The sequence below is a fragment of the Nicotiana tomentosiformis genome, chromosome 1 (assembly GCF_000390325.3).
Source record: "Nicotiana tomentosiformis chromosome 1, ASM39032v3, whole genome shotgun sequence".
In the NCBI taxonomy this organism is placed as follows: domain Eukaryota; kingdom Viridiplantae; phylum Streptophyta; class Magnoliopsida; order Solanales; family Solanaceae; genus Nicotiana; species Nicotiana tomentosiformis.
Window position 1 is genome coordinate 131,470,813 of NC_090812.1, and position 72,089 is coordinate 131,542,901.

General features: G+C 36.8%; 2 protein-coding genes across 6 annotated transcripts; one reads left to right on the forward strand and one right to left on the reverse strand.

Annotated features, from left to right (window-relative positions):
- Positions 1 to 24,431: 24,431 nt before the first annotated feature.
- On the reverse strand, positions 24,432 to 25,365 carry LOC138909800 (uncharacterized). The gene is made up of 2 exons (XM_070201016.1): positions 24,818 to 25,365; positions 24,432 to 24,633 (listed from the first exon to the last, which is right to left on the reverse strand). The coding sequence occupies exons 1-2, from the start codon at positions 25,363 to 25,365 to the stop codon at positions 24,432 to 24,434; spliced, it is 750 nt and encodes a 249-aa protein (XP_070057117.1).
- A 2,833-nt stretch (positions 25,366 to 28,198) lies between these two features.
- Positions 28,199 to 44,034, forward strand: LOC104095508 (cationic amino acid transporter 4, vacuolar-like). Of its 5 annotated transcripts, XM_070191544.1 has the most exons (16): positions 28,199 to 28,495; positions 30,014 to 30,215; positions 30,412 to 30,496; positions 32,013 to 32,147; positions 32,325 to 32,443; positions 32,523 to 32,619; positions 33,883 to 34,055; positions 34,144 to 34,210; positions 36,374 to 36,532; positions 36,625 to 36,737; positions 36,817 to 36,890; positions 40,787 to 40,886; positions 42,296 to 42,408; positions 43,258 to 43,300; positions 43,387 to 43,520; positions 43,750 to 44,034. In XM_070191544.1, exons 1-16 carry the CDS (start codon positions 28,327 to 28,329, stop codon positions 43,944 to 43,946), a joined length of 1,980 nt encoding a protein of 659 aa, XP_070047645.1. In that variant the 5' UTR covers positions 28,199 to 28,326; the 3' UTR covers positions 43,947 to 44,034. The 5 variants fall into 5 exon arrangements, with proteins under 5 accessions (XP_070047645.1, XP_070047636.1, XP_070047638.1 ...); XM_070191535.1 differs by lacking the exon at positions 32,523 to 32,619 and having other exon boundaries at positions 33,920 to 34,055; positions 36,429 to 36,532; XM_070191537.1 differs by lacking the exon at positions 32,523 to 32,619 and having other exon boundaries at positions 33,920 to 34,055; positions 36,429 to 36,532; positions 43,261 to 43,300.
- The last annotated feature ends 28,055 nt before the right edge of the window (positions 44,035 to 72,089 follow it).

Genomic DNA, 72,089 nt, shown 5'->3' on the forward strand with positions numbered 1-72,089 from the left:
TCCAGCCAACACTTCAGTTTTCTTAGGGTACTCCAAGCAGCCATGGTACCTATAGTTCTCGCTAAGGGCAGCCATTATTCAGTGCATCTCCAGCCCCTCATTAGTGCACCTACGTTATGGAGCTTCTATAGTGGCAATTTGGGTCGTAAGGGATAATCTCATACCCACCATCTACATTCGGCGAAAGGCTGCTTCAAGTGTAGTGATATAGGGCATTACAAGGGGCATTTCCCAAGATTGCAGGGTGGGGAACAATAGAGTAGCCAGGCCATTATTCCAGTGTATGTTCCTACACCACCTGCTTAGCCAACTAGAGATTGGGGTCAGATAGCCAGAGGTGGAGGCCAGGCAGTTAGGGTTGAGGCCAGTCAGTGAGAGGTCATTCTAGAGGTAGAGGACAGTTTGGTGGGGCTCATCCCCATTTTTATGCATTTTCGGGTAGGCCTGAGGCGGAGTCGTTTGATACAGATATTACAGGTATTATCTTAGTCTTTCATAGAGGTGCTTCACTGTTATTTGATCCGGATTCTACATAATCTTATGTGTCTTCATATATAGCATTACACTTGAGTATGCCTCGTGATTCTCTTGATGTTCATGTTTTTGTGTCCATACCCGTTGGGGATTCTATAGTAGTATATCGGGCGTACTTGTCCTGTGTTGTTACTATTAATAGTTTTGATACTATAGTTGATCTTTTGTTGTTAGATATGGTAGATTTCAAGATTATTCTTGGTATGGATTGATTGTCCCCGTATCATGCCATCTTGCATTATCATGTCAAGACTGTGACCTTAGCTATATCAGGGTTGCCTAGAATGAAGTGGAGAGGGACCCTTGGCTATTCCACGAGTAGGGTGATTTAATTTTTGAAGGCTCATCATATGATTGAGATGGTATGCTTATCATATTTGGCTTACATTCGGTATTTTAGTGTGGAGGTTCCTTTTATGGATCCAGTGCCGGTTATGAGAGTTTTCAGAGGTATTTTTGGTAGATTTATCGGGCATGCCACCCGACAGGGATATTGACTTTTGCATTGATTTGGTTCCGGGAAATCAACCTATTTCTATGCAACTATACCACATGGCTCCATCTAAGTTGAAGAAATTGAAGGAGCAGTTGCATGATTTGCTTGATAAGGGTTTCATTAGATCGAGTATTTTACCTTGGGTGCACCGGTGTTATTTGTAAAGAAGAAACGGATCTATAAGGATGTACATTGACTATAGACAGTTGAACAAGGTTACTATCAAGAACAAGTATACATTGCCTCGCATTGATGATTTATTCGATCGGCTTCATCAGGTGAAGATTATGGCATTAGATGTCCCTAAGATAACTTTTAGGACTCGTTGTGGTCATTATGAGTAGGGGTGGGCATAAAATCTGAAAAACCAAATTTCGAACCGAACCGAATTAATTTGGTATTTCGATTTCGGTTTTTTGGTATTTCAGTTTATTTCGGTACACAAATTTCGGGATTTCGGTAATTTGGTTCGGTATACGGTATTGAATTTTTGATATTTCGGTATACCGAAATAGTTTAGTCCAAGCCCAACTTTATTTTTATTTTTTAGCCCAATAACCTTAAGCCCACACCCCAAAATTCAAAAAACCCTAATTCCATAATTCCTTACCCTTAGGCTTTGGCAAGGTTCCACCAAGCAGACTAAGAACTTCTAGAAATCTTGAAGGAGAGATGAAAAGTGTACAGACAGTCAACTCGAAGAGCTACATATTTGAATAGGCAGAAGCCTCATAACATAGCATGACAATTTATTTGAAAAAGCTACGACAACTTCTGAAATATAAACTGTAGTCCCCCTGTAATCTACTTGGCTTTGGTATATGAGATCCAGTAGTAATATTTTTGATAGACTCCTAATGAAGTAATCATGCATTAAAAAGAAAATAGTCATGTGTTAGCACAATGATCAACATGGATTACATTAGTTAATGGAGTGGGGGAGATAGTGAAAATTTGGTTTAAATCGAAACCGTACCGAACCAAAATAAAAAATACCGAACCGTACCGAAATATTTTGGTACGGTATTTGGTGTACACAATTGATAAACCGAATACCAAAATACCGAATCGAAATTCTTCAATACCGAACCGAAGTACCGAATGCCCACCCCTAATTATGAGTTCTTGGTGATGTCATTTGGATTGACTAATGCTCTAGCAGACTTCATGGATTTGATGAAACGAGTGTTCAAGACTTATTTGGATTCCTTCGTGATTATATTCATTATACTTCAGACTTATAGTAGAGAGGAGCATAAGCAGCACCTATAGATTGTACTTCAGATTTTGAAGGATCGTCAACTTTATGCCAAGTTTTTGAAGTTTTAGTTCTGGTTGGACTCGGTTGCATTCTTAGGTCATGTTGTATCTTGTGATAGTATCAAGTTTGATCCTAATAAGATTGAGGCAATTCAGAATTGAGCTAGACCTACTACAGCTATTGAGATTCAAAGCTTCTTGGGTTTGGCAGGCTACTATTGCCGTTTTGTGAAGGAGTTTTCATCTATTGCAGCCCAGTTGCCCAAGTTGACTCAGAAGAATGCTCTTTTCAGATGGTCAGATGAGTGTGAGGAGAGCTTTTAGAAGCTCAAGACTACTTTGACTACAGCTCCAATGTTGTTGTTGCCCACAGGTTCGGGATCTTATACTATGTATTGTGATGCTTCACGAGTTAGACTTAGTGCAGTATTGATGTAGGATGGTAGAGTGATTGCCTACACATCTCGTTAGTTGAATATCCATGAGAATAACTATCCCGTGCATGATTTGGAGTTGGAAGCTATTGTGAACACTCTCAAGATTTACAGGCACTACTTATACGGCGTGTCATGTGAGGTTTACATTGGTTAGTAGAGTCTCCAACATTTGTTCAAGCAATAAATGATTTGAATTTGAGGTATCGGCGATGGTTGGAATTGTTGAAAGATTGTGATATCACTATATTATATCATCCGGGGAAGGTTAATATGGTGGCTAATGCCTTGAGTAGGAAGGTAGAGAGTATGGGTAGTTTGGCATTTATACCAGCTGTGGAGGCCATTGGCTAAGGATGTTCAGGCCGTAGATAACAAATTCATGAGGTTGGATATTTTGGAGCCTAGTAGGATTGTGTTGTTGAGCAGTCGTCTTTGTTGGAGCGCATCAAGGATCACTAGTTTGATGATCCTCATTTGTTGGAATTGAAGGACACGGTGCAGGGGTGGTGCTAAGAAGGTTTTGATTGGAGATGATGGTATTATGCGGCTTTAGAGTCGGATTTGTGTTTTGAATGTTGATGGTATGAGAGAATTGATTCTTGAGAAGGCTCATAGCTCGCGGTATTCTATTCTCCCAGGTGTCACAAAGATGTATCGTGACTTGAAGCAACATTATTGTTGGCGGAAGATGAAGAAAAATATTGTTGGGCATGTTTCACGGTGTTTGAATTGCTAGCAGGTGAAGTATAAACATCAGAAACCAGGTGGGTTGACTCAGAGGTTAGTTATACTCGAGTAGAAGTAGGAGCGCATTACTATAGACTTTGTGATAGGATTACCACGGACTTTGAGGAAGTATGCAGCAATTTGGATCATTGTGGATAGGCGACAAAATTTGCGCTTTTTATTTTAGTGATGACTTCCTACACTTCAGAGCGGTTGGCTCAGATCTACACTAGAGAGATTGTTCGATTGCATGGTGTGCCCATTTCTATCATTTCATACTGTGGCACGCAATTCACTTTACACTTTTGGAGAGTTATTCAATGTGACTTGGGCACACAGGTAGAGCTCAACACTGCATTTCATCCGCAGAAGGATTTCCAGTCCGAGCGGACTATTCAGATCCTTGAGGATATGTTAAGGGCCCGTGTTATTGATTTCGGAGGCCAGTGGGCCAGTTTCGACCATTGACGGAGTTTGCCTACAATAACAACTACTAGTATTCAAATGGCATTGTATGAGGCTTTTATATGATAGGCGGTGATGTTCTCCTATTGGTTGGTTTGAGCCTAGTGAGGCTAGGATGTTGGGTACGAATTTGGTTCATAATGCTTTGGAGAGAGTAAAATTGATTTAGGATCGCCTTCAGATAGTGCAGAGTAGGCAGAAAAGTTATGCGTACAAGAACGTCTGTGATGTAGTTTATATGGAAGGCGAGAAGCTACTTTTGAAAGTTTTGCCTATGAAGGGAGTGATGAGATTTGGGAAGATGGGCAAGTTGAGCCCGAGGTTTATTGGCCTATTTGAGATCTTAGAAAGAGTTGGGGAGGTTGCTTATAGGTTTGCATTGCCTCCCAGTCTAGCAGCGGTGCATCCAGTATTTCATATTTCTATACTTCGGAAGTATCATAAGTCTCATGTTTTGGACTTCAACACGGTACATCTTGATGAGCATTTGACTTATGAAGAATAGCCAATAGCTATTTTAGATCTGCATGTTTGAAAGTTGAGATCTAAGGATATTTCTTCTGTGAAAGTGCTTTGTAGAGGTCAGCTCACTGAGGAGGCTACTTGGGAGTCCGATTCCGATATGAGGAGTAGATTCTTTTTACCAGTTCATGTACACTTCTATATACGTTCGAGGATGAATGTTTCTTTTAGAGGTGGAGAATGTAACAACCCGATAGGCTGTTTCGAGTTCTAGCTTCCCATTTCATGATTTGAGACCTTACATAGACTTATTTGATGATTTATGAAAACTTGGTTTTTGAATGTGATGATTCATGATTCATGATTTGAGACCTTACATAGACCCATTTAAATGTGATGTTTTAAAGAAAACTTGGTTTTTGAAACTTTAAAATGGATGAAGCTGACCACGATCAACATAGTTAATAAATAACCTCGGATCGATGCTTTGACGATTACGGTAGGTTTGTATGATAATTTTGAACTTGTACAGATGTTTGGTAGGGGTATCGAGTGACCCGAGGTCGCTTCGACGCTTATTGTGAACAGTTAAAAATTTGAAGTTATGAACTTTGAAATCTATGAGTTTTGATGTGTAATTCTAGATTTTTTATATTAATTTGGTATTTTGGGATTACGAACGAAGTCGTATGATATTTATATATTTTTGTGGATATTTGGATTGGAGCATGAGGTGCTCGGGTGAGTTTCGGATTATTTTGGAAAGACTTGAGATTTGTTGGTGTGTTGTTGTCGCAATTGTGATTGCAGCATCGCAAAAGCGAGGCTCGCATTTGCGAATGCTAGCTCGCATTTGCGAATGCTGGCTCGCTTTTGCGAAGGAGCTCATCTTGGGACAGGATCGCATTTGCGATGTCTGAGCCGCATTTGCGATGGCCTGGTCACAAATGTGGTATTTGCATCGATGCTAGTTCGCAATTTTGAACTAAGTGGTCGCATTTGCGATGTGTGTATTTTTTAACAACAGTTTGCAAATGCGACATTTGCAGCTAGGTAAAGCGGAAGGCTTTCGTATTTTAGCTCATTTTCTTTCATTTGTGAGATCTAGACTTCGTGTAAAGCCAACTTTTGAAGAGATTTTCATCTCAACTTCATAGGTTAGTAACTTTAACTTGTTTTTTTATCAATTTCTATTACTTTTCATAGATTTTCACTCCTAAATTTAAGTTTTCACATAGTAGAAATAAGATTTTTAGGTAGAAATTTAAGATTTTGTATTTTAGAGATTTTAACATCGATTTAAGATTAGATCTCGAAAGAAATCACATATTTGGACTCGGGGGAGAATGGGTAATCAAAATTCGGTCTTAATTTTGAATATCGGCCAAGTGGGGCCGGGTTGACTTTTTATTGACTTTTTCAGATATGTTAAAGATCGAACCTTTTTTATACTAGGATAGTTTCTAAATCTTATTTTGACTTATTTGAGTAATATTTGACTAGATTCGGTTAGTTTGGAAGCTTGTTCTAAAGGGAAAGCTGTATTGGATTGTCGATTTAGTTTCGAAAAGAGGTAAGTATCGAGGTTAAACTTGATTTGAAGGAATTATATGTGATTGTATTAATTGCTACATGTTCGATATACTGGGGACCGTGTATATGCAAGGTGACGAGTGCATATGCATTATCATGGACTAAAGGTATGCGAGTGGGACTAGTTTATTCATGTCATTACTTAACCATGCTATTAATTACTAAATGACTTTTCTTATTTCATGTTTTTACTCGTTAAATATTTTTACTTAATTCATGCATTTACCTGTTGTATGCCCTCACTTGCTACATGCTTTTACCTGTTATATGCCTTCACATGCTACATGACTTTACTTGTTACTTGCCTTACTTATCGCATGCCTTTACTCGCTTCATACGTAGTTTTTCTATGCAGTATTGGATTGTGTGGCTATTTGATCGTTTGTGAGTTAATAACCTTGCTTGGATCCTTATTGCATTACATTATTAAGACTAGATTTAAAACTTAAAATTTTCCATTACTTCCTATTCGTGTCCATCTTTTCCTTAGTGAATTATGCTATTTTATTCTCCTCGATAATTAATATGGATTTTGCTATATCTGGATATGTGGTTGGATGATTCCATGTGAATTGATAATGTGGATGGATTGCCGCCGCAACAATGTTATGATAAAGGATCGAGTTGCTCAATGCAATAATAGTATGACCATGGGATTGGGTTGTCGCTGCAATAATATTTGGTATATCGGATCAGATTGTGCGCCACAACGTAGATGTATATATGTTATGGTGTTGTTGTGATTTAGCTCTCTATGTGAGTTATAGTTATGTGGTTCACATATGTTGTTCTTTCCCATTGTTGAGCTGCTGAAAAAGGGTTTGGTTGAGTATTTCAAGAAACGCGATTATTACTTATAATATTGGGTTCTATTGCTATTTCTACCTTTATTACTGCAGTTACAACTGTTATCTCCATTTTCATTTTTGTTGCTTATTAATTATACAGGTCTTTATGGTAAGTGTTTTGTTATAGCCTCATCCTTACCTCGTAGAGGTTAGGCTCGATACTTACAGAGTACATGGGGTCGGTTGTACTCGTACTACACTTCTGTACTTCTTGTACCACTACTAGAAATTCGGCAAAAACTGTCCAAAAATACGGACCAAAGTAGGTCGGTAATGGCCAATAACCGTCCAAAACACGACCATTAACATGTGGTCGGTATTTTGAAGGTCGGAAGGGCATACCGACCAAAGTTTGTCGGAAATTACTGACCAACTTTGGTCGGTCAATGAAATTCAAATAAACAATTGCCAAACAAACCGACCAAAGTTGGTCGGTATTTTAATTATATAATTAAAAAATACACCATCTGGGAATCGAACCGGGGTCTGTACTGTGGCAAGATACTATTCTACCACTAGACCATTGGTGCATTTTGTTTTAAGACTGTTTTTATTTCATTTATACTTTTTAATTGTATTTTCGCATGAAAATAACCGACCAATATCGGTCGGTTTTATTAAAAAATAAAATTACCGACCGAATTCGGTCGGGTTTTTAAGATGACCAGCCGAATTAACCGACCGATTGCGGTCGGTTTTTTTAATATTAATTTTAATTTATTTTAAATAAAAAACCGACCAAAGTTGGCCGGTTTCTTGAAAAATAAATTTCGCGGGGCTCAAAAATAGTTTCCCGAATTTTTGCACCAAATAAAACCGACCAAAGTTGGTCGGTTTCGTAAAAAAAAATTAAAATTAAAATATTTTGAAAAACCGATCGACTTTAATCGCTCTTTTGGCCGATTTTTTGACCGACCAAAATTGGTCACTAGACCGTGGTCGGTTTTTGCCGAATTTTAGTAGTGTGCAGATTCGGATATTGGTACCAGCGGAGTCGCGAGTGGTGCTTAGCAGATATCGGATATGCGAGTCAAGGTAGAGTTGCATACCATTCGCAGGTCTTAAAGACATTTTCCATTTCGTCTTTAATGTTTATTTACTAGACAATATTATATTTTTTTCAAGCATTCTATTTAGCAAATTCTAATGGCTCATGAACTTGTGACACCAAATCTTGGGATGGTTGATCGTCGATGTTGGTTTTTAGATTTATTATGTATGTTTCTGAGTTGCTTTTATTATCTTTATGTTGTTTATCGTCATTCTCCTTTCCTTATTTATCGTTATGTGTTGGCTAGCCTAGCAGTAGTGTTAGGCGCCATCACAATTCATTAATTGGGATTTTGAGTTGTAACATAAAATTATACTAATTGTCACCTAAACTTTACATATGTATTTAAGGAAGAAAGTGGAACTTAAGGTACTTCAATAATTGGGTGGCATATTCATGAACATCACTACGAGGAATTTGGTCTCCTCCCATCTCCCAAACCTCTCTTTCTTTCTGATATGGTTGGTTAATAAACAATATTCATTACCTTTGATTAATTTTGCAATATATAGAGTAGCAAGAAAAGGACAATAAATAGTTAATCCACGCCAGAACTTCTGGCGACAATTTTTTTTTTTAAAATTGAGTTGTAACATATATACCCAATTTCCTTTCATAAGATTAAAAAGTATGTTACTTTCTTAAACTTTCTTTAGTGATTGGACTAAAATAACCTGTTTTGTTTAACTAAATGTTGAATGCACTTAATTAAATATCACAAGAACTAAAACTGGAATAAAGCTATAATTCAGGAATCAAAATCGTTATTTACCCTTTACCAAAAGAAGTTAGATAAGTAAATCAAGAGGGAGATTCAGTTCAATTTTAGCCGGCTAGAGTATTTTTTTATTGTAGAAAGTAGAATGGTTATTTGAATAGATACTCATTTTATTGAAATAAAAAAAAGTATTCTATGTAAAACATGAAAAGAAAGTACTCTAAATAATATTTTTATTTAGGGTGGGGTTGGGGGTAGGGGATGGGTTGGTGGGGGTTAGGGTAAGGTGTTACGGTGGTGTTGGTTGGGGGATGGGGGTTGGGGGAGGGTGCACCTTTTGAGGGGTGGGTGGGATAGTGAGGGATGAGAAATAGGGTGAGATAGGTTGAAAAAGAGTTTTGAAAAATATTTTTGCTTTCTCTTGACGGGAAAAATATTTTTCTCCAATTGGATGAGATCATGAGGAAAATCTTTTCCAAAACATTTAAATCAACCAACATGAAAAAATTAAAAAATATTTTTTAGAAAATATTTTACTCCAATTGGATTAAAATGAGGTCACGAGGAAAATATTTTTCAAAATATTTAAGGTAACCAAACATAGAAAAATGGAAACACGCCCGTGATAAAGCAAATTCTTAATGGACCAAAAAACAAATTACATAAGTTCTCACTTTCAACTCGGCTTTGCCCTTCATTAATTCCATTTAATAGAAAAAAATTTAAAAAATGAAAATTGAAATAAAACAATAAATAAAAGAAGAATATTGCAAGGAAAAGAGAGGTAATTCTATTAATTTTGAGATTAATTATAATGGAATAGAACCCCTCTATTTATAGGGAGAAAGTAGCTTAGCCACCAAGTAACAAACTCTAAGATCTCTCTAAAGTATAAACATTCACCTTAAATATAATTCTATTTATAACACTCCCCCTTGAGTGTCTATTCAACAGATAATGTGCCTCATTAAAATCTTAACTTAAATAAAACCCAGTGGAAAAAAATTCTAGAGAAGGAAAAAGAGTACACATGTTCAGAAATACATCTTTTGGTTGCCTCGTTAAAAACCTTGCAAGGAAAACCCAGTGAGACAAAACCTTGCAAGGGAAAGAGAGTACAATGCGTATTCACTCCCCCCTAATGAGAGCATCAATTCACATCAAAAGCCTTCGCATCTCAATCTTGTGTGTTAGCTTCTTGAAGGTTGACGTCGGTAGAGATTTGGTGAACAAATCAGCCATATTATCACTTGAACGAATCTGTTGCACATTGATATCACCATTCTTTTGAGGATCATGTGTGAAAAATAACTTTGGTGAAATGTGTTTTGATGCACTGTCTTCATACAAAATCGTAGGTAGTTTGTCACACTTCAAATCACATTTATCTCGAATAAGATGTATTATAGACCTCAACCATACACATTCTCGACTTGGTTCATGAATAGCAATTATCTCAGCATGATTAGATGAAGTAGCCACGATTGACTATTTAATTGCTCGCCAAGATATGGCAGTACCTCCACATGTAAACACATAGTCTGTATGAGATCGAGCCTTGTGTGGATAAGATAAATACCCAACATCGGCATAACCAACAAGATCGGGACGGCAATCATTGCCATAAAATAATCTCATATCGGTAGTACCTTTTAGATACCGCAATATGTGTTTGATTCCATTCCAATGTCTCCTTGTAGAAGCAGAGTTATATCTTGCTAAGACATTAACTGAAAAAATTATGTCATGCCTTGTAGTATTAGTAATATACATTAGTGCACCAATTGCACTAAGTTATAGTACTTCAGGACCAAGAAACTCTTCATTCTTTTTTCGAGGTCGGAACGGATCCTTATTCACATAAAGTGATGGAACAACTATCGGAGTAGTAAATGGATGTGCTTTATCCATGTAAAACCGTTTCAATACCTTTTCTATGTAGGCAGATTGATGAGCAAAAATCTCATTTGCCAAATGTTCAACTTGCAAACCGAGACATAATATTGTTTTTCCGAGATCTTTTATCTCGAATTCCTTCTTTAAATAATCAATTGCCTTTTGCAGTTCTATAGGAGTTCCAATAAGGTTTATGTCATCAATATATACGGCAAATATAGCAAATTCCAATATTTTTTTTTATAAAAATACATGGACAAATAGCATTATTTATATAACCTTCCTTTAATTAATACTCACTAAGGCGGTTATACCATATTCGTCCTGATTGCTTTAGACCATACAAAGATCTTTGCAATTTGATGGAAAATATTCCCTGGGACTTTGAATTATGTGCGTTAGGCATTTTAAATCCCTCGAGAATTTTTATGTATGTCTCATTATCAAGTGAGCCATAAAGGTAGGATGTAACCACATCCATTAAATGCATGTCAAGCTTTTCATGGACAGCAAAACTAATGAGATAACGAAATGTTATTGCATCCATAACAGGTGAATATGTTTCTTCATAATCAACACCATGCCTTTGTGAAAATCCTTGAGCAACAAAGCGTGTCTTATATCTTTGTACCTCATTTTTCTCATTTCTCGACCCCTTTATAGCCAACAGTCTTAACACCATTAGGTGTTTGGACTACATGCCCAAAAACTTCATGTTTCGCAAGTGAATCCAACTCGGATTGGATTGCTTCTTGCCATTTTGGCCAGTCACGTCTTTGTCGATATTCTCCAACAAATTGAGGTTCAAGATCTTCACTGTCTTGAATAATGCTAGATGCAACATTATATGCAAAGACATAATCCACCACTATATCTGATCGATTCAAATCCATCTTAATATCGATTGGATTTGTTGATAGTTCCTTATTTTCTTGTGAATCTCAGGATTGGTTAAATCGTGTATTTCTTCATGAGAATCTTTCGTAGTATCATCTTGATCATTTTTTTTTCTTTTTCTAGGATTTCGATCATTAGAACCCAATGGCCTTCCACGCTTTAGGCGTGCTTTTGACTCATTAGCTATGACACTAGAAGATTGTCCAACAGGGACATCAATATGGATTGTATCATTCTCTGCAGGGATATGTGATTTTGTTATCCTTTTAAGATCTGTAAATGCGTATGCATTTGATTTGCTATTTTTTGTAAATGGATAATCTTTTGTACCTCTTTTTCACAAATAGAGGCACGTGAATCAAGATGAGACAATGATAGATTTTTTCACAAAATTTCCCTTTTGGTTTCATCAATTTCTCCCCCTAATTTTGGGAAAAGTGTCTCATTGAATCGACAATCTGCACATCGAGCAGTAAACAAATCTCTCATTAATGTTTTGAGGTAGAGAATAATGGAGGGCGATTCAAACCCAACATATATTCCTAACCTTCTTTGGGGACCCATCTTGGTGCGATATGGTTGTGCTACAAGCACATATACTGCGCACCCAAAAATTCTTAAATGAGATATTTTAGGTTCATGACCCAAAACTAATTGCAACGGAAAATATTTATGATAATTTATCAGTCTGAGACGAACTAGCATTGTTGCATGCAAAATGGCATGACCCCAAATAGAAATGGGTAACCTCGTTTTCATGAGTAACTGTTTTGCTATTAATTGCACATGTTTAATCAAAGACTCTGCAAGGCCAATTTGAGTGCGAACATGAGCTACATGATGTTCTACTTTTATCCCAATTGATAAGCAATAATCATAAATGCTTGGGATGAAAACTCAACAGCATTATCAAGTCTAATAGACTTAATTAGGTTATCGGAAAATTATGCCCGTAAACGGATTATTTGTGCTATTAATTTTGAGAATGCCAGGTTGCGAGATGACAATAGGCACATATGATACAATCTAGAAGATGCATCTATTAAGACCATAAAGTATCTAAATAACCCACTAGGTGGGTGAATAGGTCCACAAATATCCCCTTGTATACATTCCAAAAACGCAGGGGACTCAATCCTAATCTTTATTGGTGATGGTCTAATAATTAACTTGCCTTGATAATAAGAAGTGAAAGAAAATTCATTATTTAATGGAATCTTTAAATTCTTTAATGGATGTCCATTTGAATTTTCTATAATCCGTCTTATCATAATTGATCCAGGATGTCCCAATCGATCATGCCAAAGGGAACCCGATCGAGCAAGCCTATTAAACCTTTCCTACCCGACTCGTTCATAATCCAGAAAGGGATCGCATCACCATTTGTAAAACAGGGGAGGGATCAGTTATATAAATATATAAACGTTGCTAGTTCATTTTTTCTTATATACATTATGCCATAGTTGAGTTTCCAAAATACAACTCGATCCAACGACCACCCCAACATACATACATGACCCACATAAATGTCTACGGAGCCTCTAAGAGTACAAAAGAGCAACATGACAATGCCGGCAATAAGGCCCCGGGCTATACCTCAAAATATGAAAACTTATACAAAAAAAGGACTACATGACCCCTGGGAGAAATGGGGATCACCAAGATTGATGTGAGGAGAGAAAGAGAGCACCACTATCTGCGATCGGCACTATCTGCGATAGAACCACCTACATCCATTCAAAGATGTAGCGTCCCCGGCAAAAGGGACGTTAGTACTGTCGAATAGTACTAGTATGTAAGGCAAACACCAATATTAGTATAATGAACAGTGAAACAAAGAGAAGGCAGTCATAATAATCAATAAGAGCTTCATAGAAATATAAAGAAAACACCAAGTAAGGGTCACATAGTTTCCAATTCAATCTTTCCATCTTTTTAGATTAATAATCTTTAGTGCCAAAGCCACAACTCACAATGCCACCATATTTTTACACTGAGTCCGGTCTCGGTCCGACCGGCTAAGCCATCTCAAGTGAGACATATCCATATCCTCAATGTAAATCAATAATTCCAACACAAATACTACCATGTGTACAGCATGGCGTCCGATCTCGGCTCGATCGGCTAAGTCATCTCACTTGAGACATAACCTCTTTCAATTGTTCACTCAGTTCACATTTCCTTCCCATCTTTCGTTACATGGCACAAATAGCCTCATTTATTAAGTAGTTCTTGGCACTTGGGAACATTTTACAATTCAAGTCTTTCCCCTTTTTATTCATTCAAATAACATCATAATTCATGTCAGTAAGTACCATCACATAAGGCATTGCACACACAAGGAAAGGAGCTTGGAAAAACATAATTACATTCTCAAATAGCATGATGACATGGTAACCATCTAAAATAAATAGGAAACATAAATCATTCAATCTAACACACTAAGGCAAACAATTCTAGTATGACCAAGTTGGAACTTACACCAATTATTCGGGCACCAGGAGTTCGATTCTAAGAAGAAGAGAGTTAGCCATACATACCTCAATTGCACTTCTTTAGATTCTACAATTATCCGGACCCCTTAGAAACCTCAATCTATTTTAGCAATATACAAATTGAACCCAAAATTAGGAAAATGTTCATGGTTCTAGCTCACTTTTTCTCCCACTCTTTATCATATATGCACGCAAGATAAACCACCCTTATACCCATGAAGTATCACACTAGTACCTTATTATAGCTATGTTTGAAATTAAGAGCTGGGGTGATGAAGTCTTACCCTTTTGGATGAAGAATTTGGTACTCTACTTGAATATTTCCAAAGCTTCAAATGATGATTGAAGATCAATTTGATGAAAACTTAGGCCCTTCCTTTTGAACCCTCTCTCTCTCACTCTAGAAACATCAAAAAATGAGCTCAAAATAGACCTAAGAGGTATTTTAACGGAATGGGGGTCGGGTTTTAAATTAAGAAAAATGGTGTCCCGACAAAGGTCTGCGGTCGCATATGCGACCGCATAATGGTTATGCGGTCTGCAAAGTGACCGCAGAAATGGCCCTCAGGGGCCTAAATTTTTGGCTCAGGTATGCGACCAGTATGCGGTCCGCATACTTGTTCTGCGGTCGCATAATGCACTGCAGAAATCCAAGAGAAAAATATGCGACCGATATGCGGTCCACATATCGATTATGTGGTCGCATAATCGACCGCAAAACTGACCTCAAATTGGCCAAACTTACTGCTTCACTCTGCGGCCATTATGCGGTCTGCAGAGTGATTATGCGGCCGCATAAATGCTTTCTTCTGCGAAACATTTTCCTCTAAGTCCGTAAAGTAACGCAGGAATCTATCTTGGCACCACGAAACCCCGAGTTTTTGGTTAAAATTTTTTACGGGTCCTTACAATCAGTAACCTTTTAGTTTACAATAGAATGTGCCTCAATTGCACTAATTCTTGTCCAATACAGGACACAAGACAAAGATGGGAACTTCTCAATAATCCTTTTCTAGCCAGAGACATTTTTGGTAACGATGAGATATTCAAGGCTATGCTCATCTATTGTCTCAATATGATATCCATTCTGGAGGATATCTTTAAAACTCAACAAATTCCTTCTGGACTTGGAGGAGAATATTGTATTATCTATGATAAGTATTGTTCCTCTAGGCAGAGTTACAGAAATCAATTAAAAGCTTAACTTAGATAAATAATCAAAAACTAAGTCCCCGTCAACGGCGCCAAAAACTTGTTGGTTCCCCAAGTATACGTAGCCGTCAAGTAATAAATGACTCGAAAATTAGATGTCGAACCCACAGATACTTAGATCAATCGTTAACTGAGCAAACTAAAATCAGTTAATTATCCAAGATAATCGAGAGTGATGTTTTCCTATTAATCTACTATTGCGGAAATTAAACAAGTAACAACTAATTTATCAAGAATGCAAATGTGTATGATGAGATTTTAATTCAGAGGAGATGAAAATTCTAGGGTCGTGGTTGGTTTATCAATCCTATTAAGTTCAATAATCACACTCGTTAATCCAGATTATCTATGGTTGCTAGTTGATCGGATCGTTTATATAAATAGCATATTCCCACAATACTATCTGTCTATCCATAATATATCAACCCTATATTCCTATGGTCTTGAATCTATCATGAACGAATATAATACTGTATTCAACTAAGCAAGACTGTTAGGTATATTCCTATCCTAACCGCGAAATCTTTTCCCGAGCCACGGGTTCAGAAACAAGCTCTCTCTAATTCTACTCTAATCTAAACATGGCATTCCCAAGCATAGCATAGATAGTAAATAGAACTCAATTGTTGGCCAAACAATTAAACAATTATGCACAGAATTAAAGAAACAACCAAAGATGATAACTCGAATTAACGGTAATATAATTAATAAACTTCAATATTCATGACAACCACAACCCTAGAACGTGAAGTTTAGCTCCACATAGACATGGAGCAAAACAATAAATCATCAAGAAAAAGTAAAGATTACTAAGTTTGATGGAAGAAAGATAGAATCTGATGAATTCCGGCCTCCACGACGGCTCCATGCTCTCCCTAGGTCTAAAGTATGTCAAAAGTCAGAAAATTACATTTTTTCATGTATTTATATCAAGTAGGTTGAGCCTAGACGAAATCTCCTTTTCCTAGCCGAAATAGGAAAACTTGCAAACTTATTGCTTTTCATGCGTCGCCCAGTGCGTCGCCCAGTGCGTCGCCCAGTGCGTCGCACTAGTGCTTTTTCCTATCAGACCAAAAAAACTCAGTCTTTGAACTTTGGAAATTTCTGACATAAAATTACACTAATGCGTCGCTTCTTCAGTAGTTGCTTCTTCCTTGAATTTTGACGTCCAGAATTGATCCTCGACCCCCGAACACGATCCCGGCTTAATACTTTGAGCTTTTACTCGGACTTCAAAGCTCAAAATAACTCTAATTAGTTCCATAACATCTACATAGCTCAAAATTACTCCTACAAGGTATAAAACACGCAATTAGTGCAAAACACTAGCGATTAAAGCTCAAACTCAATTAAAGTATAGCAAATTAGAGTATAATAAGCGACTAAAATACGTAATTATAGCCTACCATCAACACCCCACACTTAAACCATTGCTCGTCCTCGAGAAATCAAACTACACTTTATATAGACACGAACTTTTTACACAACTCTCCTAACTCATCACACCAAGAATCTTTAAAATAGACTAAGCACAAGAGTGTAACATCTTCATCTCAAGATTTGACTCACAACTACCATGCATTATTCACAACTCACTCACTTACTCTAACATAGAGTTCAATGACATTACCTTTCCTTCATGAATCAAGTGTCCTCACACAACAAAAGAGAGTAGTTCCACACACCATAAATTTTAAGAACAATTATGAACTCAAGATAGAAAGAATTCACTCACTCTCAGAAATAACGTTCATATGCCACAAAAGATGCACCATAGGCTTGCACGTAGTGTACTACTCTACTAATCGAGCTCATTCAGTCTAGGATCAAGTAGGACTTTTGTAACACCCCGGAAAATTTCGAAGTTCTTAAGTGTAAAGCCTGGTAAAGTTTGCAAAGAAAATAATGTTTTATGGTGCCGGACTAGGCTTACGTGTTTGAGGATTGTAGAAATTCTTCGCGGCTCGCAAGCTCGCCGCGGCTCAGACTTTTTGGGTTGAACAATGCACCGGAAAGTAAAGGAAAATTTTTGGCGAAAAAGTGCATTTCTGCGGTCCATTATGCGACCATAGAACCACTCTGCGGACCACATAATGGCCGCAGAGTGAGGCAGCTAATTGGGTCAGTTGGAAACAACTATGCGGTCGACTATGCGACCACATAACAGTTATGCGGTGCATTATGCGACCGCATAACAGTTATACGGACCGCATAGTGACCGCATACACAGACAGTTCTTTTGGCTATTTTGTAACCAATTATGCGACCGATATGTGGTCCGCATATCGGTTATGCGATCGCATACCTTGTTCCGGAGCTCTATTTTTGGGTTTTTAAAACCCAACCCTATTTCGTTAAATACACTCTTTGGGTCATTTTTGAGACATAATGTGATATTTTAGAGTGAAAGAGAGTGCCCTAGAGTGAGAAGGTGTTCTTCAATAATTTTTTTTCAATTCTTGCTAAAGTTTTGGAAGATTAAGAAGGGAAGCTCACTAGGTCTTTATCCTAGAGGTAAGATTCTACACCCTAAACCCTAATTTCGAAATTTTTTGAAAATAGGTAACTAGCAAGATAATTTTTGGGCATGAGAGTTGTTTATTTTACATGCATGTGTTATCAAAGGGTGTAGGAAGATTGTTGAGCTGAAAATGGTAAAGATTGGGTTCTGGGATGATGGAATTCTCCATAAAAGGGACTTTGGAACCTTAATGCACACTTAGTGTTTGATAAAATGCTCAAATGAGCTCGAACCATGATCACCTTCTTAATTTTGATTCAATTTGTTATATTTCTACAATAGATTGAAGTTGCTAAGAATTCCGGACCATTTAGAGTGTAAGAAAGCTCAAGTGAGGTATGTTGGCTAAACTCTTCTCTTAGAATTGAATCCCACGATATTCATGTAAATTATGTAAGTCCCGAGTGATTCATTATGAAACTAGCTATTTCGAGTAAGATTGAGTTGAAAGAAATATGTTCAACAAGCATCCCAAATGCTTTATTCATGTTATGTTACCAATTGAGGATGTGTTAAAATATGGGCTGTGCATTAATAATGTTTCGACTTTAAGTCAAATTTAAATGAAGGCTATTATGCCAAATTTTGTGAAATATCTCTATGTGCCTTAGACTCTAAATTGCTCACATGTGTATTACACGCCTTGATTTGAATTGTATTTATTGTTGATGATGATAATGATGTTTGAACTTGATAAGGTGAGCATGAAATACTGAATATGGCCAACATGCCAAGAATGATCTTATAATTATGGCCACTAGTGCCAATGAAATGAAAAGATGTGAAAGTATTATGAAATGCGATGATTGATATAAAAAGGTTGATGTCTCAAATAAGACAGCCTAGCCGATCGGGTCGTGATCGGATACCATGCCGCACACATGGTGGTGAATGTGCTGGAAATTGGTAATGATAGTAATTGTGGTTGATGTCTCTAATGAGATGGCCTAGCCGATCGGGTTGTGATCGGAATCCATACTAAATTTACGGTGGTATTGATATTGACAGAAATTATGGTTGATTCTCTAATGAGATAGCCTAGCCGATCGGGTTGTGATCGGACTCCGTACTAAATTTACGGTGGTATTGGTATTGATAGTAATTGTGGTTGATTCTCTAATGAGATAGCCTAGCCGATCGGGTCGTGATCGGACTCCGTGCTAAAAGTACGGTGGCATTGGTATTGTGAACACTGGTATTGCGGACAATGGTATATCGATACTAAAAATCTTTCAATGTGAGATATGGAAATTAATTTGAACACTGTCTTGATCCTAAATTGAGGTTTGATATTGATTAAGGCTTTCATTAATATTATGATAATCTTGTTTGTATTAATTGTCATTCTATTGAGAGGGTGTTTAGTTATACATACTAGTACTATTTGACGGTACTAACGTCCCTTTTGCCGAGGGCGCTGTATCTTTCAATGGATACAGGTGGTTCCACAGCAGGAGATATTGATCAGTGATAGCAGTGCACCTTCTTCCCAGCTAACTTGGTGAGCCCCACTTCATTCTGGGGTCATGAATCTTTTGTACTTGTGTATTCTGTTTGAGGTATAGCCCGGGCCTTGTTGCCGGCACTATCATTGTACTCTTCTTTAATCTATAGAGGCTCCGTAGACATAATATGGGTTGTGTATTGGTGCTGGGAAAGACAAACTATGCTATGTTGTGGTTATATTACTTGTCCATTTGAGACTTTAAAAATGGTGAAACTTATGGTAAGAAATTGGTAATTGCAGACATGACTACTTTATTGTTTAATTAAAGAAAACATATATTCTCTTTACTCATGAATGAGTTTGGGTAGAAGGAATCTAACAGGCTTGCTCGGTCGGGTTCACTCGGTTGAGCACCGGTCGCGCTCTTCGGTTTTGGGGCGTGACAACTTTAATTGGTTATAATGCAGGCTGCGGGTCAGGTAGGATACATTTAGATATAAGAGTGGCTACACCTCCCTAAACACTTTAATACATACACTTTAACATTTAAAACCCTACACTTATGTCAAACCATAACTCCACATTCACATCAATGTATATTAACTCCATACTTCTTTAAGCACAATTACATCAAGAGTCACCACTATAAAGGAATATTTTTCACAGCAATACAACTAATTTTTTTCTTTATTTTTCAATTTAAGTGGCTCTTACTTTTTCAAAATAGTGCACCTTTCTCCTTATTTCATTAGTTTCACTCAAAAGCCAAACCAACCACCCCCCACTTTAACTTTTATAAATTTCATTACAATTCAAGTGCTCATGAGAGGTGAAAAGGTTCAAATAAATGGTTAATTCAAACAAATGGGTAAGGCTTGTAATGTGGTTGCCAAAGAAATAGGATTACAGGCTCAAAGGATTAACTACGATACATAATAATTAGGCGGGTAAAACATATAACTGGATCAACAAAGAAATGCCTATATCACTTCCTAGACTGACCAAAACTACTAATTCACTTTACAAACACACGGGGCAAGTTCTAGACATCAAATGCAATGCACAGAATACACAAAAACCTCACACACACACCTGGCACATAACTCACTCAGGATTAGACTCATCTAGAAACTCTAGTCAAAGCAGTTAAGCAAAGTTAAGATCATACAATTTAAGATACTTATACAAGAGTCAAAAACTGAGCCTAAGCGTCACAACCAAAGTACTCACTATTCTCAAGGCATAACAAAGTCAAGAGATATTGCTTCAATTCAATTCATAGAACAATGGCTCCTACTCCTAAAAAAATAAAACTAACTACACCCGGTTCAAATAAAACCCTTGAAAAAGAATCGCGGCACAAAGAAAAACCAAGGCGTAATTACTACACTACCTACAAAGAAAATCTTTTTGTCCTTTTTCTTTAGACTTAAATCCCTCAAGAAAACTGTCTAGGAGATCCATCGTCGGAAAAAGTCCAATTTTTTTACTTTTTCTTTTTTCGGTTTTTCTTAGGAGCTACTAAAATACTACACAACTACGAAAATAAAAATAAGAAGTTAATATTTTTCTAACACACTACTACTAATCATCTAGAGATATTCTCCCACCCTACACTTAAAGGAGTGCAGTGTCCCCAATGCACAAATAAAGCAAAACAATAATGAGGGTGGACAAAAAACTCCCTGAAAGGCTAAAGGCCGAAGCAACATCGGCTCACAGGGTACTCAGACTTCCCCCAGACATGGTCCTTTTGTGTGGGCACCACACACTTAGTTTTTACCATCTAGCTTGCTTTTGCACTCTTCCAATGGCTTTGCTTTCTATGCTTATAATCCTACAAAATAAAAACAGACACTACAAAAATAACATAATAAAAATAAAAATAAAAGAAAGTAGTAAAGCCGGGTTGCCTCCCAACAAGCGCCTGATTTAACGTCACGGCACGACTTGAACCACTTTTTGCCTCCACCTCGAACTTATGAATTGAGCCCCCCAATTTGGCTTCAAGTTTTTTCTATGCTCTCGGGGTGGTAGGACAAATGTAATTTGGCCAAGTAACCAATTTCGCATTCTACACTTCTTGGCCTTCAAATGAGGTATGTAATTCTTTCTCTCTGGCACAATAAATTCTAGAATGTAAGCACCTTGTTCTTCATCCATTGGCTCCTCCAAAGGCTCGGATGACTCGATTTCCATATCATCATCCAAACACAATATCGAAAAATATATGGAATGAGGACCAGTACGTCCCAATTCTAGAATTGCGTCACTATTTACATCCTCATATGTACACACACTAGAATCTTCAAATATAATATTATCTACTTCCTCACATGACTCTAGAACACTCTTCTTAACATTGGCATCCTCAAGAAAAATATGGTCTAATGCTTGGTATTCTCATTTTAGCTCCTCAATTTGGTCTATAAGATTTTTTTCAGTTTCACACAACTCATCATTAAATTGTTGGGCGTTGAACGCATCAACCTTTGCACTCAAATCTACATCCAAGTTGTGCAAATCCAAGCCAAACTTGTCAATTTCTTGTGCAAGATCAACTCTCTCCTTTGACCAATCATTCACCAATTTTGTTAGAAGATAACATCTTTTCGCAAATTCCCTTAATCGTGAATATCCGTCCCAATACCAACCCTTACTCCCATATTCAAATTCACACCTCCCAGAGTTCAGGTCATGACAAGCCCAAAAAGACGGGCCATAAAAGTCTTCCGTCAACCAAGCGTCTTCATCAATAATCTTACCTCCGGATATTTCATCCCCAGATGTCATGTTGAGAGAACTATAAACACGCTAAGAGAAAAATCAAATTGTTATAAAAATAAAAATATTTACAAAAAGCAAAAATAAGCAAAACCTGTAAAGATAAACTAAAAGTCTAATTTAGAAAAATAACTAAATAGGAAAATTAAAAACTTGAACAGAAATCAATTAAAAGCTTAACTTAGATAAATAATTAAGAATAAAGTCCCCGACAACGGCGCCAAAAACTTGTTGGTTCCCCAAGTACACGCAAGTATACGTAGCCGTCAAGTAATAAAATGACTCGAAAATCGGATGTCGAACCCACAGAGACTTAGATCAATCGTTAACTAAGCAAACTAAAATCAGTTAATTGTCCAAGATAATCAAGAGTGATGTTTATCTATTAATCTACTATTACGGAAATTAAACAAGTATCAACTAATTCATCAAAAATGCAAATGTGTATGATGAACTTTTAATTTAGAGGAGATGAAAATTCCAGGGTTGTGGTTGGTTTGTCAATCCTATTAAGTTCAATAATCACACTCGTTAATCCAGATTATCTATGGTTGCTAGTTGACCGGATCGTTTATATAAATAGCATGTTCTCACATTACTATCCGTTTATCCATAATATATCAACCCTATATTCCTATGGTCTTGAATCTATCATGAACGAATATAATACGGTATTCAACTAAGCAAGACTGTTAGATATATTCCTATCCTAACCGTGAAATCTTTTCCCGAGCCACGGGTTCAGAATCAAGCTCTCTCTAATTCTACTCTAATCTAAACACGGTTTTCCCAAGTATAGTATAGATAGTAAATAGAACTCAATTGCTGGCCAAGCAATTATACACAGAATTAGAGAAACAGCCAAAGATGATAACTCGAATTAACATTAATATAATTAATAAATTTCAATATTCATGACAACCACAACCCTAGAACGTGAAGTTTAGCTCCACATAGACATGGTAGCAAAACAACAAATCATCAAGAAAAAGTAAAGATTACTAAGTTTGATAGAAGAAAGATGGAATCTGATGAATTCCGGCCTCCACGGCGGCTCCGTGCTCTCCCTAGGTCTAAAGTATGTCAAAAGTCAGAAAATAATATTTTTTTCATGTATTTATACCAAGTAGGGTTGGGCCTAGACGAAATCTCCCTTTCCCGGCCGAAATAGGAAAACTTGCAAACTTATTACTTTTCATGCGTCGCACTGTGCGTCGCACTAGTACTTTTTTCTGTCAGACCAAAAAAACTCTGTCTCTGAACTTTGGAAATTTCTGACATAAAATTACACTAATGTGTCGCACAGTGCCTCGCACTAGTGCATTTCTTTCGCAGTTGCTTCTTCCTTGAATTTTGACGTCCAGAATTGATCCTCGACCCCCGAACACGATCCCGACTTAATCCTTTGGGTTTTTACTCAGAGTTCAAAGCTTCAAATAACTCGAATTAGCTCCATAGCATCTACATAGCTCGGAATTATTCCTACAAGATATAAAACACGCAATTAGTGCAAAACACTAGCGATTAAAACTCAAACTCAATTAAAGTGTAGCAAACTAGAGTATAATAAGAGACTAAAATACGTAATTATAGCCTACCATCACTAGCTCTTCCAGAGCCTTCAATTAAATTACTACTATTAGAAATTGTAGTAACATCTGCCTTACACATACTTAAATGAGAGATATTTTTTCTCTTTGAATATTGTATGTGTCGTACATGAATCAATTAAACAAATATTTTTATAATTGAACTTTGATCCAAGTTTGCTTTGAGAGATATCCATATTTACTTCCTATGGTTTGACATACAAAAGAAATATACGAATAAACATTAGTATATTCTTGTCTATTAAAGATATTCTTGAATTTATTCTAGCATTTGAACAAGGATTATTTTTTTGAATGAATGGATATGCTAATAATGAGAAAGATAAGGACATTTAGTAGAATTAAATACCTTACACCTAAATAATACGATAACACGGTGTGAAAATTGTAATTATTGAATACAACTAAAATTCCATTGTAAAAGACATTTGCTTATTTGCAAGAGTTGAGAGTTTAAATAGGTTGCAGCTCTATAGTTTCTTATGGAATCACACTAGGTATAAGAAACTAGAACTGGATAGACTTCTAATGGACATATCCAGTTATAACTAAGTTAGCGGATATGACATTTAAATATTCCCGTTGTACGAATCTAGTTCCAAGAAGCTGATGCACCGAGTTTCTAAATTACAATTGTGGAACAGACTGCATACCAGCAACTACTCTTCTCAGAGGGTGCGTACAAGTAGGAGAAAAAATTAACTTAAAAAATCCGTTTTACCTTCTGCATTTCATTTGAAGAATGGCAGACAACGATTTATTACTTCAATAAAGAATATGACAATCCTGAAACTAAGCAAACTAAAATATTGTTTAAAACAAATACTAGCATTATATTTAATCAAAATCAACTAACATTGTTTCATGGAACAAATAATATTAATTGATACTAATGACTACTACTTATATAAAAAAACTATGATTATATGATGTTTATTCAGTAATTACTACGAATAGGCAAAAACAAAAATCAAATTACTCAATCATCTTTAACCACGAATCCATCACCGATTAAGTAGTCTATTTTTCCATCAGGGTGCTCAAAGAAGTCTGCCGCATCCAAGTGGGTGATGTCAAATTCATTGTCAAAGACAAAATTAGCTTCAGGGCCTTTATTCTTTAGAGATGCTTGATAAAGCTCAACCAAATATCTTGGTGTACGACAAATATTTGCCCAATACCTTTTTTCATCACAACGATAACATTCAGTTTTTGAACCCTTTGCTTTTGGCTTCTCATCATTCCATTTTCACTTTAGATGGTTATTTTTCTTTAGGGGATGATTAACACCGGGAAAAAAAATTCCTTAGCCACGGCCACGAACAGGGCCACGGCCTTTTCCATGCTTAGCATAATGGGGAATACACCTCATCAACTTCAGGCAATGGTGTAGACCCAGTGGGTCGATTATCGTGATTTCTCATGAGCAAGTCATTATTTCGTTCAGCCACAAGGAGAAGATAAATCAACTCAGAGTACTTCTTAAAACCTTTCTCTCTGTATTGCTGTTGCAGGACCATATTAGAGATATGAAATGCTGTGAACGTTTTTTCAAGCATATCATAGTCAGTGATACTATCTCCAAATAATTTCAATTTAGAAGTAATTCTGAACATCGTCGAATTGTATTCAGAAACAGACTTAAAGTCTTGGAGCCTCAGATGAGCCCAATCGTATCGTGCTTGTGGTAGTGTGATCAACTTTAAGTAGTCATTTCTTTCCTTTAAGTCATTCCATAAAACCAGTGGATCTTTGACTGTGAGATATTCTATTTTCAATCCTTCATCAAGGTGAAGGCGCAAGAAAATCAAGGCCTTAGCACAGTCTTGGGTAGATACTTTATTTTTATCTTTAATGGCGTCTCCAAGACCTATTGCATCTAAATGGATTTCAGCATCCAATATCCATAACATATAGTTCCTGCCCGAATTTTCAAGGGTAACGAACTTTCTTTTCATAATATCAATCATAATTAAAAGAGAAAAAAAATTATACCTTAGTCTTCTCAAAGAGTTTCTTGAGACGGTAGAGTCTAGGGCTGCTTATCGGGCGAATTGAGCGGTTAATTACTCTTAACGGTTATCGCTTTTAAATGTATTAATCCGCTAGCCACCCGATAAGATATCGGACGGATTGGTATCGGTTTAGCTCTTATCGGGCGGTTTATCAGCCTAATTCAATCTATATTGCGTGCATTAATTGTTTGCTGACCGCCTAGCATACAAATTCAAAATAGAAAATTACACATTGAGTCCAGACATACATGTCTGTTAATACCTACATAAGAATGATGTAGTGTGTCATGTGTTGTAGAGTGAAAAAAGCAGAACACATTGTAGGCTACATTACATCCCAAAGCAGACTACATATGAGTTCAGATATACATGTCTAGTAACGCCTACCATTAAATCCCAAAGCAGACTACATTACATGAGTCCAGACATACATATGTCTGTTAACGCCTAGCATACAAAGGAATGAGAATAACAAGTTGCTTAACAGATATTTATACAAGCCATGTATGAGTTGTTTAACAGATTAGTCATGATATGATATAATTAAGGAAAAAGTAGTTCTAATGGATATGCCACTGTAACTCTTGCTAGCTATAACATGGATCATACAAGGATATCAAATTTCATTGAGATAACTATGTGATTGCCTGGTTTTAGATGCAAAGGAACAATTTTAGTAGTTTAGCTCATTAAATATAATGTATCTAAGCTTTTATTAATTTATTCATAGCACAAACGAAGCAAAATTACAATAAACGTGTGGTCCTTCCCTTTGTTTCTTGTTCATTTCTCTTAGAAAGGTAACAATATATTAATAATCAATACAAAAGCTGTGCTAGAGCCATATTTACAATTTTAAAAAGCAAAAATATGAGCTTGCTCTTCATACTAGGGCACCAAGAATTCTAATGAGAATTGAGATGCTCTTTGATTTTAAAGACATCAACAAGAAAAGAAAATTACCATCTGTTGACTGCTGCTCTGGCTATGGCGAGAGTGAGACGGCGAGTCGACGAGATAGAGTGCTGGAAGTCGACGAGATAGAGTGTTAGAAGCCTGGAAGTCGACGAGATAAAGTACTGCGGGTGGCTGCTGGTTGAATTTCTACTGAAGCTGGTTGAATTATGGTCGAATCAAGAGAACCATAATTCTGCTGGTGGCTGCTAGTTGAAGTTTAGGTGTTAGGTTTCTGATTATTTAGGAATTAGGCGTTAGAACTTAGAGATAGAGTACTGGAAGAAGTATAAGGGTTTTTGATATATATATATATATGATATATATATATATATATATATATATATATATATATATATATATATATATATATATATATATTCTTAACGGGTTAACGGATTATCCGTTAAAAAAATTGAATAATCTGCCCCCAAATCAATAAGCCGTTAATAAAAAAAATTAATCTGTTCCCCGTCCGTTAAACCGTTAACCCGATACCAATAAGCCATTAAACTTCGGTTTCGGTTCGATTTTGAACACCCCTAATAGAGTCTCGTGCTGATAAGGTGAAATAAAATAATAAAATAAAGAAGAATATTACAAGGAAAAGAGAGAGGTAATTCTATTAATTTTGAGATGAATTACAACGGAATAGAACCCCTATATTTATAGAGAGAAAGCGACTTAGCCACAAGTAACAAACCCTAAGATCTCTCTAAAATATAGACATTTACCTTAAATATAATTCTATTTATAACAAAAATTAAGTAAATGATCTTTTTGGGAGAATAATCCTTATCAAGTACTCATTTCATCTCAAAAAGAATAATACTTTTCGAATGAGAATCAATTAAGTTATTCTTTTATCATGATCTTTTCATATATATTTTTAAATATTTTAAATTATTTATTGGTGTAACTTATAATACTCATCTATTTGGCCAAATTTCTAAAATTAGTTTATTTTAAAAAATGCTTTTCTCAAAAGTTTATTTTTTAGAAAAGTATTTTGGTGAGAACTAATTTGTGTTTGACTAATCAATTTGAAAATCAGTTTTGAACAATAATTAGTGTTAGACAAAGCTTTTAAAAAGTGCTTCTAAATATATTTTCTCAAAAATATTTTTTTCAAAAAAGTATTTTTGGGACAAAATTACTTTTTTTTTTTGCTTCTCAAATTTATTTTTCTTTCTTTCTAAAAGTTTGGCCAAACACTTTACCTTTGAAAAAAAAGTATTTTGGCCAAATAGGCTATTAGTTTCTAAATATATAATTTTTATTTTAAAACCTTAATAATTTTATGTCCGAATTCATGGTTAGAACATAAAATTTTGACTCTTAAAATTCAAAAAGTATATATATATTTTTTGGATGAAGGGAGTATTTTATTGATAGTTAACAAAACTACATACGGAAAGAAAAGGATAAGATAGTTGCTAGTAGTACTAAGAATGGGAAAAAAAATAATAGAAATGACCAGATTTACATAACTCAAAAATAGTCATATTTTTAAAATTAATCAAAATTTAGTTATTTTTTCATATAAAGATAAAATTTGAACAAAAATAACCTTAAAAATCTAGAAAAATTCTAACATAATATGCTGGAATTAGATATTTTTACATACGATATTCCAGCATAATGTGTTAGAATTTTATAATATGCTAATTTCTAACATAATATGCATGAAGAGTGGAGTTGGAACTAAAATAATAACTATTTTTTAAATATCGGTTATTTTTCGATTACCGGCCATTCTATTTTCACAAAGAACGAGGGGTGGGCCTAGAAGAGTGGAGTTGGAACTCGGCGAACCTCGAAATTTTCAACGAAACGGACACAAACAAACCTTCCAATTTTTCCCAAACTAAGAACTGCTTTGGAAAGACATATATATATATATATATGCCCAGTTGTTTGAGCTTCGTTGAGAATGAGATGTTGGATAAGAGTTCAGGTGGATTTGGAAGTTTGATTAGGAGAAAGCGAGTTGATGCTGCAACCCAAGCAAGTAAAAAATTCGCAACTCAGCAATTGGCCAGAAAACTCTCTCTTTTCGACCTTACAGCCATTGGTAACTGCACCCTCTTACTCTACCTATACTGTGATTCTACTTCCTCTTGCCATTGCCCATACATACTTGGAGTAATCAAACTAAACATCATAGCACGCTGTGTATGCGTGTTCTCAATATATTCAATTAATGTAAATTGGTAAAAAAAAAAAAAAAAAAAGTAAGATAATAATGTTTAAAGAGCTTTTCTGTTACAACCCTTGCACCGGAGTCACAATTGGGCAGAGTTCTAAGGGGTTGAGAGGAAGAACAATTCCTGAACAATTTTATTAAGGTTGGTTAGAGGACGGAGAGAAGAAATAGAAATGCGGGGAGAGAAAAGCTTTTGTTCAAATTTACAATGACTTATTATTATAATTCACTAAGAGAATTAATAGAATAGGGAAAAATAACTGTGCAACTAAAATTGGTAATCGCTTAAAGCGTTTCTATTCAAAATTTTCATTTAACATCCTTCCAAGTGCAAGAAGGTGAAGTCTGTTTTGGTTGGTTTGGGGGGGGGGGGGGGGGGGTTATTTTTGTGGGATTGGGTGGGGGTGCTAGCAGCATAGTTTAGGAGTGAAAATTACTGCAGTTAAGTTTGAGCACCCATAGGCATTGGCTCTACACCTGGAGTACAGGGCTAATAAAGGGACAGAGCGCAGTCTCAGAATTCTTCAAGTTGAGATTTGTAGACAAAAGATTAAAAAGAACCTGTGTCTGAGTCAACCTACTTTAAAGTGACGTAGAGAGGATTAACAGTCTACGTTGTAAGGATGTTGCCGTGAAATCTGCTTCACAACATTGTATGCTTCCTTTAACTCTGCAGCTATCCAGATTTTTTAATATCCAGTAAAGAAACTTTTGGTCATACAGAAATTTTGATATAGGTATCTCTTATGTCAAATAAACTTAGTTCACTTTCTACATCTTACCTCGTGTATCACCTTTTCATTAATCATTAGTAGGAGAAACTGGCATTTAATACTCCAGTTGTGACATTTTTACACAAGTTATGGCTTTGAAAATTCTTGTCCGTAGCTTCCCGTAGTTGAACTTTAACCTCATCTGCTCCATTACCTCATTGCTTTTACTCTGTAAGTTGTGGAGTATAATTCTTAGTTAGAATGGGATTGATCTTGTTCTTAGTATTGCAAAGAGAAACCTGGTATCTTGTGCGATGAGAATCCTTGAATTTGTGTATCTGGTGAGTCATCCTTTCTAATCTCAGTCATCTCTTTCGCTTTGTGGATCTTCTGTCTGACACCTTGAACTTTTGCTGGAAATAATTGAGTGGTCATGTAAATTTCAATTGAGTTTCTGACATTGTAAACGATAACTGCTTGTTTTTCATTATTCCCTGGATAGAGGACTGCATTTCCTTTTCCGTTTCAAGTAAAATTAGACAGGCAATGCCAATACTTAGTTCTCAGATCTTTCCTTATTTTTTCCTTGACGCCATCTCATTTTTTTGTTGAACAGTGAGAGTTGATTTTGAAGCATCACTGATCTTTGATTTGTTAACCTTACTTCCATCAGGAGTTGGAGCAACCATAGGTGCTGGAGTCTATATTCTTGTTGGAACAGTTGCCAGAGAGCACACTGGACCTTCTCTCACCGTTTCCTTCTTTATTGGTGGAATAGCAGCTGCTCTCTCTGCATTTTGTTACGCGGAGCTTGCTTGTCGTTGTCCATCTGCTGGAAGTGCATATCATTACTCATATGTCTGCATTGGAGAAGGGTAAAGAGGACATTCCTCATCATTTTATCCATACTGTTTCTTAACATCTTGATTGGAGAAAATGTTTTTAAGATGAAAATCATTGCAAAGACTTTTTCCAGAGTCTCTTGTCAATCCTGAAAATCATTTTCCATGGTTTCTCTGCTTAATAGGACATCTACACTCAGTGACCACTAGAAAATGTTACTCTACTCAGGGTTGCATGGCTAATTGGTTGGGCTTTGATACTTGAATACACTCTTGGTGGCGCAGCTGTTGCTCGTGGCATAGCGCCCAATTTGGTGCGATGGAATGTCTTTATTTAGTTATTTATTTATTCTTAAACTGGGTCTTTCTGCTTTCACGTTTTTGGTTGGAAATTACTTTTTTCTTCTCTTATTTATTCAATAATTTATTTGTCTGAACCATTTTTATTATACCTTAACAGTCACTGCATGAGACTTTTCGTTTCTTTTGGTTGGTTTTCTAGAAAACGAGATATTTTTAAACGAAATTTGTATTATGAATAAGGACTAAAAGTCTTATGAAGGGGAAATTACTGAACATGCACATATAAAGATATGTAACTCTGAAATATCTCATTAACTGAAAGTTGTGATATGAATTAGGACAGTCCAAGAACCAGGGGAATTGAAATTTAGCACCTTCAAATAAATTTAATTTTCCAATTTCACGGCACTCTGAGATAGAGACAGTCATTGTTAGACGAAGAGATGTCTCTGTAACAGCTCTATGGCATCAACATTCATGTGTATAAAAGATTTCTCCTCTCTTTATCATACCAAAACATAAGAGTTAGGCTGAAATAATTGAATAACCTTCTCTACAGCTCATATTCCTGAGCAATGCCAAAATGAGAATGGTTTCGCGAGAATACTTTAGGCCCTCAGTGAAAGAGCCATGGTGATTGCACACAGTCTATCATACTATCTGTAGCTTTAAAAGCATGTGAATTAAAGCCCCAAGGGAAAGGAGCTAAGACATGGTCTTGGACAATGAAGAAGATGATGATTTGCATCTTTAATTCCTTCTACACAGGTGACATTGATTGCATTTATGCAAACCTCTTCTCTGCAGGTTATACTGGGTTAAAATTGCTTCATGTGTAGCAGTCCAACTGAAGCACTGTACCTTAATAGGGGCACTGTTTCCATATAACATCTGCCAAGGCCATACAGTAACCCAAATGCCTCGAGCATTCAAACTGTTATATCTGAGAGTGTTCCACTGCTATGCAATTTCCATATGAGAGAATCAGATTTGTTAGGCTGAACCTATGAGCTATCCAATAGTTGAAGAAGCTTAGCATATTCGTCACTTCCCAATCATTATAATTCCTTCTAAATTTCACTTCCCAGCCTTGATTATTACTACATTACTCAACTGTTGCCCAGCGATTTTCTTCTAAACTGAGGAAACCTGTCTTTTAGAGGATCATCTCCCAGCCAATCATCATACCAGAAAATTATTCTTTTGCCGTCTCCTAGCTTTAACTGTGTCTGTTCCTTGTGCTCCTCCCATACGCTTTTATATTCTTCCACAAACCAGAGCCATGAGGGGAACTAACAGGGTTAGTACACCAGAAATTGCTGGTACCATGTTTAATCTGAATAATTATCTTCCAGTAAGGAATTTCCCCTTGACTATATATCTGTGATCACTTGAAAAGAAGGCTTTTGTTCAGCAACTGTAATTTTAGTACTCAAACTCCTCATCCTTTTTACTTCTTGTAACAAATTCCCACTTCACCAGATGAAGGACTTCTTTTCCGATTATTAAGTACTATTTCGTTTGCAGGCTTCATTCTTTTGTGGTATGGATAAACTGCCATCAATTTTGGCTCGTCAAACCATTTTTGGAATTGTAGTAGATCCTGGTGCTGCAATCTTAGTTTTCATTATCACCGCCCTACTGTGCACTGGGATCAAGGAGGTGCGTCCTTCTCTCAATTAAAGGACTTCTCCTCAATTTCCTTTACCTTTCCGCACTTTCACCTAATTCACTAATGTGAATGACCGAAATGTATCAAATAGCAATGGAATCTAATGTCTAACTTGTCTTCAACTGCACTGTCATTGTACTCTTGCAACTGGAAAATCTCTTATGCAGAGTTCCCTTGCGCAAGCTATAATTACAACCATCAATATTAGTGCTTTAGTGTTCATTGTCTTAGCTGGTGCATTCCTGGGATGTAAGACTGGCTGGCCAGGCTATGAAGTTTCTAGCGGGTAAGTGGTTCTTTTTATATGGTTTCACTGTATTACATGCAACCAACCTTTGAATTGATGCATTTCTTTGAGTATCTAGGTATTTTGCTTTTGGAGCAAATGGGTTGTTGGCTGGCTCGGCGACAGTCTTCTTTTCATACATTGGTTTTGATATAGTTGCTAGCACAGCGGAGGAGGTATTAGCTGCAAATCGTATAAAGGCCACCATTGTTTTTCACCAGTTCTCATGGTGTCTGCCATTTCCTTATTGGTTTTAGCTCCTAGGCATATAATGAAAATATAAAGTTGGTCTAGTCATTGTTCGATGGAACTTCTGCATCCAATTTTTGATTTCCGTGTCGCAAACCCCCTTGAACTTTGGTAAAAACGTGTGAGTCTTCATTTACGACCTTTGAGAATCTGACCGTGGATGTGTAAAATGAATCCACTGTTTTCATTTCTCTCCAAATCTCGTATTTTCTTTGAAAGAGTTGAGAAAGCTCTAGCTAACACGGTTATATGCCTTATGCAATTCAATTTGCTAAGTGTACTTACCTATCCACTCTTCATCTTAGAATTCACTAGTTTATTTGTCGCAAACCCCCTTGAACTTTGGTTAAAACGTGTGAGTCTTCATTTACGACCTTTGAGAATCTGACCGTGGATGTGTAAAATGAATCCACTGTTTTCATTTCTCTCCAAACCTCGTATTCTCTTTGAAAAAGTTAAGAAAGCTCTAGCTAACACGGTTATATGCCCTATGCAATTCAATTTGCTAAGTGTACTTGCCTATCCACTCTTCATCTTAGAATTTACTAGTTTATTTATAATCAAAGCCACATCATTCTTTTTTCTATGGAAGCATTCTGTGACAGTGACACCGTGATATTTGAGACCTTTAGTCTTCACTTACTTCCTCATCCAAGAACTTCCTCTCTGAACCGATTCCTCATCCCCCAGTTAAGATGATCTTCTCCTTCAAATCTTGACCTCCACTCCACATCTTATTGCGGTTATACATAAAATTCCTCATGTGTCTCCTCACCTCATCTTTTGACTCAATACTTACCTACCTCCTCCCCCCAACTATAAATCTCTTTTGCATCCATAAAATTCCCCTTGTCAGCTATAGCTATCAGATAAAAGAATTTCTGCTGTAATATCTAGGATAATTGGATATACTGTGAGTTTATACATACATTTTTCATAAAGAAGCACTTATGTTGAACATTTGATTAGTGGGATCATCTATTCATCTGTATGTCAAGTTCAAATATTTTTCATCTTTTGTGTTGCTTAAAAATTTGCTGATTGACTGGCTTTTTAATTTGATTGTAGCTGAGCATATCTCTTGCTATCCTCTGGGTTCTGCATTGCTGAATCTCAGCAATAGAAACAGAGTTGCTTTTTCAATATATTTTTGTCGCAATTAAAACATGGACTTACAATTGACGTAATAGATGAAGAACCCTCAACGTGACATGCCTCTTGGTATAGGGATTGCGCTATCCATATGTGGCATATTGTATATGCTGGTTTCAGCTGTTATTGTTGGTTTAGTTCCATACTATGCACTGGACCCCGATACACCAATTTCGTCTGCTTTTGCAGGCTATGGCATGGAATGGGCTGTGTAAGTTTGTGGCATGACCTACAGTTTGTGATTCTCAACTTGTGCGTTTTAGGCTTTGTTTAAACTTGATTCATGTTATGGCTTGCAGTTACATTATAACGATTGGAACGGTGAATGCTCTTTGTGCAAGCCTTATTGGTTCAATTATTCCACAGGTATTGAATATGCGATCAGTTATTTGTCCCAAAAAAAAAGCGATCAGCTCTAGTTATAGAGTGTGTTACTCGAACTTAGATTGCTTCAAGGGAACAAGACCAAGTAGCTTAGCAATTAACGAAGAACACCATTTACAGAAAAAAAAAAGCCAGAGAATTTGGATGCAATGGTATCTTTTTGAAGGTCAAACCATGGTTTATGGTCATGGATGAGAGTAGTCTTACAACTAGGACCTTATTTGATTAGATAATTTCTCAAGTTTTTAAAAACCTGGCAAAATCTAATTGATAATTGGTCAAATCTTTTTCCTTTTTGGATAGGTATATGTAAATAAGTACATTCCCTGACAAAATAATCCCAATATTATTGACAAGATCAGTTACGAGTGCACAATGCTCACAAAAGACTCAAGGAGTACATAGCATCTCTATTGATGTTGTTCAGGCATCTTATTATAGACCAAGGACTTACCAAATGCATCAAACTACTGTCCTAATTAAAAGTAGCCTTCAATGTTTGTGACCAATTTATCCTTTAAATGGAGCTTTTTGACTGGTCAATAGATTCGATGATCTCGATTAACTGTTCTTTTTTAACATGCTCTTGATATATCAAAGCAGGGACGTGCATAGTGGGTTTTAAATTAGGAACGTGGACATATTCTGTTTTCTTGCAAGTATATTATCATTCATAGGCTAAGTTGCTTGGACTCAACTTTCGGTGCCATACCCGTGTTGACACAATGTGGGTGTGGGTGTAGGTTGGGATCTGTATCGGATTTGGTTAATCGATTTTGGGTACTTTGACCAAAATCGGCGGAGGAATTCGAAACGGATATAATGATTTTTGAAATCAAAATGAAAACTAGGGTGAAATTGAGAATAAAAGAGAAACTTTCTGCACTCCACATAATGTCTCATAACTTAGGCATATTTTTATGACTCTATTTTAGATATTTGAATTATTTTTAGCCGAATTCTCGCACACATATCCATACCTGGACCCTTACCTCGAATCTTAATATTTAGATCATGAAGGATTCGACCTTTAGATCCGCACCCTGATCGGACACCTTCACCCGAATCCAAGCAACTTAGTTCCTATTGTGTCTTTCTGGCTAGATTGTTGTAGGATGCCCTGGGACACTTGGGCCTTGTGATTCAACTTCTGTATTACATCTGTTTTGTAAAACTTGAAAGGGCCTATATAATACCAGGTAGAGAACATGGAGTTCTGCTTGATAATTAGAGTAGCATTTTTGCAGCCAATGTTGAACTCTTTTAGAAGGAAAGAATTGGTGAAGACTAGAGCAAACCTTTTCTTAAGCAGGCAGTGACCAACCTATCAGTAAGAATTTGTCTTAAGGAGAGTTCCACTGTTGAGTTATTTGTGTGGCTAGCCCAGCAGATGATACAGATGATAGAACTTTCTTTCTTGAAATTTTACATAAACATCCATCAATTTCTTTGATCACTTGCACATGTTCATAGGCTACTTATCATGATGTTAATCTATCCCTTTTTTGGGATTGGGGGGTATCAGGGCTAAAAGAAGTATTAGTTACCCCCTCGCCCCCTCTTCCTCTGCATCTGGTTGCTTTTGATGGGACAACATATACCAACTAATCCTAAGTATATTCTGGATTTGGAACCTTTAGAATGTTCCATATTGGTTGAGGAATGGACTATAGTCTCCTTTTATTGTTTTGCACAATCTTCACCTATGAGCTAGCTTTTAGGATTGAGTTGGGCCCAACTCCATTTTCTATACATGGTATCAGAGTTAGAGGCTTCACTATTGTTGGTTTATTTAATGTTGTGGCACCCATGTTATATTGCCTATGCTCCAAATGTCTAGCACTAGGCACGAGGGAAAGAGGTGTTAGAATGTTCCACATCGGTATAGGGAATGAGTTGTCATTTCCTTGTATTATCTTAAGCAATCATTATCTCATGAGCTAGCTTTTGGGGTTTGAGTTAGGCCCAAGTTCAATATTTTTGTAGAAACAATATCTTATCTTTTTCTAATAAACTTGTGATATTCCAAGATCCCCTAATTTGGCACCTCAGAAAATTTGAACAGTTGTGAATATTTATGTTTCTTGCTATGCATAATTTCTTTTCTTTTGTGCTTTTGTGTTTCCCACTTCTGCAAACAAATAGCCTCGAATACTGATGGCGATGGCTAGGGATGGATTACTGCCTTCCTTTTTTTCAGACATTAGTAAGCACACTCAAGTTCCTGTCAAGGGCACCATAGCAACTGGTATCTTTATTGCAATCCTTGCCTTTTTTATGGATGTCTCTCAACTGGCAGGAATGGTAAGCTATAACTAGGAAGATTCCCGTGCTTTAAAAGAGACAGGTTTGGAAGAATTCAATGAGAAGTAAGAAAATTTGGCATCTTTTTGCAGGTTAGTGTTGGCATATTGCTCTCATTCACCATAGTTGCTCTTTCAATCTTGATACTTAGATATGTTCCACCAGATGAACTGCCTTTCCTGCCATCTGACCAGCAATCAAATGTGTAAGTATCATTTGCACAATGATAATAACCTTAAGATTGATTGAGAAGAAGCTAAAGCTCTTGATAATTCTTGGGACAGTAATAGTCAACATCTAGATGCTCATGGAGCAGATTTGGTTGAAAGGCCTCTTCTTGAGCAAAATATAGCTCAAGGTATCCTTCTCATGGTATTGATTGCTCTGCGAAATTAAGTTTATTTTGAGTTTGATGGTTTGTGACATACAGTGAGCATATAAATGCATGCCACATAAAATATTAGTTTATCACCATGTCTTTTTCTTGAAAGCTTTCTCAAAATTTGTTTGACAGTAACCTTCCTATTAAGCATTTATTTGTTTCATTGGAATTCATTTTTATGAAGTTTTCTCAAAATTTGTTTGACAGTAACATTCCTATTAAGCATTTATTTGTTTCATTGGAATTCATTTTTATGACAAAGTAATCTGTAGGAGTAGGGATGGAAATGGTGCTGCGGGGGTCACTGATGCGCCGGGGCAGGGAGGGGGATTGCTCTTATGTGGGCCTTCTTGACACAATTTTCTTAAAAAACTGAAGCGGGCGCGGAATGGGTTGTGGGTTGAGTATTTTAAAGCGTCAGACACATTTATATCTAAAACCATGTTTTACTCTCTCGTTGAAGACTGGTACGGAACGTAACTGTAAATATTGATTTGGCGACGGTGATATCCGATATGGCAGCTTCTGTTTCTCATATTATTAATTAAAGATTGCAGTCGATTATTCAAGATTAAGCAATTTAATCATTAAAAGTCTTTTGGCATTGGCTATAATTTGTTGCTATGATCTAGTCACCGGTGTTATTATAGTCATAATAAAACTTTTTAACTGATGCCTGCTTTTTTAATGTGTTTATCAGCTATTTTTGTCAATGTCTGAGCAGTATACTTACTGCTTGAGTAATATTAAAATTTGGAACACATTTAGACAAAGAAAAACACAATGAAAAAAAATAAATTAAGCTGCCCCGTAATATTAAACTATTCTTTTGAAGAATCATGTAATGCTAAACTTGCCTCTTTTAGTTAAATAACAAAATGAAAAAACAAGGAGAAAAAAAAACTTTACCGGGTCAGGTTGAAATTTTTGTGGGTTAAACGCCAAACTGCCCCGCACCTGCGCCTCCCGCCCCAGTGCCATCCCTGTATAGGAGAGAGTCTGTCTTGCTCTTATTTGTCAAAGAAAGCTTCTCCTTTTTATTTCAGTTTGTCTGCTCAGATGGGCCACCTGACGCTTCCAGCATTGGTACTGTAGATGCTTTGGAAAGTTCATTATTTCTTCTTTCCAAAATATTTTAGTAGTATTTTTCTGAATATCTTTTCTGTTAGTTACATGATATCTGAACCTTTTGAAAAATGAAAATGTGCTTGCATAAGCAAGTGAAGATACTTCTATATTTTCTCCCTATTTTGTGTTTTTCTTTCCTTTTCCTTTTGAAGATATAGCAACAGGGAAAGTAAACAAACCTGTTTGCCCATATTTGGACCCATCAGAGAAGGAATCTTTTAGATTATTCTAGACAACCTAAGTTTCCTCTTGGTGATGCTCCCTCATATCTAACTAAAATCACTTCACTCAGCATGACGGTAACAAAGCGTAGGAGCTAACCTTCACTTCCGCATGGATTGCATTTGGAGTGTTTTCCACTGCCGTTATCTGAACTAGGCATACCAGGCTTTACAGGAGTTGGTGGAGTTATCACTTTATGTTTTGGTTTTGTATAGCGTGTCAAGGGGAACTTTCAGTGATTTCATTTTTTAGTTAAATAGATAGGTCTATGAACTGTCTTACACTATGGTCTTATGCCAGACAGATGTATTAGGTTTGTCTGGAAAATTCAATACGTCTCTTCTAGTTTTAGAAAACTCTTTTGACTAAAGTGACATAGCGTATTACAAAGATATACATCCTCACCATTTAAGGAAGGATTTATGTATCCTCTTCTTTCTATCTTAGGGACTTGATGTAAGGTGAGTTATCAGGCTTTTGTCGCATGTAGTAATTGTATATAAGGATGAGATGGGCTTAGAGGACTTACTTTGAGGCTGTAATAGACGCAAAGTTAGGAGCTTTATTTGCTTATAAAGAGCAATAAAGAGATGGGCATGAATTCCTACTCTTATAGATAGCTGGACAGATTTTTTCCTTTTTTCTGATCAGGCAGATAGGTGGATGGATTTTTTAGTAGCAAGATACTAAACACTAGTAAAATTTTGCCATCATTCTTGCGCATATAAATTATGTGAGAATGAACGGGAGAAAAGTCTATCTTTTTTTAACAATGATACAATGGGCCCTATATATAATACATATTCTACTCCTACTACATATGGGACTAGGACATATTCTACTCCTACTACATATGGGACTAGGACATATTCTACTCCTACTATATATGTGACTAGGACATATTCTATTCCTACTACATATGAGACCAAGACTATTTACACATAACTATCTAACACTCCCCCTCAAGCCGGTGCATACAAATCGTATGTACTGAGCTTGTTACATATGTAACTAATACGAGGACCAGTGAGGGACTTGGGAAAAATATCTGCAAGCTGATCATTCGACATACAAGGCCATTCTCCCGAGCAACAAAACCAAGTGGTTGCTGATAAGCAGAAGTTGGCCGAAAGGTTGCCAGAAAAATTTGAAAATAGTGAGACTAAGCCGAATTCCACACTTCAAAATAGGTTCTAAAACATCAACAGAAAACAGAAACTTTTCTGGAAATTACTGTTCCGGGAAATCACTGTTCACGCCAGAGAAAATAAAAGTTGTCAAAATTTGATGTAATTTATATGGGTAGGCTTGGAATCACTGGACGAGTAAGTTGTCTTGAAAAAGTTGTCAAAAAGTGGCCGGAAATGGCTCACACGAGCCGGAAAAATTACTGTAGCTCGCCGGAATCCTAGTTCTGGCGGCGCGTGACTTTCTGCCGGAGCGATTGACTGGGGTTTTGTCGCCTGACTTTTCCGAACAAGATGGTAGTGTTGGTTTTCGCACAGCACTTATCGATGAGGAGATAACGCAAATCAATCTTGAGTCGTCAACCGGAAAGACGCACGGTGACTGATTTTACTGTTCAGATGGGACTGGAATTTCTGAGGTTTGGTCGCACAAGGGTTTCGAATCTGATGGTGGTACTGCACAGTACTACTGTAGCAGTGATGAACCCCGGGAACAAGACAAAGTTGCCGGAAAATTGCACGACGATGAGATATTTCTTCCTGGATGTAGCTGGAATGACGCACAACGATAATTTTCTCACTGAAGCTTTGATACCATGTGAGAATGCACGGGAGAAAAATCTATCTTTTTTTAACAATGATACAATGAGCCCTATATATAATACATATTCTACTCCTACTACATATGGGACTAAGACATATTCTACTCCTACTACATATGGGACTAGGACATCTATTCCTACTACATATGAGACTAAGACTATTTACACATAACTATCTAACAAATTAGATTTAGATGATTGTTAGTTAATATATATATACTCCCTCCATTTCAATTCATGTGAACCTATTTCCTTTTTAGTCCGTGCTAAAAAGAATGACCGCAATGATTTATAGCCACACAAAATATATGTGCCTCATTTTACACCACAAGTTCAAAAGTCTTCTCTCTTTCTTAAACACCATGACCAGTTAAATGGGTTCATATAAATTGAAATGGAGGGTGTATATATATATAGAGAGAGAGATGAGCTGCCTGGAATCTTTTGAGGTAAGGCATCATTTTAGAAGCATCTTTTGTTCAATAAGTGTCAAATTGTCCACATGATAACTTGATGGATAGTTTCCTATGCTTTTCCTTCTCATAACACAGGGCATTTTGGTTTTAATCCAAATTATTAATTTTGAACAAATTCTTTTCAGACGAATTTTCTGCGAGTTACATTCTCTCTATGAACTTCATACCATAATTGAAGCTACTGTACAATATTGTTTCTTTGAATCTCTTGATTCAGTAATTTTGTTACTGGTGCATAATTTTATATATTTTTCAAGATAAACTCAGGAGAAGGAAAATCGCTGCTTGGAGTATTACCATGGTATGTTTTGGAATTCTTGTAGTGGTAGCTGCTGTTTCAACTAAAAGTCTATCCAGGTAAGGAACTTCAGTTTTCTAGTATGTGATCCTCACATTTGTGATGTATAAAAAATGTCTGACTAATATACAATCTTCCTCTTCTTTGTGTCTGCTGTCTCTTAATTTCTCGATTTCCTCCCAAAGCCTATCTGAAAACATTCTTATTATTGTCATTCTATAACAAAATAGAACTTGAGTCATACTTGTACGCATACTTATTATTACCTAAGTTGCTCGGACACGGGTGCGGGTGTCCGACACGGGTGCAGATCTAGAGGTCGGACCCTTCAAGATGTAAATTCTAAGATTCGGGGTTACGGATCCTAGTACGGATACGGGCGCACAGATCCGGCTAAAAATAATTCAAGAAAATAAAAATATAAAAATATCTTTAAATTATGAGAAATATTTTAGGAATACTTACGTATAGCTTGTAAAGTGTGGATTTCTTTTTTATTCTCAAGTTGTAGATAAGTAAAGGATTGATTTCCTAGATACGGTAAGCTATTTTCTTTCCCAGTTTTGGTTTTGATTTCGGGAATCAAATTGTATCTCATCTCGAATTTTACCGTCCGTCGTGGTCAAAGTACCTAAAATTGTTTGACCAAATCCGGTACGGGTCCCACACCCACACCCATACTAGTGTTGTGTCGACACAGGTGCGGCACCTAAACCGCCGTGTCAGAACAACTTAGATTATTACTCAAGTAAAAATCGCTAACTTGTACCAACTGTTCTAACATAAATATCTCATGTAATAACATACAGGCATATGTCATGGCTCAAATGCACATTTTGAAATCATCAAATAAATCTCAAGTAACATCATAAACATTTATCAAAACATATGTCATATTACTATATTTGTCCCAACTTGCTTTTCAAACACAATACTTTCACAATAATGCTATAGATCTCATGCTTATGCAAGTTATGGAAGACTAGGGTTATGTGTAAGGTCATTACTTACCTTGGAGTCCTCAAGTTGCTGGGTATTACTCTAAATAAACAATTATAATGCTTATTCTCAGCAATCTAGCAAGGACAATGGATATCCGGGGTCTGTCTCTCAAAAGATTAAAGAGAAAAAAGAAAAACGAGAAGGGATATTTGGGGTGGTTAACGCACTAAAGCAACATTATAACACCACCACATGACTGTTACAAGTATACTTTATGCTTTAATCGTAGCTAAGAGATGCTCGGATTACGGGGTGTTGCAACACTATTGCCTATATTGGGGTGAAAAGAAGCTGTAGTGTAGCTCAAGAGTTGATTTCTGATTGATGCATTATATTTTTCCTCGAGTTTATTCATCATGCAGGATTTAGTGTTATTGTTGCATAGTGTTCTCTCCTTTTCACCTCTTCAGTTTTTGCCAAAAGAATGTCTGGTATTTTTAACTCTATAACTTGGTTATTTTGTCAGCATTCTGCGCTTTATTTTGAGTGGAGTTGGTGGTATGCTTGTAATTTGCTTTTTGGCTGTGCTAAGCTCTGTTGATCAAGCTGACACAAACGAGAGTTTCACGAAATCAGGAGGTATGTCTAAAATTCTGTAATATTTGCGGTCATCGTCACATGTCACTGGCTTACTTGATGAACTAGCTTAACTCTTTTAGTTAAAAATTATCTGTTGTCTACTGAAGAATAGATTTCAGATGTCATAGATAATATAAGGTTTTTATGATATGGAACGTTATCATGTAAAATAATTTTTATTCTTGGAATTTAACACTTTCATTACACTTCTTTCTCTTGCTATTGATTTGAAGTTTGTATGCATCCTACATGCTACGATGCACTTCTAGCACTAGCGAAATAAGTTCTTCACAGGATGTCTGTAAATTTTGTTCATTCATCACAGTATTACTGTTCCTTATTTACAAGTATTGATATTTTCCTCACCTGATGCCTCACCTTTTTTACCCTTAGCCCCAATAGCATTGATTTCCTAGATAACCTTGGATATTAGATCTTGTTCATAGACTGAAATATGATCCACTGCAGTACTTAAAAAAAGAGAATATGATCCCTTGCAGTGAATCCTGCTGGAAATAAGTTTTCAACTTGGTTCAAGTCAATTCTATTGCTAAAATAGCTCCACTTTTAAATGTTTCATATTTTTCATATGCGCGCACAATTTCAGAACTCTTGTGCAAAACCTCAAAGCATAACCCTTGCTTCATGTTAGACAAGCACTACGAGTAGAGAGAGCAAGCATGTTAAAGAATTTGGACATGATTTCTTTTTTCATGCTTTCTAGTTTCTACTCCACTGATTAGCTAATTTCTGGTTGTTGCCCTAAAAAGGCATCACAATGTCACTGAAGTATTCCTAATCTGTTTTTTTTTCCGGGTTTCATATGCCCGTTTGTGCCTTTCCTACCAGTAGCCAGTGCTCTTATAAATACATACTTGCTAGTTAATATTGGGTAAGTCCTCATATTCCTTTTCTTGCATTAGGAAATTGTGAGTTTTTCAAATATGCATGCCACATACTAACAGTGATAACTTGCAGAGCTGAAACGTGGGTACGCGTTTTAATATGGCTGGCTGTGGGAGTTATCATATACATATTTTATGGCCGAACACACAGCTTACTGTTAGATGACGTTCGGAGGCCTATTAAACGTACTGATGACGGCCATCCAGGTTCAACATTATCTTAGGTTAATCTCACGTATGAAGTCTGTACAGTAAACTTAAAATAGCTAATCAGATACAAGGCATAAACCTAGGATGTTGAACACAAAAGAGGACCATGTATTAGTGAACTATCAATAGAAGATGGAATAATTGCAGAAGACATGATGCTGATAGCTATATAGTGTGATGTTTTATTCATGCAAATTACCTCTAGTTAACTGAGGCTTTTTAACAGGACTCGCAGAGGAAAAAACAATTTGGGGAGAAGTGCACAGACAGCCAATTTCGGGATCCCTATTTAAATCATGGCTTAAGTTCATAAATTTTAGTAAGTCTAGCCCCTTCAGAAATAATTTTAGATATACGGGATTGAAGTTGCAAAGATCCGCTAAGTTACAAATTTTGTTTGAAGTTGGGAGTTCATATACATGATTTTATTTCAAGCACTTGTGCATGAAGTTAAAGTGTGCAAATTTTTGCTAGCAGCAGTAATATATTTTTCGATTTTCAACAATCCAACCCAAATCTATTCTAACTGAACTCAAATAAAAACAGAAGTTTCAAATTTAATCTCATTTTGTCATGGTCATGTTTTTCTAAAAAATCTTTAACGGTGAATTTTAATGTGTCTTACTGCTTGAACAAAAGCGCAAGCTAGCCAACGCTTCAGATTAACCTTGTGCAAATGTACTATGACAGATTGAGACTTCTTTCCGTTTCTTTTGTATTTCTCTTGAGTCAACCAAGAAAAACAAATATGGCGATTTTACCAGCATTAGTCAACACAGCTGCTATAGGTCTCTTGACAGATACAACTCTTATACATAAGCAAAAGCAAATGGTGAGTAAGACAAAGGATTGGTCGGATTGTTTGAGGGTGAAGTGCACAGATAACAAATAGGCTTTTGCCGGAAGCTTGCCAAACACTTGCTACCAGTTAGATAATTTGAAAACATTGAATGTATAAATGGCAATGTGAAAACTGGCTCCGGGTGCAATCTTTTATATATATATATTAAAGGAATAAAGTTACCATATATAATTGGCATTATGGTTAAGCCAAGTGGCAAGCTAATAAATGTCAATAATATATGCCAATAATATATATATAAGGATAATTTTTAATTTATAGATAAATTTTTTAAATTTGAATTAAAATAAAAAAAGAATTTATCTTTTGGTATCATACTTAATTCGGTTAATGATCATATGCAATCATGTTAGGAACTTTTGTTATCTTTTCTAATTATTTAAATACTACTTTGCCTCTGCCAAAAAAATAAAATAATAAAACTACTCAATATAACTATAAAACTCTTTCACATCTAAAACCATATAATTAAAGCTCTTTAAAATACTATAGCTAGATTTGAATAAAGGAAATTTATTTTAAAATAAATATAATATATTTAGTGTACACGTCTATGTTTATCCAGATAACAAAAAAGAATTTAAAAATCAAATAAAAGTTTACTTACATATATAATGAAGTAAACCTACAGGCTGGAGAAAGAAACATCACAAAAATCAGTCAATTTTTTTTTCTTTTTGAAGAATGTTTGTTTGACGGATCAATTTGTATAAATGGACATCAAATAAATAGCAAAACTTTGGCTATACAATTGCTATCATTAATTTCAATTTAGCACCTTCTAGGAATTGAAAGATATAAACTAAAATCTCTCCATTTAGCTGCAGTCAAGCCAACATTGCAAAGGTATAATACTTTTTTCGTTGAAGAATATTAGTTGTGAATCATTAGATTATATGAAAGGTTTTTTTTTCTCGAATTTCAACAAGAGGGATATTAGTTTTTAATTGATAGTTTGTATATCGATTTTCAAGTGTAACAAAATGTATTTTTTAAAAAACATGAAATGGTATGATGTGAATTATTGTTTTTTAAAAAAATGTAAATAAATTATTTCAAAATGGGATTATTTTTTGAAATATAATATAATTTTAAAAATAAAAGGATAAGATATTCACAACTAAATTATTATAATAGAAGTCATATTGGCTTTCTAACTAATAGTTTCTATATCGATCTTCAAGTATAACAAAATATATATTTTAAAACATAAAATTGGTATGACGTAAAATATTTTTTTAAAAAGCTTTAAATAAATTATTTTGAAATGGGATTATTTTTTTAAAATACAATGTAATTTTAAAAATAAAAGGATAAGATATTTTTGAAATTTATTAGAGAGGTTTTTAAATTATTATAATAGAAGTCATATCATGGATAAAATTGAGTAACCAAAATTCTATGAAATATTTACGTAAATATCTGGCTAGATTTATTGTTTACTTTTTATAGCTGATATACATAGATGATATACTGACAATACACGATTATGGGTAGAAAGAATCTCGAGAATCTAACATTTCCTTGTACTGTAACGACCTGTTATTTCGGTCGCGATCAGTCTTCCTATCGGTAGTAAATCTGTCCGCTGACCGAAAATCTCTGCCGCGTCCTTCGGCTTGTTCGTAGGGCAAAAATCGACTCCTTGAAGATCGTCGATCAGTGTCGAAATCATCTTTTGATTTCTCTTTATTCTTCTTCCGGTCTCGACTCTTGACCGACATCGGGAAATCGAGCTGGTCATATTCAATTCTTATCTTCGATTCGTACCGGTTGTGAACATCCTCCCAAGTTGTTGCCTGAAACTCGAGCAAACTTTCTTTCAACTTCCGGGAAGCATCGGAGCTTCTCGGATTCAGACCTTTAGTGAACGCTTCAGCCGCCCATTCGTTCTGTACGGCCGGTAGCAACATCCTTTCCTTCTGGAATCTAGTTACAAACTCTCGTAGCAACTCGAACTCTCCTTGTGCAATCCTGAATATATCGGCCTTTCGGGCCTGTACCTTTCTGGCCCCGGCATGGGCCTTGATGAAACAATCCGCGAGCATCTCAAAAGAGTCTATGGAATGCTCGGAAAAAAGCGAATACCACGTCAGGGCTCCCTTCGTTAGAGTCTCCCTGAATTTCTTTAGTAAAACTGACTCAATCTCGTGGGAGCCAAATCGTTCACTTTCACTGCCATTGTGTAGGTGGTGATATGTTCCTGAGGATCTGAAGTCCCATCATACTTCGACACGTATGGCATTTTAAACTGCTTCGGGATTAATTCTGATGTCGCGCTTGGTTTGTACGGTAATTGCATGTATTTCTTTGAGTCCGACCCTTTCAACACTGGTGGTCGCCCGAAATTTGATCCATTCGGGCGTTTACTTCCCTTATAAACCGCATGAGTTCGATTTTAAAAGGATCACTCTCGTTGTTGTGACCGGATCCGCTCCCCCCGGCCCCATCGAAACCAACCTCGCTCCTCGAGGTGTTGTTATCGACCCTCTGTGTTGTTTGATTTAGGGAAGCACCGGGAAGAACTTGACCTCTTCTATTCGCGTTGTTGGAAGCACCCGACAACGCCTGCTTTAGTTCCGTCATGACCTTATCATGTTGTATGAGATGACCTATAATGGCCTCCTGTTGCTCCTGTAAGACCCTTACTTCTTCGACGACGTGTTCTTCTTTAGCATCATCAGGAATCACCTCCCGTACATGTCGCGGATATCGGCCGCCGTGGACCGGCGTGGTCTCGTTCCCCTCGTTGCGGGTATCGCTAATAGATTCTTTGTGCTGATGCTGGTTTCCTTGGACCTTAACATTGTATGTGTTGTTAACACCATTATCTGTCATTTTTAATGATTTTTGTTAAGGATAACAAATCAAACAAGTTAGTAATAGACACAGGGATCAATTCAATTACACAATTGTCTATGCCCCACGGCCGGCGCCAAACCGTTTACCCATAAAATCGTTCAGTTGAATTTATACGTGATTTATAGACAAATGAATTAATTTGATCCTAAAATAGTAGATAAATTAGGCAAACATGTACGACTTAGCCTTGAAAATAAAATGAAACGACAGATATCTCGATCCCTGGCGCAGAGCTACCGAGGGAAGTAAGAACAATATGAATAAATAAGAATGTAAAATATTATTGAGCTTTAGGTAGAATACAAGGTATGCTTGTCAGAGAATTCGTCCCCTTACAATGATGGTAGAGCTCACTATTTATAGATACACATAGGGAACAAAGTCCTAGTATCATGCCCCTCGTAAATGACAATTATGAAAGCCATTGAAGAATGTGCAACAGTAGGCACTGAATGCCATATTCTCTATAATGGATAATACACTTAATGCTGTAGAATATTCTTCATTGAATGCTACCGGATAACAGACATTTATTTGACCTTTATGAATATCATTCTTTCCGATGACAAGCGAGACCATTGCCTTCAGGTTCGACTGTCTTCTGCCTTCGAATCCACGTGTCGCTTTCTCATGCGTTCATTAAATATGAACATATTTCACCCGTACAAATACATGACTCGTAGAACCGCTGGGCATATTATCACTCATCCATCAGAATCATATGTTTGAAAAGCGCTGCTAAAGCAAACCTGCTATTCTCTAAGGGCATTGCTTAGAATGTAGGAAATGGGATTAAGATTAACATTTGGAGTGACAGATGGATCTCTTAGAAACATACCCTAAGAGAGCTAATCCAAGGCTAATAATCCCCTTAGTAATATTCTAATCAACAACTCCTGGGACTACACTGATCTTTCGTTTATTTTAATATTAGTGAATTGGCAGCGCTTCGCGCAGTGGCTAAAGATAGCTGTGGATTTAAATGTAATGTTTTACAAAAATTATCAACTAATATCTTCAACGGTATTTATAAAAAAAAAAAAAAAAGGAAACCTTTTGCGTGTTACTATATCAAATGTGTGCAGGGTTAAAGCAAATCGTACAATTTTTTTTTTTTTTTTTATCATCACACTGTTAGTAATTTGTGATCAAAACTAGAACATCATAGAAGCAAAGAAACGTTAGTTCAATAAATAAAATATAAAATAATTTCGAGCCCACAAGTTTCTTATGTATCCTTAATGAATTTAACCCCCTCACTGTTGCCCAAGGTTTTGGATTAATTCCTCCCAGGATAGAACGGAATAACTATTCTGTGATAGCGGCACTACAAATCACAGAATTTCAGTGAACTCAATAAACAAAGCAAATCACACTTAAAACTTGTATTTATTTGAAAAATAATGCAACAATGTAGGAAAGAGGAGAGAAGTTTTCAAATTTTCTATCTTTCTAAAAAATGAGGCCAAGCCTCTAAATTTATAGACAAAAAAAATGTGAGATGAAGAGGTGCAATCCAAGAGGTGCCTCTTCCATTTCCAATTCACACCCTTTAAATAAAAACCCAACAATCCCCCCACATGAATGAGAAATGACTATATGATGAAAATATGCATAGAAAATTGTATGATTCACAAGTAAGGATTAATCGAATCTGGATAAGTAGGTTTTTCTTTGAATTTTTCGTAGTGAACTTATGTCGGATATACTCGGTCAATCGGTAGATTTGATATCTTTGAACCGTCGAGATTTGGTGTATACCTAGAAAACCATAAGTCACACAATCAACCCTTAACCGTTTTTGGTTCTCATTGTTGTATTCGTTTCAGCCATGAACACTGCATAGTTTATAAGTGCATAGAGAACTGGCCTTACAGAATTCTCCTTGAAGCGACTTACACTTCACACTTACATAGGTGATTCCTAAACGTGTAATCCTGTAGATATACCATTTGATATATCCTGTATCAAACTTAGAAATCATTAAAAAGCTTTAACGCTTTATCCTCAGTACTGAACATTGTCTCATCACGAGAATGAACCAAATATTTTTATTTGATAATGTTGAACCATCATTAATGACTTTGTTTGATTTCCTTGAACCTAGATCTTGGGATCTACAGTCTTCTAGGTAGATTTACCGCCACAATGGCTTGTCCTCAGCCATAGTCCCATTTCCCTCGATGTTCTTTCAACTACCTGTCTAGTAAGGTCTTTTGTAAATGGATCCGACACATTATCGCTTGACTGCACGTAGTCAATTATGATAATTTCCCTAAAAAGTAGTTGTCTAACGGTTATATGTCTTCATCGTATATGACGAGATTTTTCGTTATATATAATGCTCCCAGCCCTTCCTATTGCCGCTTGACCATCGCAATATATACATATAGGTGCCAATATTTTGGGCTAAGATGTAATTTCTTGAAGGAATTTCGGAGCCATTCAGTTTCTTTACCGGCCTTGTCTAAGGCTATAAACTCACCTTTCATTGTAGAGCGGACAATGTATGTTTATTTGGATAATTTCCAAGACACCACTCCTCCACCGACTGTAAAAATATATCCACTTGTGGATTTATAAATAGTTAAACGGGTAATTGAATTTGTATTAGTATACCCCTTCATTACCGCGAGATATTTATTGTAGTGCAAAGCATAATTTTGAGTATATTTCAAATATCTCAAGACTCATTTCATTGTTACGACAGTTCAATGCGAACGTCTTTATGTCGTAGACTAATACGTCAACTTTCTATTGCATATTAGATTATTGACTACACTTAATGTATCAATATTATATTATATCAACAACTGGAATGGTTGATCTCAGTTGTGGCCAAAACCTTTTAATATATAATATATTTCGCAACCATTCAGCCTTTTACTAGCATTTGTATGTTATTTATTCATATTCCACAAAAAGAATACACGTCTATACGATATGCAATATATAACATCTTCGTTCATGAAGCAAATCCAACTTGCTATAGATTTTTTTATCATTTTCATCGATTGGTTCACATTTTATAGACCAACTTATTAATATATTTGTTCATGAATGGTCATGTCCATACAAAAACGTACAGACGTATCTTTCTATGAAAATTCACAACCTTCCAAGTGACTCCCTTTCATAAATGTTCAAGAAAGAATACAACCTTTCTAGAAAGGCACGTGAACAACTTCGAATTGGCAGTTTCATCAACTAGTCATCACTAAAATTGAACAAGTAATGAATTTACTAACTACTATATCAAAGTTCTTCTAAATAATATAGACATTGCGTCTAACATTAGCTTTTGTCATGCATAAGCTAAACACCCCCACATTTTAAATATTTCATGTGTCTTTTCTATTATTTCAAACAATGACTACATAATTTAGTATTCTTAATGTAAATATATTTGTTTATACGCATTAATTTTGAAATTATTAGACAATATTATTTGGTCAAATTTCGCATGTCATTATTTGTATGTTTATTTTAGTTCATAAAGACTTAACACGTCTGCACACCTTCTTTTCTTTTTCAGGAACCACAAACCCTTGGTTGTTCCATGAGGATTTGTTCCTCCAAATAACAATTTAAAAAGGGCGTCTTCATATCCATTTGATGAATTTCAAGACCGTATACCGTAGTCAATACTACTAACATTCATATGTACGTAATACTCGTAGCCGACGAATATATGTCAAAATAGTCAATGACTTCTTGTTGTCTACACTCTTTGACAATAAGTCTTGATTTATAAATGTCAATAGCGCCATCATCCTTTATTTTTCACTTGAAAATCTATTTTAAATCCAATCATTTGTTCCCTAGAATAAGATCAACTAACTCCCAAGTATGATTATTTAATATGGATTCTATCTCACCATTGACTGGCTTTTTTTTTCTTTAAAAAAGACATAACTTCTTTATACGTTTGAGGTTCATTCTCCAACAAGAATGTTAGAAAATCTGGCCCAAAGGAAGTAGTTGTCCTTTGACATTTACCACGTCTTAGATTTTCCTCATTAAACGTACTTTCCTTTGCTTCTTCTTGAGGTCCATTAGATTTTTCACTAGACGACTCGAATTCATTTTTATACGGATAAATATGATTCGATTACCGTATTAATATGAATGTCGGAATTTTCTGATTTATGAATCAGAAAACGATATGCCTTACTATTTCTTACATATCCTATGAAAATACAATCAACGATTTTCGGTCCAATCTTTACTCTTTTGGGATTAGGAACTTGCACTTTAGCTAAACACTCCCACACTTTAAAATATTTTAAGTTGGGCTTCCTTCTTTTTTATTTTTCATATAGAATGGATTGCGTTTTGCTTTTGGGGAACTCGATTGAGTATTCGGTGAGCTATAAGAATAGCCCCCCTCACAAGTTCTGGATTGAATTATACCAGAACTTATTAAAATGGCATTCATCAGCTCCTTTAACGTTATATTCTTCTTTCCACAATTCCATTTAAGGGGTCGTTGTTTCATGAATAATGCCATATATAAAATATATTTTTTCAAAAAGAGATTCATATTCGTTCCCCTTACCACAAGAACTGTTGTTTATGTCACGATACATCCAGAATTAATAAACGGTGAAATTTTTAATCTTCAAACCGATTTGACACCATAATTAATAAACGGTGAAATTTTTAATCTTCAAACTGAGTAATATCTAACACAACCAGAATTAATAAATGGTAAAGTTTATAATCTTCAAACCGAATAATATCTGACACAACTAGATTTAATAAACGGTGAAGTTTTTAATCTTCAAACCAATTAATAAACTAGAGTAGGATTTTAGTCTCTAAAACGAGTAGAAAGTCACTTAGACTTTAATCTCCGACAAATGAGTAGAAAGTCACAAAGACTTTAATTTCAATGTACGAGTTAAAATTCACGTAAATTTTAATCTCGAATCATGAGTAGAAAATCATGAATATTTAATCTCCAAAATGAAAAAAGAAAATCATTACGATATTAATTTTCTTTTCAAATGGCTTTCCAACTAAACCATTGTTACCCATCCATTTTTTTTCCATTCAATTGATCATATGCCAATGATAATGGCGCCAATTGATAAGCAGAATAGATTCCAGTTTGTTTTCATCAATGAAGTCATAAATTTGTTTTTGGATTCAAATTTCTTCTCTCGTGTAAAAAGAGACTCATCTATCTACAGTTTTCCCCTTGGGACTCATGTATACTGTATATAAAATTTCATCACTCAAAGATCATCGGTGCTTGTAATACTGAAATCCATCCATTCTGTTCATTTTCATTCACAAGCAGTTTGTGAAGGAAATCCCAACTACCAATGGCTAACTGCAACAGGATGCAGTTTTAACGACACTGGTAGTTATTTACATCACATGGCAAAATTCAAAGAGGAAGAATTAGTTGAAATCACTCTATGATGCTTCCTTATGAATCTGGTTGCTCTGGCAATTTCCTTGGTATTATGGTAACCCTTTGCTTCCTCCTTATGTGGGCAACTTGTTCTCAATAAAGCCACCAAAGTAAATTATGAGAAAGAAAAAATATTCATGCCACATTATTTGTTCTCCAATCTGGCAGCAAAGGTTTCTCCTATTCATAAATTTTAACAATTGAAATATAAGAATTTTCAACTCAACGAAACGGCAAGGCGGCAGTCAGCAGTCTTATAGTAAAGCATTATCAAGTCACACAATCCAAAAGGTTTGCTTCTTCGTTTTCATAATTGGCATTATAAGTGACTCCATCTTGAAGCACCGATTCGGCTTCTACTTAGTTATTTGTTGAAAAAATAACCACGAAATATTTACAGTGTGACGACACCATGTTGGAAAAATTCATATGCATAACATATGTAATTTGCAACGAGCATTCTGACACAAAATAAATTTGTTCAATTAAAAATTATTCTCCAAGAGGGATTCCGCCATCCAGTGACGGAGTCAGGATCTCCGCCAAGGGGGTTCAAAAAGAAAAAAGTTAAAAAAAATTGTAACTAGTGTGAATTGAACCTATGACCCCTTGACCACTAAGCTACACTTTCGGGTTATTTCAAAGGGATTCAAAACTTAATATATAGAGATAAAAAATAGATTTTGCCATATATATACAGTGTAATTTTTCGACGAAGGGGGTTCGGGTGAACCCCTTCCACCCCCTAAATCCGCCCCTGCCGCCATCGACCATCGTCCATCTTGGATAGTGTCGCTCCTTTGTTCTCTCCATATGTTGGTATGATTTGCATAACAAAGAATACTCCATATAAATTTCTTAAGATTGTTAGTAATTTGTGATAAAAATCAGAACATCAGAGAAGCAAAGAAACGTTAGTTCAATAAACAAAACATAAAATAATTTCGAGCCCGCAAGTTGCTTGTCTGTCTTTAAGGAATTTAATCTCTCACTGTTGCCCAAAGTTTTGGATTAATTCCTCCCAGGATAGAACGAAATAACTATTATGTGATAGCGGCACTACAAATCACAGAATTTCAGCGAACTCAATAAACAGAGCAAATCACAATTGGAACAAACGAGACTGTTATAGAGGGGTTTGACTGTACTTAGCCTCTTCCTTTTTACATCTGCGTATATATCAAGAAATTATTATTGATCAACAATAATATATTGTAGAAGTTGTACTAAAATTCGATGAAACTTGTTGCATGTTATTATATCAAAAGTGTGCATGGTTAAAGCGAATTGTACAAAACTTTTTTTATTATCACTGAATCATGATTCACTTGGTTAAAAATTATTTTTTTGGTCTATGATTCTGTGTTTTTTATTTATATTTTTCATATTGTTCACATTTGAATATGCACGACGTCAGTCGTGGTTGCAAATAGTTAGCCTTTTTCTTTTTACATCTACATATGTATCAAGAAAATATCATCGAGCAAAAATAAAGAAAAAACATGAGGGGATTTCAGAGCAAGCAAAGAGAGAATCATTTTTTGGGTGTTTTTTCCCCTCATTTTTCATATACATTATCTTTAAGAGTAGTCATACGAAAAACTAAGTCATATGAAAAATAAAGCATCAAAAGTATTAAAAGCAAACCATATATCAGCAATTTTGAACCTAAAATTCTTTTATCAAGAAATAAATAAATAATTTATTTGATGGCACGGAAGAAACGAATATTACCTAAAAACAATGAACAATTACAACGCCTAAGGATGAGGTGTGAATGAAAAATGGAGGAAAAAAATGGTGGGAAATAGAAAATTGAAAAAGGTTCCTTTTTACAAAGAAACTTGTCCCTCGTTGGAAAGAAAGAGGAACATTGTTGTGCTTATATATAGAAGCACTTCTTCTATCTCTTTAAGAGTTTAGAATAAAGCAAGCTTCGTACCATTGTCCTGGCCCGACTTCGATTTTAGATTTATATATGGGTGATTGATATATTTTTTGGACCATTTTTAACCTTTTTCTGTTATTTTTCGCACGAAATTTTAAGTTAAAATTTGCGGTTTCTTTTCCCAATAATAGTTTGTGACCAAATAGTATTTAACGGAAATTTAAATATTTCTGGCGAAGAGATGCTTTTTCCATGAACATGCATTTTTGTACCTGTTGAAACTGCAACTCGTTGGCTATAAATTTAGAGGTTTGCCTTATTCTTCACAACCATACATTATTTTCAAAAGAAAAACGTAAGTGTTCAGTGTTTGATTTGCTTCGCTATTTGAGTTTGCCGAAATTCTGTAATCTGCATTGCGCTATCACATAATAGTGTTCTTTTTTTTTTTCTGGGAGAAATTAATCCAAATATCTTGAGAAATAGCGAGGGGATTAGATTCCTTAAGGATACACAATAGACAATTAAAATTTCATTAAAATTAAATCCACAAAAAAATTAAATTTTATCATAAATTAAATATATATTGGTCCAAAAAGTAATATGGACTAGTATAATTAGGTTTGCTATTTAAATAAATTAATTTAAATAAAGGTCAGATATACAATTGGGCTAGACCATTAGTTGGTCTTCTATCAAATGGGTCGGCCCACGAGCCTCAAACTCAATGGCCCACTAAGCTAAGGTTTTCTTGGAGGGCTATTCCACCCCACACCTATATAAATGGGTCACATGAGAAGAAATCAGAAGGCTAGAAGTACATTAAGAAAACAGAAAGAAAGCTAGAGAAGCTTTGAAGAACGACATCAAGGTCTACCTCTACATCTGTAGACTTCGTCTTTGGTCAAATCCCAAAGACAAACTCAAATTCTAGGTTGGCGGCTTCAAATGTTTCGTTCTTGATAACTCAATATTAAATCCTGCTTCGTGACGATCTTCAAATTATTCGTGATGTGCCATAAATTCAAAATCCATCAAGTTCAAGACCAAGCTCTCGACCCCTTGAACCGTCGTTTGTGAGGAGAAGAATCATAGGACTACATCTCTTGAGATTTGAGATATTCTAGAGATTGTAATTTCCATCACTTAAAATAAAATATAATATTCACTACTATTTGTTTTTGTCTTTATTAATTTTTAGATGCAAAATCTAGTGTTATAAATTTTGACATGCTCGGTGGGACCATCTCTTATGTCTCATTTCTTCTCAACTCTCAACATTCAACATCACTAAGATGGCTACAAAAGTTGCCGACTCAAAGTTCTCTTCTAATGTTGAAGGTATCCTAAACGCTACTATGGGAGTCTTGGGCAAGTCACACGAAGCAAGGCGAGCACTTTGGGACAACAAATACTCCAGGTGTCCTCTACACCAATGCATGTTTTGGGATCTTCATCATACGAAGAAGCAAGATCCCTGCTGGCAAATCAGAAGGAGGAGATAATATCGAAGAAGTTGTTGAGAAGGCTCTTGCTCAACTTACTTTATACAAGACAAAGAGTCTGCTTACCGAAGCCGATGATGAAGTTTTAAGTGCTGGATCAATTCCAATCTCGCCACATGACGTGTACCAAACTGAGTTCAATTTATGGGGAGATCTTAGTTACTCTTCATCGTTTGTAATAATCATGGAGGCAATGATGACCAACGCTTCAACAATGGAGGAGGAACTTGCAAATTTGACAAAGGCAGTTGAGCGCTTAACAAAGTGTGCTCAAGAGGAATACGTCCGCACGCCAAGTTGACGAGCATAGTTGAAAGCATTATGGAAGGAGAATCAAGTCATGCACTTGGAAAGCTCCCTAAAATATGCGAGAAGGCCGATCCTCCAACAAAACAAGTTTCATCCGCCAAAGAACTTCAAGTGTCCTCTGAAGAATCAATCCCCATTGAACAATTGAAGGAGTTCATCATGGGAATTACCAAGGATAAGTATGAGGTTGCCATAACGTTTTCCCTCACATATGCAAATCCGTATACCGCAAGGATCGATAGCTTGAAGATGCCTTCTAGTTATCAACCTCCTAAATTTCAGTTGTTCGATAGCAAAGGAAACCTAAACATGCGGCGCACTTTGGTGAGACATGCAAAAATGTAGGGACTTATGGAGATTATCTCATCAAGAAGTTTGTTATCTCACTAAAGGAAAATTCTTTTCATTGGTACAATGACCTTGAGGCTGGATCTATTAGTAGTTGGGATCACCGGAGCAAGAGTTCCCCAACTGCTTTTATAGTAGAAGGGAATTCTGTGATCATGGTGGAACTCACAAATACTTGCCAACGGAAAGAGTAACATGTTATTGACTTTATCAATAGATGGAGGAATGCAAGCCTCAACTGCAAAGATAAACTTAGCGAAGATTCTAACATAGAGATGTGCATCCAAGAAATGCATTGGAGACTTCGTAAAATCGTGCAAGAAAATAAGTCTAGAACACTTGAAGAACTTTCCACTCCTAATCATGATATGAAATTGAGAAGGCCTCCGCGAGAAATGAAGGGCTGCTTGTCTACGAGCATAAGCAAGGGAGGACAAGCAAGAAGTCAAGAAATTGATCAAGTTCTTACTGAAGAATGAAAGCAAAGAATCTATGAATGTTAATGCATCTCCTGTGAAGTTCACTACAAGGTGAGCAAGAAAAAAAGCATGAAAACAACTTCCTCTCAAGAAAATGCAAATAAGAAGTTGACTCTAAAAGAGATGCAAGAAAAGGAGTGCCCATTTCTAGATTCTGATGTGCCTCCAATTTTTGAAGAACTCCTTGAGCTAAAGCTTATTAAGCTGCCAGAGATGAATCAGTCAAATGAAGTTGGAAAAATCAATGACCCAAATTACTGCAAATACCATTGGCTTGTGGGTCACTGTATTGAGAAGTGCTTTGTCTTCAAGGAAAAAGTTATGAATTAGGCTCTTCAAAAGAAGATCAACCTTGAAGATGAAAAGGCAATCACAAACCATGTATTTATCGTCTTTGGCGCATTCGATCCAGTTGAGATATGCACATGCGAAAGGAGTAAAGATAAAGGATTAGACAATGTCATACCCCAACCTTGGGGGGGGGAGGGGGAGGGGGAGGAGGGAGGGGTGCGGCCGGCACCCAGTTCCCTAAGGCCCGAGCTTGCCAATCTTGAAACCTGTAATATACTCAACCATACGTAGGTCGACAAGGCCTCTAACGAGTAATTACCTGCTCAAAAGACACAACCACCAGCATGCAGAAAAGGCCTAACATACGTATATACACAAGAAGGCTGACAAAACCAATATAAACACAACGAGTTATCATGCCCCAAAATCCGAGGAGAGCGATCGGCGCTCAACCGAGTGAACCCGACCAAGCAAGCCTGCTAGATTTTATTCTACCCAAACTCATCCACTAATGGAGATAATATATATTTTCATTAATTAGACAAAAAAGGTGTTCATGTCTACAATACAAATCCATTTCCAATAGTCTCATCATTTTTAAAGTCTCAAATGGACAAATAATACAATCATAACATAACATATTCTGTCTTTCCCAATACCAATACACAACCCACACTATGTCTACGGAGCCTCTATAGATAAGGAAGAGTACAATGATAATGCCGGCAACAAGGCCCCTGCTATACCTCAAACAGAATATACAAAGGATAAAAGATACATGACCCCAGAATGAAGTGGGGCTCACCAAGTCAGCTGGGAAGAAGGTGTGCTGCTATCACTGATCAATACCTCATGTTGTGGAACCACCTGCATCCATTTAAAGATGCAGCGCCCCCGGCAAAAGGGACGTTAGTACCGTCGAATAGTACTAGTATGAAAACCAAACACTAATTTAAGAATTTAGAAATACAATATGAATATGATGAATCAGGGCGACAATAGCATGATATAGCTAACCGTTTAAACTAGAGTAAGCTTATTAAGAGTTATCAATATTATTTATAGGATTTAAGATGAGTTCCTCTGTAACCATCTTCATACAAAGTGGCCCCGCCGCCTCACCCGACGTATGCAGGTAGAGGTATAAGTACAATACCACAACTCTACTCAAGCGGCCCCGTCGCCTCACCCCAATGTATGCGGGTGGATGTATAACCATAGTACCAAGAACCTACACAAAGAGGCTATACCACCTCACCCTAATGTATGCGGGTGAAAATGCATCAATGATACAAATACCAACACAAAGAGGCTATGCCGCCTCACCCCAATGTATGCGGGTGGGAACGCATCAACGATACCAATACCAACACAAAGAGGCTATGCCGCCTCACCCCAATATATGCGGGTGATGGTGCCACAACAATATCAAAACTATACACAAAGCGGCCGTACCGCCTCACCTCAATGTATACGGGTGGAGGTGTATCATAATCACCATATCTATACCATAATCCCCACACAAAACGGTCATGCCTCCTCACCCCAATATATGCGGGTGGAGGTGTATCACAATCACAATCTCTACACAAGACATCCTCAATTTATAATACAATATGATAAGAGCATTTGAAACACGAATTAAACATATATCTTCATCACAAAACCTATCGGAATACTCGATTTGTAATCAACATCTCGGAACTTACAAGGATGATAGGAATTCCAATTCTTAAAGAAGGGTTTAGCCAACATACCTCACTTGAGCTTCCTTACACTCTAAATGTTCTGAAATTCTTAGCAACTTCAATCTATATTAGAAATATAACAAATTGAACCAAAATTAGGAAGATGATCATGGTTCTAGCTCATTTGAGCATTTTATCAAACACTAGGTGTGCATAAAGTTTCAAGGTCCTTTTATGGAGAATTACATCATCCCACAACCCAACTTTACCATGCCTAGTTCAACAACCTTCCTACACCCCTTGATATCACATGCATGTAAAATAAATAACTCTCATGCCCAAAAGTTATCTTGCTAATTACCCATTTTCAGATAAATTCAAAATTAGGGGTTAGGGTGTAGAATCTTACCTCTAGGATGAAGACCTAGTGAGTTTCCCTTCTTGATCTTCCAAAACATGAGCAAGAATTGAAGAACAACTGTTGAAGAACACCATCTCACTCTAGGGCACTCTCTCTCTCACTCTAAAATATCAGATTATAGCTCAAAAATATCCCAAAGAGTGTATTTAACAAAATAGGGCCGGGTTTTAAAAACCCAAAAATGAAGCTCTGGAATAGGTTATGCGGTCGCATATGCGACCGCATAATGGTTATGCGGATCGCATATCGGTCGCATAATTGGTGTCCAAAATAACCAAAAATCTGCCTGTGTCTGCGGTCACTATGTGGTCCGCATAACTGTTATGTGGTTGCATAATGCACCGCATAATAGTTATGTGGTCGTATAGTCGACCGCATAATTGCTTCCAACTAGCCCAATTAACTGCCTCACTCTACGGCCATTATGCGGTCGCATAATGGACTGCAGAAATGTATTGTTTCGCCAAATATTTTTCTTTACTTTCTGGTGCATTGTTCAACCCAAAAGGTCAAACACGTAAGCCTAGTCCGGCACCATGGAACATTATTTTCTTTGCAAATTTTACCGGGCTTTACACTTAATTACTTCGAAATTTTCCGGGGTATTACACGGGTCCACTAAGAATGGTCGATAAAGCCACACACGACTACTATATATAAGACGACTGTCTACAAGCCTCTAGAGAGTACATAAACAACATCTGTTCGGGACATGACCCCGACATACCCAACTTTGTATATACATACAACCACCATACCTATCAGCTCACTAAACAGCTCCGAATGAAGGGAGCATGACAACCTTTAACTGAGCCAGGTTACCTACTGCGAGGTATCGTCCGAATCTCTATCTATACCTACAGGCATGAAATGCAGCACCCCAAAAAGGGGCCGTCTGTACAAAAGATATACTGAATATGTAAGGCATGTAACACACATAAATAAAATATAAAATGTGAAGGAAGAGTACAGAAGTAAACCTGAAACTCATAACAAGCCTTTGAGGGCATACACTATCATAATTATGAATATATATGTATATATGTAAAATTAAAGCCACTTAACGGGGCCATACAATATGGTATCAAGCCACTCTTTGGGGATAATCATGTCATATCATAACATATCCAACCTCAAAGAGGATTCGGTCATACTCGGCCTCGAAGAGGACTTGGTTGTACCCGGCCACAAAGGGCTCGGTAATACCCATTTAATCAGTGGTTGCACAATAGGTGCTATACCCGGCCGACTATAGCACGGTTTGGTAGAGTAAAATAGATACATATATAAGTACGATGCAAGACTGACCACAAGTAATATCATGAATCCAGAATAATGCCATCGGAAGGAAATACACAAGAACATGATCAATCCTTTGTCAGGGAAGACTTAAAACTATTCAATCTTGCGGTATGAAGGTTATTTCAAAAGGAAATATTTACATCAAGTCATGCCAATAAAGAAAGTAGCCTTACATACCTATAGCAATCTGCCCAATAACTACGCCGAACTCAACTGGTCGCACCTTAATCTACAACCATGATAATGACGATATCATTAAGCTATGAAAAATACAACTAGCGTACAACGAACGACAAGATAATTCTTTATTAAAACAGGAAGAATCTCTCCTGATTTTGTTACATTTTCCACGTCCTATATTGTAGCAGCAACCCAAACAACAACCAGTTTCTATATGGAATACAACCAATATAATAACACGCCGAGCGGCAAGCTCGGTTCATGTCTAATAACACTATATTTTGAACCCTTTTCCTCTTATTTATATTTCGAAAAATATTGATAATGACAACAAAATATAATCAGGTTATTTCATCAAATTTTCAGCCATAAAACGCTGCAAGAACACCTCACAAACAGTCCACAATCAACACTATTACTAACAAAACTTTCGATAGATATCTCACAAGTTCTAACTATAACGACTTGGCCTAACTTGGATAAGCTTAAATACATATAGAGTAAGAGGTTCCTTACCTTCAAACAGGTAGAACAAATCGAATTTGGGATTACTTCACCACAAAGTATCCTTCCAATGCAACCACAAGAACAAGGAGGAGAAACTAGCAAGCACTTCGGGATTTTGGACACTAGAATCACTTTGAAATACATAAAATCTCTTAGAGTTGATATGAAACCCCTGGAAGAGTATTTTACAGAACTTAAACCACTTGAAACAACCCCCCACACGAGCTGGAACCAGCCAAAATCAGAAATCACAAGAAGAACAAGAAACTCACTAGCACAACGGGATTTCCAACACTTGATTTGTGTTGTTTGTCCTTTATTTGGGTCTTGGATCATGAGAGAACTTTGGGAGAAGATTTGTAGGTTTACAGGGTCTAGAGAGAGTGAAAATTAATGAGTGAAAATGAGCTGTAGGCATCACATATATATCAAGATATTTCCACCACCTAAGTGGGTCCCACAGGGAGTTGCTTGCTCAGTCTCATGAAAACGCGAATAACTCTCTACTCCGACGTCATATCGATAAACGGTTTAATGAGTCATAAACTAAAATTGTAGATCTTAAATTTAGTGGATGGATTACCCCATAAATCCTAGAAAATTGAGATAAAAACTCAGTAACATTAGACCAAAGTTTCAATAAAATTATGAACGTAACTTGCGATAACTTTTGTCGACTTTTGTTTCATAACTTGCTTGACTTTAAAAATTAACCCACAACTATCATAAGACTAAAATACCTCATAACTTAACCTTCTTATTATGTTAATAACCCTTGTCTCATTCTAAAAGTACGGGTTATAACATTCCCAACTTGCCGACTTTCGACGAAACTTATTTTCTTCGATTTATTTAACTTCTAAACCTTAAAACATGTGTTATGAATGATTTTATACACTCATAAACTTGAAAATAGTCTTGATCTCTGAGTTTATGTTGACTAAATCACAACACACTTTAATGTGTGAAAATGTGGTATATAACATCCTTCCCCCCTTAAGGACATTCATCCTCGAATGTAAAAATACACGGGGATTATGTCAAAGATTTTACTACAAAAATGTAACTATTCATACTACCCTGTGTTTCTTACAAGGCTATATGAGCTTGTATTCGTGTGTCAAGGAATCTTTATGGGCGACTGTTACCTTATAAGGTTGATTATGCTTCTTTCATCCTTTCTTTCATCTTGTAATTTCCTCAGTGTTCGAGTCTTTTATACCTTTTAACAAGGTTTAACTTGCGGAATCCTTATCCTCGTAGTTGAATCTTTCTCTTATGATTGAGCTTCTTAAGTGGGATGCCCTTGAAGGGTTACATATATTTTGAACCTTGGTCTTTCAGAGATATTCATATGTTCAACATAGTCTTATCTTTTATTTTGGTTTAGTTAATGTTCGTGTGCTCATCAATTCATGACTGAGGGTTACGCCTCCTTAACTATTGCCGTTGAATGTTTGGCAAAATTTCTATCAATACTAAACTGCATGTATTTTGGCGTTACGTCCTTAGCATAAATTCTAAAGGCCCCTTGAACTGTTTCTCTTATGTCCGTGCTGAACTCTTAATAATGGTTTTCGGGATATTGGAACTAGTACCGTCATGGTAAGTGATTCTTTGCAGGTTGCTTTTGTTTACAAGGTTAATACCGCCCCACATCTTTCCCGGTTCGCATATTTCATTGGATCATGATTTCTATCGAAGGTTATTTGTTACCACATACGGTCACATGGATTCATTGGTCGGTTGTCCCTTTTCCTTCATAGCTCCTATCTCCCCTATCCTCCTCACGCTTACTCTTACAATAACTAGAAGACTGCCAAAACCGTTAAGTCTTTCATAGATTTCGAATGTCGTATATCAGCCATATAACTCTCATGGCTTCTTGGCCCTTCTTGTCACCGATTTCTTCCTTATTAGAACAGATATCCTTTGGCCTCAATTCCTAATGTCGCTTTTACTTGTCTTTCTACCCGTGATCGTATTGGTTTCATTTTAATGTTGCTTATGTCTCTCTAAGGGTTCTATAATTTACTCGTCAACTTAATTGAACTTGGTCTCTTCTATATTTTGTTGCAATTTCTTGGTATCGCTCACAATTCTATTGTTATTCTGATGGTGAAGGGTACTTATTTATAAACTTTGGGAGGTTTACGTCACCGTACTCATCACTATGGTGTATTTTTCCATTTAAATAGTAGAGTTTACCCTGTTTTAAATATCCTGACGTATTCACTATATGGTTGTTCTTTATGTACGAGGTGCTCTCGTTATGATGTTACTATTCACGAAGGTTTATAATTCCTCTAGTTTTCCTCCATCCACTTAATCAAGCAGTCTCCTATTTTGGACTACTTGTAGTATGCTCTATCTGCCTTAGCTTTTATGTCTTAGGGTTTTCTTATGTGTATAATATGCAACATCATCCTTGCTTTCCATTCTTTGACTAACATGCGCGATGGGTAATAACTAACAGTTCAACTATTTGTTGTATCCTCGTTGACCTCTCTTGTCCACCTTTTGTGGTTATTCCTCACGTCCTTACTGGGAGCGCCATTTGTATTCCTCTCCGTATCCTGAGTTCTACAGTCTAGGGTTAGAGCTCACTTCACTCTATGGTTTTTAGCTTTATCTGACGAATGGACTCTATAGAGGTTGCTAGTGTACTATCATGAAATCGAACTTTATGCGCCACTCTGTTACCTTGTCGACACTTCCATCGTTCTTGGCCCAGTTGTAACTAGGTTTCTTTTTGGATTGTTTTTGCTTTCCTTGTCCATTCATCCTTGTCCCACAATCATAATAGTTTTCTTGGGTCCATGCTCGTTTATTTAAGTAAAGGATTCAGTTGTATGTCCATCCTTCAATTTCCTTCTAATTAATTCATTGTTCGTATTTACGTGCTCCTCCCAGATCATCACATAGCCTTGCCTTGCTTGGTTGTAGTATTACACATCTTTGCCTTGCTTGATTGCTTGTAATCTTATTCCTTTTTGTACTCATTAAGCGGATCACACTTCTACTTAAACTTTCTACTACGTCGTTCCCCCCTTAGGGGTGTAACTTAACACTAGCGTTTTAGGATTATCCTCTTTTATACGTCTAATTGCTATCATCATATCCTATAATGGTTCTTCTTTCTTGGAAACGTAATACTTTCCAAGATATGCTCCTTCTGTTGAGTTAATTCTTGTGTTGTCCGGATGTATGGGATGACATATGTCTGGTTGATACCCTAGACTTATATATCTTGTAGTATGAGGCTTCCTTGTGAAAAACTCTAACTTTGATTAACTCACCACGGTCTCCCCCACCCTGTTGCTTAATCTTTCTATATAAAATCGCTCACTTTTATGATTATAACGCTACTAAGTTTCATCGAACTCTCCAAGTCTAGAACTTGCCTTAAGGGACTTGCTAATGTTGGTACTATTATGTCTTTGAAATATCCACCTATGATAAGTTCTATTTAAATAGTCACTTCACTTTCTTACCGGTGATATAAAGCAATTCCCCCATTAAGTCAGGCTTGCGAGAACTTGTCCTTTAAGTAATTTACTAGTCCAGTCAGCTAGCGAGGTAAGTTTTTCGAATTACAAGACTTGCTGCCACACAATTCAAACTTGCCTTCGAGTCTTGTCGCTACTATTTCTCTTCATAGTTTCCTTATCTTTACTTGTCATATTCCATTTGGCTTTCACTAGTCCTTCATTAACATTTTACCTCATGATTGTTCTAAAGCTTCCCGTGATATTCTTCCATTTATAATTGCTCCTTCCTTAGGTAATCTTATTTGTGGTCGTCTCATATATCTTTGTTGCTTAACCTTTTAAATGTACGATTTCCCGAGATACTTTCCTATCATGCTATTTTGTTCGCCTTTACTGCTTCTACCGCGTTATAACTCATTGAGTATCATACGTTACCTTTTTAACCCTATCTATCCATATTAATCATTGTCGGTCTCAAAAATAATGTAATTCCCTTCATAAAAATCACATAATTTTATATCATATCATTATAGATGTTAAATGGCGTAATTCTTATAATCCATATTCTTTTTCTCATTCCATTACTTGTACTTCACCTCTAGCTTATAAGCCATTTGCATCTTACTGATTACTCACAATATACATTACTTATATTTGCGTAGATGAACTTTATCTATCAATCTACCACATATACGTATCCTTTCCGCGATTCTTTTATAAGGAAAACATAACCTTTATCTAAACATATCGTTACATTACTAGTCAAGCACTCCTACTTTTTCCTTCAATTGCAATATAAGCACGATCTTAACTATCATTCAATCGAATATCCCATCTAAGTCTCTCCCTTTAACATTACTCTTTTCCCTCTTTAGCCCTACTAACAAAGCTTTATAAATTTTCATCAAAGTATAACATATGACATTTCAAGATCACACTCATGTATGTAAAGATATTTTTATCAAAATGCTAAGTATACCTTCCATCATAACTCACCCTGGTTCTGAGATCTCGATGCATGTGAACCTTGCCATGGCCCTACGCTGGATCCTTGATTTGGCACAAATCGTTCTAACATAAGCGAGGAAAGTTCTCCAACCTATTGTCCTTCTACCTGTTGTTTGTCGCCGCTTGGGAATCCTATGAAAGTACCCACTATTCTGACCCTCATGGTCCGATCAATACCCTCATATGGGTCTTATTCTGTGGATGTTGGTGAGTCCTGGTTAACTGACTCCCAAGAACGTAAACTTCTCAATTCCTCAGAAATCCCCACATCCTCTGGTGAGCCATTATAGTACCGGGTCTAGGGATCAACTGATCTAGTTAACACTTGTGTTGCCCTCCTTACTTCTCGCTCAACTAGAGCCACAGAGAAAACTAGTGATACTGGAACTCTACCTGGCTCGACAAAGGGCATAATTTCTAATGGGTCCATCTCAATAGAGAATATAACCACAGACGAGTTTGTCTCAATAAAGTAACTTGCTCCACTCCACCTTTGTCGCAGCCCTTGGATTACATGTAGTCCTTCTAGTGGAAGTCATCTCTCAGCTATTAGACAAATAAGGATTAGGGTTAAAATTTTAATACCTTATGACTCGGTTCTATCGCATGATCTAGAACATAAAGGAAAAGTAACCATCCTAAATACCCCAAAGCCTCAGGTTTATAAGTGTCAGGACCCAAAATCTACAAGTCGTGATGATACCTAACCCAACCTGCTAGGTATGCCAACAGTCACATGATTAACAATGAAAATGAAATAGCATGGTCCAATAACTCAAAAATGGAAGAATACCATAAAAATATCCGAGAATATAATCAAAATGCTACTATAACCAACCCCAAAATCTGGTGTCAACAAGTACACGAACACTACTGAATAACAAGGTATAAAATAAATCCTCTAATACAATTGTCTGAACATGAGAAATAGAAAAGATAAAGATAACAGGAAAATAACTTCAAGGACTACGGACGGTATGGCAGCTACCTCGTAGTCTCCCAAATAGCTGGCATAACTCAAGCCTGAAAATCATCTCGACCGGACTGCACACGAAGTGCAGAGTGTAGTATGAGTACAACTGACCCAATGTACTCAATAACTAACAATACTAACCTTGGGTTGAAAGCAGTGACGAGCTCAGAACAACAGTCAAATACCAGTACCAATAACCGATAACAGTTCAGAAAATAAAAGATAAATCGTAGAAGTTGTAGATCAATGATATCAAGTACAACTCGTTCTTATTTCAGAAATTTAGGCATGCTTTCAAGTATAACGATTTTAAACCCAACACAGATAAAATAAGTAAATTACCAGTTAGCATGAGAAAAGTACATCTCTATGCCCACATGTCAAGTATACACGTAAATTAACAGTATCATAAAGGATCCATCAATAGTATTTCCACTTAGCACTGCACGGTTGTCTGGCATAACTGCCCATCATCAAGCACATATATGAAACACTGTGCCTTCGACCACTGCTGGCATGTCAGACTTTAGAGGGGCGAATCCTTCCCAAGCGCTAATTATAATCTCTTAGCCCAATAATGAGGCCTGGTGCATGCGTCGCCTCAAAATAATAACACTCAGCTCAATATGGGCCTGGCGTATGTGTCACCTCATATTCAGTACCAAACCGGCTCTAAGGCCCATACTCAGTCATTTACCATTCAGGTCTCAGATAAACACATCTAAAATACTCAATTTAATAGTTTTACCCTTAAGTGGTATCAACAACATGTGAGGAATCAAATAAGAAGTACTGAGACAGAGATATCATACACTGATATAGTATCATGACTAAGAACATGTGTGTAAATAAGGTATACTACTCAAAAACAACAAGAATAGCCCTATCAAGTCTCAAACAGTTAGAACATAGCCTAGACATGATGTCTAACATGATTACAATTATTTTAATCAAATAAGTAGAAGGGACGCAGGGATAACGTGACATGATATCAAAACAATCCCGGTATTAGTCTAAAAGCCTCCCCAAACCATGAACAAATCGGTGCACGCACACATGCCCGTCACTTCGCGCGTACGTCACCCCAATATCTTTCATACAACGTGGTTCTCAAGGTTAAGTACCCTCAAATCCAAGTTTATAAGTGTTACTTACCTCACACCGCGCAAATCACAACTCCAACAAGCCCTTGCCTCGTGATTCGGCCTCCGAACGACTCGAATCTAGACACAAAAAACTTAATATAATCAATACAAGCTATAGGAATCGATTCCATACGATAAAGTTAAGATCTTTAACCAAAATCAAAAAGTCAACCCAAAAGGTCAACCCCGGGCCCACGCCTCGGAACCTGACAAAATTCGCAAAGTCTAATACTCATTTGATTACAAGTCCAACCATACCAAAATCATCCAATTCCAACCACAAATCGACCCTCAAATCACCAAATCTTATTCTCCAATACATAGTCCAAAATTTCCCAAATTGCACCTCAAACATACATAATCTAGGTGTAAGAATCAATGGGTAAATAATAATTATCAATAAAAGTGATGAATCTTCACTTACCTCTTCAATGGTAGCCAAAACCCTCTCAAAAATTTCCCCTAGCCGAGCTCCCAAAGTCCAAAATGAGAGAAATCACGAAACCCTTTGTTTAAATCCTTCTGTCTAGGCTTTTCGCATCTGCGGTCAACTTCGTCACTTCTGCAGTAAAATTTTCACATATGTGGTATCCACTTAAGGCCCCTGACCAATCGTACCTGCTGTCCCCTCTTCGCACCTGCGGGACCGCTCTTGCAGAGACCTTCCGCTGCTGTGGCTCCACCCCATCCTGCCTATTTCCGCTCCTGCAGACCTCCTTGCACAAAAGCGCATTCGCTTCTGCGGGATTTACTCCGCGCTTGCGCTCCCAGGATGCCTTTCCATTTCTCGTATCTGCTAATACCTAGCCGCTTCTATAGCACCGCACCTGCGGCCAAAATCTCGCAAAAGCGGTTACACCAGAACTGCTGCCAACAAAAATTGTATAAGTCCAACCCTTGATCCGTTAACCATCCGTAATTCACCCGAGGCCCTAGGACCTCAACCAAACATACCAACAGGTCCTAACCCATCATACGAACTTAGTCGAAGCCTCAAATCATATTATACAACATCAAATTCATGAATCGTACCCCAATTCAAGCCTGTTAAAACTAATGAACTTCCAACTTCTAAAACCAACGCCGAAACCTATCAAACCAACTCCGATTGACCTCAATTTTTTCATATAATTCATAAATGACACTGCAGACCTATTCCAACTCTCGGAACCAAAATCCAAACCCGATATAAACAAAGTCAACTCTCGATCAAACTTCTCAACCTTCCAAACCTTCAACTTTCCAACTTTCGCCAATTCAAGCCAAAATGACCTACGGACCTCCAAATCAATATCCAGACATACTCCTAAGTCTGAAACCACCATACGAAGCTATCAGAACCATCAAAATTCTATTTTGGAGTTGTTCTTTCAACTTAAGCTTCCAACCTTAGGACTAAGTGTCTCAATTCACTCCGAAACATCCCCGGAACCAAACCAACCACCCCAACAAGTCAAATAGCCACAAATGAACATACAATAAGAGATAAATGGAGGAACAGGGCTATAATACTCAAAACAATCGGCCGGGTCGTTACATTCTCCCCCTATTAAACAAATGTTCGCCCTTGAATGTGTCTAGAATTATACTTGGAGTCTCAAATAAGTGTGGATATCTACTCCGTGTCTCCCTCTCGATCTCCCAAGTAGCCTCCTCGGCTGGTTGGCCTCTCCACTGAACTTTCACTGAAGCTATATTCTTTGACCTCAACTTTCGAACCTACCGATCCAAAATGGCCATCGGATCCACATCATAAGTCAAATCTCTATCTAACTGAACCCTGATAAAGTCTAAAACGTGTGACGGATCACCATAATACTTTCGGAGCATGGAAACATGAAATACTAGGGGAACACCCGATAGACTAGGTGGCAATGCAAGCTTGTAGGCCACCTCTCCAATCCTCTCAAGCACCTCAAAAGGGCCAATATACCGAGGGCTCAACTTGCCCTTCTTCCCGAAGCTCATCACACCCTTCATGGGCGATACTCTGAGCAATAACTTCTCTCCCACCCTATATAAAACATCACGAACATTCCGATTGGCATAACTCTTCTGTCTAGACTGTGCCGTGTGAAGGCAATCCTGAATCAACTTGACCTTTTCCAAGGCATCCTAAACCAAATTAGTACCCAACAACCTAGCCTCTCCTGGCTCAAACCAACCAATTGGAGAAAGCCACCGCCTCCCATATAAGGCCTCATAAGGAGCCATCTGAATACTCGATTGATAGTTGTTGTTGTAGGCAAACTCTGCAAGTGGTAGAAACTGATATCAAGAACCTTCGAAAATCATAACACAAGCGCGTAGCATATTCTCCAAAAGCTGAATAGTGCGCTCGGACTTTCAGTATGTATGGGGTGGAATGCTATACTCAACTCAACCCGTGTAGCTAACTTTTGCTGCACTACCTTCCAAAACTGCGATGTAAATTACGTGCCCTATTCAGAAATGATGGACACCGGCACACTGTGAAGACGAACAGTCTTGTGAATATAGATCTTAGTCAGCCGCTATGAAGAATAGGTAGTAGCAACTGGAATGAAATATGCAGACTTAGTCAACCGGTCCACAATCACCCAAACAACATCGAATTTCTTCAAAGTTTATGGGAGCCCAACAACAAAGTCCATGGTAACACGCTTCCATTTTCACTCAGGAATCTCAAGTCTCTGAAGAAAACTGCCTGGCCTCTGATGCAAATACTTCACCTGCTGACAGTTCAAGCACCATGCCACATACTCCACAATATATTTCTTCATTCTTCTCGACCAGTAGTGCTGCCACAAGTCTTGATACATCTTCACGGCACCCGGATGAATGGAATACCGTGAATTGTGGGCCTTCTTGAGAATCAATTCACGCAACCCATTCATGTTGGGCACACAAATCTGACCCTGCATCCGCAACACCCTATCATCTCCAATAGAAACCTCCTTGGCATCATCGTGCTATATCGTGTCCTTAAGGATAAGCAAATGGTGATCATCATACTGACGCTCTCTGATGCTCTCATACAAAGAAGACTGAGAAACCACGCAAGCTAGAACCCGACTAGGCTCCGAAACATCTAACCTCACGAACTGATTGGCCAAGGCCTAAACATTTGATGCTAGTGGTCTCTCACAAACTGGAATATATGCAAGGCTACCCATACTCACCGCCTTTCTACTCAAGGCATCGGCCACCACATTGGCCTTTTCGGGATGATATAAAATTATGATATCATAGTCTTTTAACAGCTCCGACGATCTCCGCTACCTCAAATTTAGATCCTTCTGCTTAAACAAGTGTTGTAGACTCCGATGATTTTTAAATACCTCACAAGACATGCCATAGAGATAATGCCTCCAAATTTTTAATGCATGAACAATGGCTGCCAACTCTAAATCATGAACGGGGTAGTTTTTCGCATGGGGATTCAACTGGCGCGAAGTATAAGCAATCGCCCTACCTTCATGCATCAAGACACACCCAACACCAATCTGAGAAGCATCACAATAAACTGTATTTGAACCCGATGCTGAAGGAAAAACTAGAACCAGAGCTGTAGTCAAAGCAGTCTTGAGCTTCTGAAAGCTCTCCTCACACTCATCAAACCACCTGAATTGGGCACCCTTCTAGGTCAATCTAGTCAAAGGTGCAGTAATGGACAAGAAACCCTCCATAAAATGGAGATAATATCCGGCCAAGCCAAGAAACCTCCGAATCTCAGTAGTTGAAGACGGTCTAGGCCAACTCTGAAATACCTCTATCTTCTTCAGATCTACCTTGTGACCCTCACTGGACACCCCCCAAGAACGCCACAGAGTCAAGCCAAAACTCGCACTTGGAGAATTTAGCCTAAAGCTTCTTCTCCCTCAATATATGGAGTACAATCCTCAT

Bases quoted from the DNA above. Each gene is read 5' to 3' on its own strand.
- LOC104095508 (XM_070191544.1), top strand. From the start codon at position 28,327: ATGCCCAGTTGTTTGAGCTTCGTTGAGAATGAGATGTTGGATAAGAGT. The intron at 32,148-32,324 runs GTGCGTCCTTCT...TCTCTTATGCAG, and splicing joins TGTGCACTGGGATCAAGGAG to AGTTCCCTTGCGCAAGCTAT. The intron at 42,409-43,257 runs GTATGTCTAAAA...CTTTCCTACCAG, and splicing joins GAGTTTCACGAAATCAGGAG to TAGCCAGTGCTCTTATAAAT.
- LOC138909800 (XM_070201016.1), bottom strand. From the start codon at position 25,365: ATGTTATGGATATTGGATGCTGAAATCCATTTAGATGCAATAGGTCTT. The intron at 24,634-24,817 runs GTATTCCCCATT...TGATGAAAAAAG, and splicing joins TTGCCTGAAGTTGATGAGGT to GTATTGGGCAAATATTTGTC.